This window comes from Musa acuminata, chromosome BXJ3-1 (genome assembly GCF_036884655.1).
Source record: "Musa acuminata AAA Group cultivar baxijiao chromosome BXJ3-1, Cavendish_Baxijiao_AAA, whole genome shotgun sequence".
NCBI lineage: Eukaryota > Viridiplantae > Streptophyta > Magnoliopsida > Zingiberales > Musaceae > Musa > Musa acuminata.
This window is the reverse complement of record NC_088349.1, coordinates 41,252,813-41,324,901: the sequence shown is the minus strand read 5'-3', so window position 1 is coordinate 41,324,901 and position 72,089 is coordinate 41,252,813. Positions and strand designations below refer to the sequence as shown.

The 72,089-nt window shown below is 30.6% G+C and overlaps 1 long non-coding RNA gene across 5 annotated transcripts; it reads right to left on the bottom strand.

Moving 5' to 3' along the window:
• Positions 1-56,387: 56,387 nt before the first annotated feature.
• LOC135628823 (uncharacterized) lies at positions 56,388-62,593 on the bottom strand. Of its 5 annotated transcripts, XR_010493009.1 has the most exons (3): positions 60,912-62,593; positions 60,179-60,253; positions 56,388-57,620 (listed from the first exon to the last, which is right to left on the bottom strand). It is a non-coding gene; the product is annotated as an uncharacterized LOC135628823 (long non-coding RNA). The 5 variants fall into 5 exon arrangements; XR_010493005.1 differs by having other exon boundaries at positions 56,388-60,253; XR_010493006.1 differs by lacking the exon at positions 60,179-60,253.
• Positions 62,594-72,089: the final 9,496 nt, after the last annotated feature.

Sequence of the window (72,089 nt, the reverse complement as noted above, 5' to 3'; positions counted from 1 at the left end):
TTGATAGCCGCATGGTTTAGTTCTTTTGGGGGAGGGTCGTTGATAGAGTTGATATTTTGTACTATTTATATCTGAGTTTTTATTTCAAATTTTTGATTGCTCTTTTTGTTGTTTGCTCACTGGCTCATTGGAGTTTGGAATACATTTACAAGGTGGAGAATCAGAGCAGGTTTTGGTGAAATCATCCGTCTTTCCAGAATTGCAATGACGAGTTTTGAAAGTCGAGGCTGCATTGAGAAGGATGAGGAAAATGACATACACCATAGGAGGCTATAGCAGTTCGAGAGTTGATGTCGAGAGTATGAGCAGAAGATGAGTTCCATAAAAGAGGTTTGGTAGAAGCAAACTTTATACTTGCAATATCACCTCAATTGCAAGGAGAAGCCTCGTAAATGATAGCTTCAATGCATTTGTAGATTTATTCAGAGGAATAATATGTTTGTATATCCTTATAGAGTTACATCGAGTCTAAATGATGGAAAAGTTAGCATACAGCTTGCCATTGATAGAAGCAAACAGTTGGCAAAATACAACTGTAAACAACATTACTTGAAATATTACATTTATGTACGATGTTCTTATGAGGGGGTTGTACACATTCACCCGTCTAAATTTTAAAATTCTACATGGAATACTTTAATTTTAACAAATGTGTGTAAATCCATAATTAGCTTAAATTTTAGGTTTTCTTTAGATATAATCCTTTAAAGTGAAAAATTTTAGAGATGACCCTTTATATTTTACACATGTCTCTTCTCGGATTCCTTGCAAATTTTCTCTTGTTGTCATCTAAGTCTCAAGTCATACTATCATTTATATTAGTAGATTTATTCATGACTATGGTTATGTTAGTATAAGTAGATTCTCCAATAAATTTAGGAGTTCATATCATTCAATTTATTAGAAAAAAATTACATGTATAATCTAATATCTCAATTTACAAAAGATAAATCTTCTTTGCATTACTATTGCGACAGCTTCATCGATCATATTTGGAAGTATATATAATTTGTATTGTTTTTATTTTAATATTTATATTTTATTTATTTATTTTGATAATAATATTTTTTTTGTTATCTACATACCTAAAAAAGAAGGTATACAATTAGAGTTTTTGAATGGTAATTCTTCTTATCAAAATGATTGTATTAGGTTGGCTATTCTAGATTATGTATGTGAAGAAAGTAAATATTTTTTTTTATTAAAACTGTTGGAACTACATGATAATTTTTAACTTAAAATTTAATTACACTAAAAGTTATGCATATATTATTAATTATTATTATTTTTCGATTATATTTATAAAACTTAATATTCAGTTCTCAAATGCAACCATCACTTATGCATTATTAGACACATTTCATCAAGGTTACACAAAAAATATAAAGTAATTTTTATTTAAAATATTAAATTATTTTATAAGAATTTTAATATAATACAACAAATAGTTATATAAATATTATACAAAATAAAGTATATATTGTGCGCTTACATTTCTACTAAGTTTTGCTTGAGTCCCATTCAATTAATTTTTCTAAAAGAAGTAGGCTATGATCTCCAAATCATACACATATTTGACATATTAGTATTTTAAAAATAGTAAGTTTTTGTTCACATCAACTTCATTTTTATTAAAAGTTATATTATAGTGAATATTCAATTTATTACATCAGATGTGATGAACTTAAAGGTATTCTGAAGACTAACATGAAATAATATGGATAATATTGGCTCATTAGAATTTATAAAGGTATTATAATTTCATAAGAAGATCAAGTTACTTTGTGGTTTTAAGTGATAATTTTTTAATAATAAATTATTTTTATTATTCGATCAAATTACGTTATGATTTGATTAATTTAAAAGATTGAACATTTAATCATTAAAGTTATCAAACTCATAAAATATTTTAAATTTCCCAATAATGTCAATTTATATGATAAATATCTTGATCATAGCATATTCTTGGAATTGAATCGATACTGCTTACTTTTATAAAAAAAATAGATTGCTTGTTGTTGTCCTTAATTTTTTTACCTTAAAATGTTGTAAAGAAAATCAGAAGATGATAAAGAAAAAAACAGATATGAGAAACATTCCTTTGTAATGAAATTTTAAAATAATAAAATATCAAACCAAAAGATAATGGGCTATAATATCTTATAGTATTTGCTCTATATGGTATTAAACTATAATTCTAACTAATTTTTTATAAGAATTTATTTATGAAAAATATAATTATTTTTTAAATATAAAATATTTCTTTATTATTTCATTCATTTAAAATATTATTATTTAAACTAATGTACATAATTTGTTATATAGAAAATTAAGGAAATATAGGATATCTGACGATGATAAGCATGATGACAGATTTGTACTATACCTAACTTTTTATCACAAGATTTTTCTTATCTATTTGGAAGCATAATATTCTCGAAATATCAAAAATTATATGATCATTTGATAATCCTTTAATTAATAGTCAATAATGTAATCAAATAAGAAATATAATATTCTTATTAAAATATTTATTATATTTAGTTTAGTATTCTTTAGCAATTGTTAATTTATTTATGACTCTATTTATGTCAGCATATATGCACAATAATCATGAATAACATTCTTATATTAGATTCAGATTTGAAACTTCATGTGATTATAGAATATACTAAAAGTTGTTAAATCTATTAAATCGATCAAAATATAGAGTAATTTGTTTGAACAAAAAAATATTTTAATGATATAAAATTTATCAATTGAAATCATAGAGAAAATTGATCTTCTAATGAAACAATAGTACATTTATACCTTTATACCATCTAACGAGCCAATATCAACCACATTACTTCATGTTGTGTTCAAGAATATATTTAAGTTTAACGCATGTAATGTAAAAAATTAATATTAACTATAATATAACTTTTTATTATAATAAAGTTTATATAAATAGAAACTTATAGTTTCTTAAATGCTAATATGCCAAAATAGGTAACGTTTAGAGACCACACTCTATTTGTCTTACAAAAATCCATCGAATGATTCCCCAAGTAAAGCTTAGTAGAAATGTAAGTTTGCAATACATGCTTTATTTCCTATAACATTTATATAACAATGAGTTGTATTATATTCCAATTCTTATAAAATAATCTAATATTTTAAATAATAAATTACCTTATATTATTCATATAATCTTGATGAAAATTGTCTAATAATGTATAATTGGTGGCTACATTTGAGAACCAAAAATTAAGTTTCACGATCATAATTTGGAAAGAAAAGAATATTTGTTAATATATACATAATTTTTATTATAATTAAATTTTAAGTGAAAAATTATCCACCAATCTTTTTATAAAAATAGAAATACTTACTTTTTTTATATGCATAATCCAAAATTACCCAAATAATAAAATCATTATGATGAAAAGAATCATCATCCAAAAATCGATTGGCATATCCTCTTTTTTAGCTCTAACAAGGTATATATTGTATGCACCTAATAGAAAAATATTATTATAAAAATATAAAAATATAATTATTAAAATAAAAACTATACAAATTATATATACCTCCAAACATAATCGATGAAGCTATCGGAGCAGAAGTACAAAAGGAGATTTATCTTTTGCAAATAGAGATTATTAAATAATACATCTAATATTCTTAAAATAAATTGAAAGATATTATTTCCCATATTTCTTAGAAAATCTATTAGTACAGACATACTCGTAGTCGTAAATAAATCTACTAATATAAATAGTATAATACTTATTAAAAAAACTTTTAATAATAAGATACTATTAATAACTTTATACTATGGGTAGGTCATTTTATTTTTGGTAATATAATTTCACAAATTTTAAGGGCACTGCATAAAAAAAAAAAATCATGAAGAATCATATATTTTAAAATCCATAACAATATTTACAAAATAATTACTATTTTTTAGACATTATGAATATCACATGATGAACAGTTATACAAAAGTGATAACATCTTGTAAATGATCAATAGATATTAGGAACCAATTTGATAAATTGAGTTATATGATAGTGTTATTGATTTTATTTAAACACAATAATATCACAAAAATAATCATATATTTTTTAGTAATTATTTATGTCTTATGAAACATCAAATGTTGTCTAACAATAATATTCATAATTATTATATATACATAAAAAATTATAAGAATACAAATTAATCAATCTAAAAATAATTAAGAATGCTAAGTTTGGATTAATATAGTAATAAGAACAAATATTATATACACATAATGAATTATAATAATAAAAATTAATCAATTTAAAGATAATCAAGAATACTATATTAGTATTATTATGATAATAAGAATAAACATTCATCAATATCATTCATATTACTTCACATATGATTTCTACCCATTTTTTATATTTCTATGTAAAACATGTTTGTAAAAATTTTTCAAAGGACTAGGCTCTTAAATATTGTAATTCTAATAAAAAATATTTGAAATTAATCAAATGTTATCAGGATGGTGCCATAAGTATATCATCAATTAACTTGTTATGCTATACAAATTCTAGTTTACATTTACCATTTTATGATATACTAAAAATACATGAAACATAATTTTTATCTTTTATTTCATAAATAAGACAACAAATCAAATATTTTTAACTAAACTTATGATTTTCTATATATTATAATGATAGCAAAAGATCTATATGGTCGTCAAATGGTTGGGACCTTACAATTTTGATTTGTTTTTATTATTCGTTATTTTACTTCCCAAATAAGATAAAAGATGTTAAAAAGCTTTTATTTTCATAAAAAACAAGTGTTAGCATAAATTTTATACTTAATAATATTTTACTTGAAATATGATATTTTAGATATAAAAACATCTAATATCGTGCTCATTATCATCACTAGCTTATATCGTTGTTATTCCTCAATTTTCAAAAAAAAATTATATGTATTATTTTAAATAGTAAACTTTAATGTAAATGATATAATAAAGAAATATTTTATATTTAAAAAATAATTATATTTTTCATATATAAATTCACATAATAAATTAGTTAAAATTATAGTTTGATACCAGCAAAAGCAAATACTTTAAGGTTTTTTTAGCCACATTATCTTTTGGTTAGATATTTTATTATTTTAAAATTATAGTATAAAAGAATGATTCTCAAAGCCCTTTTTTCCAAGACCCTTTTACCTTTGTTATCACCTAATTTTCTTTGTAACTTTTAAAGATAAAAAATTTGAGGAAAACGGCAAGCAATCTTTTTTTTTAATAAAATTAAGTAGTATCGATTCGATTCCAAGAATATGCGACTATTGATCAAGATATTTACCATCCAAATTGACATCATTGAAAAATTTAAAATATTTTGTCAGTTTGATAAGTTTTTAAATATTTAAATGTTAAATATTTTAAATCGATCAAATCATAAAGTAATTTGATTGAATAATATAAATATTTCATTGATATAAAATTTATCACTTAAAACTGTAAAATAACTTGATCTTGTAATGAAATAAGAGTACCTTTATACTGTCTAAAAGTATTTTATCGTTTATACCTTCTGAAGCCAATATCATCCATATAACTTCATGTTAGTCTTCATAATACATTTAAGTTTATCACATCTAATATAACAAAATAGATATTAACTATAATATAATTTTTAATTATAATAAAGTTGACGTGAATAGGAACATATTATTTTTGAAATGCTAATATGTCAAATATGGTTAAGGTTTAAAGTCCTTACCCTCATTCTCTTGAAAAAATCAACTAAATTAATGCCCAAGCAAAGCTTAATAGAAATGTAAGTACACAATACATGTTTTGTTTCCAAAAACATTTATATAAATTATCTTATATACTTCATATAATCTTGATAAAAGTGTCTAATAATACATAAGTATTGACTGTATTTGACAAATGAAGATTAAATTTTACAATCATAATCTGAAAAGAAAAGAATAATTGTTAATATTATGAATAATTCTTAGTATAATTAAATTTTAAGTTAAAATTATCATGTAGTTTTTAACTTTTAATAAAAATAGAAATATTTACTTTCTTCACATACAAAATGTTGCAAAGAAAATCAGATGATGATAAAGAAAAAAAAGATATGAAAAACATTTCTTTGTAATGTAGTTTTAAAATAATAAAATATCAAACCAAAAGATAATGGGCTAAAAAATCTTATAGTACTTGCTGTATATGGTATCAAACTATAATTTTAACTAATTTGTGATGAGAATTTATTTATGAAAAATATAATTATATTTTAAATATAAAATATTTATTTATTATATCATTCATTTAAAATATTATTATTTAAACTAATGCACATAATTTGTTATATAGAAAATTAAGGAAATATAGGATATCTGATAATGATAAGCATGATGACAGATTTGTACTAGACCTAACTTTTTATCTCAAGATTTTTCTTATCTATATGGAAGCATAATATTCTCAAAGTATTAGAAATTATATGGTCATTTGATAATCCTTTAATTAATAGTCAATAATGTAATCAAATAAGAAATATAGTATTCTTATTAAAATATTTATTATATTTAGTTTAGTATTCTTTAGCAATTGTTAATTAATTTATGTCTCTATTTATGTCAACATATATGTACAATAATCATGAATAACATTCTTATATTAGATTCAGATTTGAAACTTCATGTGGTAATAGAAGGTATTAAAAGTTGTTAAATCTATTAAATCGATCAAAACATAGAGTAATTTGTCCGAACAATAAAAATATTTTAATGATATAAAATTTATCACTTGAAACCATAGTGCAACTTGATCTTCTATTGAAACAATAGTACATTTATACCTTTATACCATCTAACAAGCCAATATCAACCACATTACTACATGTTGGGTTCAAGAATATATTTAAGTTCAACGCATGTAATGTAACAAAATTAATATTAACTATAATATAACTTTTTATTATAATAAAGTTTATATGAATAGAAATTTATAATTTCTTAAATGCTAATATGCCAAATATAAGTAACGATTAGAGACCACACTCTATTTCTCTTACAAAAATCCACCGAATGATTCCCCAAGTAAAGCTTAGTAGAAATGTAAGTTTACAATACATGTTTTATTTCCTATAACATTTATATAACAATGAGTTGTATTATATTCCAATTCTTATAAAATAATCTAATATTTTAAATAATAAATTACCTTATATTATTTATATAATAAATTACCTTATATTATTTAAATAATAAATTACCTTATATTATTTATATAATAAATTACCTTATATTATATAATATTATACATTATTATTTATACATTTGAAATAATAATGTATAATTGGTGGCTACATTTGAGAACCAAAAATTAAGTTTCATGATCATAATCCGGAAAGAAAAGAATATATGTTAATATATGCATAATTTTTATTATAAATAAATTTTAAGTGAAAAATTATACACCATGCTTTTTATAAAATAGAAATACTTACTTTTTTCATATGCATAATCCAGAATTACCCACATAATAAAATCATTATGATGAAAAGAATCATCATCCAAAAATCGATTGGCACATCCTCTTTTTGAGCTCTAACATGGTATATATTGTATGCACCTAATCGAAAAATATTATTATAAAAATATAAAAATATAATTATTAAAATAAAAACTATACAAATTATATATACCTCCCAATATAATCGATGAAGCTATCGGAGCAAAAGTACAAAGGAGATTTAGCTTTTGCAAATAGAGATTATTAAATAATACATCTAATATTCTTAAAATAAATTGAAATATATGAATTCCCATATTTCTTAGAAAATCTATTAGTACTGACATACTCGTAGTCGTGAATAAATCGACTAAGATAAATAGTATAATACTTATTAAAAAAACTTTTAATAAGTAAGATACTATTAATAACTTTATATTATTGGTAGGTCATTTTATTTTTTGTAATATACATTTCACAAATTTTAAGGGCATTGCATAAAAAAAACAATCATGAATAATCATTTATTTTAAAATCCATAACAATGTTTACAAAATAATTACTATTTTTTTAGACATTATGAATATCACATGGTGAACAATTATACAAAAATGATAACATCTTTTAAATAATCAATAGATATTGGGAACCAATTTGATAAATTGAGTTATATGATAATGTTATTGATTTTGTTTAAACACAATAATATCATAAAAATAATCATATATTTTTTAGTAATTATTTATGTCTTATGAAACATCAAATGTTGTCTAACAATAATATTCATAATTATTATATATATATATATATATTTATAAGAATACAAATTAATCAATCTAAAAATAATTAAGAATACTAAGTTTGGATTAATGTAGTAATAAGAACAAATATTATATACACATAATGAATAATAATAATAATAATTAATCAATTTAAAGATAATCAAGAATACAATGTTAGTATTATTATGATAATAAGAATAAACATTCATCAATATCATTAATATTACTTCACTTATGATTTCTAGCCATTTTTTATATTTCTATGTAAAACATGTTTGTAAAAATTTTTCAGTGGACTAGGCTCTTGAATATTGTAATGCTAATAAAAAATATTTAAAATTAATCAAATGTTATCAGGATGGTGCTATAAGTATATCATCAATTAACTTGTTATGCTATACAAATTCTAGTTTACATTTACCATTTTATGATATACTAAAAATACATGAAACATAATTTTTATCTTTTATTTCATAAATAAGACAATAAATCAAATATTCTTAACTAAACTTATGATTTTCTATATATTATAATGATAGCAAAAGATCTACATGATCGTCAAATAGTTGGGACCTTACAATTTGGATTTGTTTTTATTATTTTTTGTTTTACTTCCCAAATAAGATAAAAGTTGTAAAAAAGCTTTTATCTTCGTAAAGAAAAAGTGTTAGCATAAATTTTAAACTTAATAATATTTTACTGGAAATATGATATTTTAGATATAAAAACATCTAACATCGTGCTCATCATCATCACTAGCTTATATCATTGTTATTTTTTCAATTTTCTATAAAAAATTATATGCATTATTTTAAATAGTAAACTTTTAGGTAAATGATATAATAAAGAAATATTTTATATTTAAAAAATAATTATGTTTTTCATATATAAATTCACATAATAAATTAGTTAAAATTATAGTTTGATATCAACAAAAGTAAATACTTTAAGGTTTTTTTAGCCACATTTTCGTTTGGTTAGATATTTTATTATTTTAAAATTATACTATAAAAGAATGATTCTCATAGCCCTTTTTTCTTTTGTTATCACCTAATTTTCTTTGTAACTTTTAAAGATAAAAAATTTGAGGAAAACGACAAGCAATCTTTTTTTTTAATAAAATTAAGTAGTATCGATTCGATTCCAAAAATATGCGACTAATGATCAAGATATTTACCATCCAGATTGACATCATTGAAAATTTTAAAATATTTTGTCAGTTTGATAAGTTTTTAAATGATTAAATGTTAAATTTTTTAAATCGATCAAATCATAAAGTAATTTGATTGAATAATAGAAATATTTCATTGATATAAAATTTATCACTTAAAACCGTAAAATAACTTGATCTTGTAATGAAATAATAGTACCTTTATACTATCTAAAAGTACTTTATCATTTATAGCTTCTATTGACAATATCATCTATATTACTTCATATTAGTCTTCAGAATACATTTAAGTTTATCGCATCTAATGTAACAAAATGGATATTAACTATAATATAATTTTTAATTATAATAAAGTTGATGTGAATTGGAACATATTATTTTTGAAATACTAATATGTCAAATATGGTTAAGTTTTAAAGACCTTAACCTCATTCTCTTGAAAAAATCAACCAAATTGATGCCCAAGCAAAGCTTAATAGAAATGTAAGTACACAATACATGTTTTGTTTACAAAAACATTTATATAAATTATCTTATATTCTTCTTATAATCTTGATAAAAAGTGTATAATAATGCATAAGTATTGACTGCATTTGACAAATGAAGATTAAATTTTACAATCATAACCTGAAAAGAAAAGAATAATTGTTAATATTAAGAATAATTCTTAGTATAATTAAATTTTAAGTTAAAATTATCATGTAGTTTTTAACTTTTAATAGAAATAGAAATATTTACTTTCTTTACATACATAATCCAAAATTACCAATCTAATAAAATTATTATGATGAAAAGAATAATCTTCTTAAAACCGATTGACACACCTACTTTATGAGCTCCAACAAGATATATCTTGTATGCACATAATAGAAAATTATTAATAAAAAAATATAAATATTAATATTAAAATTGAAAACTATATAAATGGTATATACCTCACAATATGACAGATTAAGCTACCACAATAGAAATACAAAGGAGATTTATCTTTTCTAAATATAGATTATTTAATGATACATATAATATTCTTCTAAGATATTGAATAATATGACCTCCCAGATTCATTAAAAAAATCAACTAGTACTAATATACTCATAGTCATAAATAAATCTACTAATATAAAAGATAATATAATACTTATTAAATAAATTTTTGCAAAAGAAGTAGATTGCGGTCTTTAAACCTTACTTAGCAAATTAGCATTTCAGAAATAGTAAGTTTCTATTCATATTAACTTTATTATAATTAAAAGTTATATCATAGTGAATATCAATTTTGTTACATTAGATGTGATGAACTTATATGTATTTTGAAATAAACAAATTAGATTTTTTTATTATGTGTAATTTCTAGCTTTAAACTCAATTTTTTAAATATTACATTAGAGTTTCTTATGACGAGCTCAATAATGATAATTCGATATCATTAATATAATGATTGTATTTTATAGATTGTATATCCATGTAATATTAAAATATTATTTTAGCTTACAATAATTTACTTTATATTATTCTCATTATTCATTTTTAAATTTAGATTAAAAATTGATAATGATAAATTTCACTGATCTTCTCATTATCTTCTATTTACATGTTCTACTTCAACTTTTCCACGACCTATATTTGTCTAGGCATGGTAATGCTTAAGAGACATACATGTTCCATGCTTCTAGGGGCATTAATCTTATGGGGATCTTGTAGTAATATTTAGAAACCAAAGGGGGCTAGTGGTATAATGAACACATCAAATTTTCTAATATAAGAAGCCTTTAAGGGTACAAAGTAGTGTGACACTTGTATGCTTGTACATAAAGAGTCGACGTCCTTATAATATCATAAAGTTACCTAAGGAGAAGTGCCCAAACGACATTGCTACCGAACTATGTGACAAATCAACCTAATACATTACTCCAGAGCTTGTCATGTGCGATCCAAGGGTTCCAATGTTCTAAGATGAATGAAGTTTTGAGGGGCCACTCCGAGGACCAAACTATAATGCACCTTCTCTCTCCCCATTATTCTCTTATTGTTGTTGTTGAGTAGTCAAATTTTGATCACTAGTGTCAGTTCATGTCACTTGTAACTCTGACTCTATTGAGTGGTGGATCGAATTGCATTTTATCTTCATTAGTTTTAACAAATCTTTCAAGTGAAGGAGAAAACCTTCATATGTAGCATATTATAGTGGCCGAACTAGATGGATATTTATTGAAGATTCAATGAGCATCATCTCATGAAAGTTAAAAGTTTTGAGACCATGTCCTACACAGTATTTGTCCATTGATTCTTCATCTACAAAATTGTCACCTCCAATTAGGTTCCTATTCCCTCCACTTTTAATTGCCACCCTATTATGGAATGAAGCAAATAAACTATCTTTAGTAAAACCAATCATCATAAGTGAGAATTTGATAACTATTATGTGTTGCTAAGTACTTAAATGATCTACAAAAATATGCAAAACTCTTTTACTAGATAACTAAGATAAGTTGGGTACTTAGTTTTACCCATGCTCTCAAAAGTTTAGAAAGCCAAGGTTATCTGATTTTGTCAACCTCCTTAAGAGTTATACTTCATACATCAAGTTAGCTAGCTACTATTTAATATTGAGATATTTGCGCTCACTTCTGAAGCCCTCAAAATGTTGCACTCCTTGCGTTGAATTAATTATTCAGATTTGCTTTTTCATTGCCATTGAACTTGTAAATCAACATAATTGTTATGTAGTTGTAATTTTACTTATTTATTTATTTGTTACTTCAATATATTTTTCACATAGTAAAATCATAAAATATATCTTTTTTTATTTTTATTTTTATCTTTTTTATTTATGATTATGATATATAGTATATCAAATATTAATGTAATTTATTTCTATTGTTTAAATGTGTTTTTCAGGCTTGTACTTATATTGCGATTTGCGTTCACGATATTGTTTTTTAGATGTTTAAAATGATTGTGACATGTGTTAAATTCATATTGCACTTTTTGAGGGAAAGGTTACAAGATCATGATCCCAAAGAAGAGAGGCAAAGGTAATACTTTATTGAAGAGTTTATTCCTATAAAGTTTATCGATCCTTTGCATATATGCACCATAGTCCTTCATTTTGTACTCATCCCTCTTATTCTTCCATTAATATGGTACCATATTATTATCTTATAATCTTTTCTCCAATCATATCATTCTTTACATCATTATCTTATAATGCAGTAGATTGGTCAATTGTATCCACTAGCAATTCTATTATTGTACTCTTGATAGCCGCATGGTTTAATTCTTTTGGGGGAGGGTCGCTGGCAAAGTTGATATTTTGTACTGTTCATATCTAAGTTTTTATTTCAAATTTTTGGCTGCTCTTTTTATTGTTTGCTCATCGGCTCATTGAAGGTTGGAATACATTTACAAGGTGGAGAATCTGAGCAGGTTTTGATGAAATCATCCGTCCTTGCAGAATTGCAATGACGAGTTTTGAATGTCGAGGCTGCATTGAGAAGGAAGAGGAAAATGACATACACCATAGGAGGCTATAGCAGTTCGAGAGTGGATGTTGAGAGTATGAGTAGAAGATGAGTTCCATAGAAGAGGTTTGGTAGAAGCAAACTTTATACTTGCAATATCGCCTCAGTTGCAAGGAAAGCCTCGTAAATGATGGTTTCAATGCATTTGTAGATTTATTCATAGGAATAATATGTTTGTATATCCTTATAGAGTTACATCAAGTCTAAATGATGAAAAACTTAGCATATAACTTGCCATTGATAGAAGCAAACAGTTGGCAAAATACAACTGTAAACAACATTACTTGAAATATTACATTTATGTACGATGTTCTTATGAGGGGGTTGTATACATTCACCCGTCTAAATTTTAAAATTCTACATGGAATACTTTGATTTTAACAAATGTGTGTAAATCCATAATTTGCTTAAATTTTAGGTTTTCTTTGGATATAATCCTTTAAAGTGAAAAATTTTAGAGATGACCCTTTATATTTTACACATGTCACTTCTCAGATTCCTTGCAAATTTTCTCTTGTTGTCATCTAAGTCCCAAGCCATACTATCATTTATATTAGCTCTTAATCTTATTAATTTAAGGACAACAAAAGATGGTCGCTTGGCGATAATTGAAAGAAGATACACATACGAAAGAAACATAAGCAGATCAATGAAGTACATACAATCTTGTGGAACCGAAAAAAGCGAAGAGTTTAAGACATCTCAATGAATAATTGGACCTACAATGAGCTGCGGTATGTGTTTGGCTTCGGGTAGCCTTCTAGCTTGTCTTTACCTTAATCGTTCTGAAACAAAAATCTTGGTCTAAAAGAGATGCCCTGCACTGGTTATGTTAGTATAAGTAGATTCTCCAATAAATTAAGGAGTTCATATCATTCAATTTATTAAAAAAAAATTACATGTATCATCTAATATCTCAATTTACAAAAGATAAATCTTCTTTGCATTACTATTGCGATAGCTTCATCGTCATATTTGCAAATATATACAATTTGTATTGTTTTTATTTTAATATTTATATTTTATTTATTTATTTTGATAATAATATTTTTTTTGTTAGCTGCATACCTAAAAAAGAAGGTATACAATTAGAGTTTTTGAATGATAATTCTTCTTATCAAAATGATTGTATTAGGTTGGCTATTCTAGATTATGTATGTGAAGAAAATAAATATTTTTTTTTTATTAAAACTGTTGAAACTACATGATAATTTTTAACTTAAAATTTAATTACACTAAAAGTTATGCATATATTATTAATTATTATTTCTTTTTACATTATATTTATAAAACTTAATATTCAGTTCTCAAATGCAACCACCACTTATGCATTATTAGACATATTTCATCAAGATTACACAAAAAATAAGGTAATTTTTATTTAAAATATTAAATTATTTTGTAAGAATTTGAATATAATACAACAAATAGTTATATAAATATTATACAAAATAAAGTATGCATTGTGTGCTTACATTTCTACTAAGTTTTGCTTGTGTTCCATTCAATTAATTTTTGTAAGAGAAGTAGGCTATGATCTCCAAATCTTACACATATTTGACATATTAGTATTTCAAAAATAGTTAGTTTTTGTTCACATCAACTTCATTTTTATTAAAAGTTAAATTATAGTGAATATCCAATTTATTACATTAGATGTAATGATCTTAAAGATATTCTGAAAACTAACATGAAATAATATGGATAATATTGGCTCATTAGAATGTATAAAGGTATTATAATTTCATTAGAAGATCAAGTTATTTTGTGGTTTTAAGTGATAAATTTTTTATTAATGAATTATTTTTATTATTCGATAAAATTATGTTATATTTTGATTAATTTAAAAGATTGAACATTTAATCATTAATGTTATCAAACTCACAAAATATTTTAAATTTTCCAATAATGTCAATTTAGATGATAAATATCTTGATCATAGCATATTCTTGGAATTGAATCCATACTACTTACTTTTATAAAAAAAATAGATTGCTTGTTGTTGTTCTTAATTTTTTTAACTTAAAATGTTGCAAAGAAAATCAAATGATGATAAAGAAAAAAACAGATATGAGAAACATTCCTTTGTAATGCAGTTTTAAAATAATAAAATATTAAACCAAAAATAATGGACTAAAAAATCTTATAGTACTTGTTGTATATGGTATCAAACTATAATTCTAACTAATTTGTGATGAGAATTTATTTATGAAAAATATAATTATTTTTTAAATATAAAATATTTCTTTATTATATCATTCATTTAAAATATTATTATTTAAACTAATACACATAATTTGTTATATAGAAAATTGAGGAAATATAGGATATTTGATGATGATAAGCATGATTACAGATTTGTACTAGACCTAACTTTTTATCTCAAAATTTTTCTTATCTATATGGAAGCATAATATTCTTAAAATATCAGAAATTATATGACCATTTCATAATCCTTTAATTAATAGTCAATAATGTAATCAAATAAGAAATATAGTATTCTTATTAAAATATTTATTATATTTAGTTTTGTATTTTTTAGCAATTGTTAATTAATTTATCTCTATTTATGTCAACATATATGCACAATAATCATGAATAACATTCTTATATTAGATTCAGATTTGAAACTTCACGTGATAATAGAAGGTACTAAAAGTTGTTAAATCTATTAAATCAATCAAAAGATAGAGTAATTTGTTCGAACAATAAAAATATTTTAATGATATAAAATTTATCACTTGAAACCACAACTTGATCTTCTAATGAAACAATAGTACATTTATACCTTTATACCATCTAATGAGCCAATATCAACCACATTACTTCATGTTGGGTTCAAGAATATATTTAAGTTCAACGCATGTAATGTAACAAAATAAATATTAATTATAATATAACTTTTTATTATAATAAAATTTATATGAATAGAAACTTATAGTTTCTTAAATATTAATATGCCAAATATAAGCAACGTTTAGAGACCACGCTCTATTTCTCTTACAAAAATCCACCGAATGATTCCCCAAGTAAAGCTTAATAGAAATGTAAGTTTGCAATACATGCTTTATTTCCTATAACATTTATATAACAATGAGTTGTATTATATTCCAATTCTTATAAAATAATCTAATACTTTAAATAATAAATTACCTTATATTATTCATATAATCTTGATGAAAAGTATCTAATAATGTATACTTGGTGGCTACATTTGAGAACCAAAAATTAAGTTTCACAATCATAATCTGGAAAGAAAAGAATATTTGTTAATATATGCATAATTTTTATTATAATTAAATTTTAAGTGAAAAATTATCCACCAAGCTTTTTATAAAAATAGAAATACTTACTTTTACATATGTATAATCCAGAATTACCCAAATAATAAAATCATTATGATGAAAAGAATCATCATCCAAAAATCGATTGGCACATCCTCTTTTTGAGCTCTAACAAAGTATATATTGTATGCACCTAATAGAAAAATAATTATTAAAATAAAAACTATACAAATTATATATACCTCCCAATATAATCGATGAAGCTATCGGAGCAGAAGTACAAAAGAGATTTATCTTTTACAAATAAAGATTATTAAATAATACATCTAATATTCTTAAAATAAATTCAAAGATATGATTCCTCATATTTCTTAGAAAATCTATTAGTACTGATATACTCGTAGTCGTGAATAAATCTACTAATATAAATAGTATAATACTAATATCTTGTAAATGATCAATAGATATTGGGAACCAATTTGATAAATTGAGTTATATGATAGTGTTATTGATTTTGTTTAAACACAATAATATCACAAAAATAATCATATATTTTTTAATAATTATTTATGTCTTATGAAACATCAAATGTTGTCTAACAATAATATTCATAATTATTATATATATATATATATATTTATAAGAATACAAATTAATCAATCTAAAAATAATTAAGAATACTAAGTTTGGATTAATGTAGTAATAAGAACAAATATTATATACACATAATGAATTATAATAATAAAAATTAATCAATTTAAAGATAATCAAGAATACTATGTTAGTATTATTATGATAATAAGAATAAACATTCATCAATATCATTCATGTTACTTCACATATGATTTCTATCCATTTTTTATATTTCTATGTAAAACATGTTTGCAAAAATTTTTCAATAGACTAGGCTCTTGAATATTGTAATGCTAATAAAAAATATTTGAAATTAATCAAATGTCAGCAGGATGGTGCCATAAGCATATCATTAATTAACTTGTTATGCTATACAAATTCTATTTTACATTTACCATTTTATGATATACTAAAAATACATGAAACATAATTTTTATCTTTTATTTCATAAATAAGACAATAAATCAAATATTCTTAACTGAACTTATGATTTTCTATATATTATAATGATAGCAAAAGATCTATATGGTTGTCAAATGGTTCAGACCTTACAATTTGGATTTGTTTTTATTATTTGTTGTTTTACTTCCCAAATAAGATAAAAGATATTAAAAAGCTTTTATCTTTATAAAAAAAAAGTGTTTGCATAAATTTTATACTTAATAATATTTTATTTGAAATATGATATTTTAGATATAAAAACATTTGACATCGTGCTCATCATCATCACTAGCTTATATCATTGTTATTTCTTCAATTTTCTATAAAAAAATTATATGCATTATTTTAAATAGTAAACTTTTAAGTAAATTATATAATAAAGAAATATTTTATATTTAAAAAATAATTATATTTTTCATATATAAATTCACATAATAAATTAGTTAAAATTATAGTTTGATACGAACAAAAGCAAATAATTTAAGGTTGTTTTAGCCACATTATCTTTTGGTTAGATATTTTATTATTTTAAAATTATACTATAAAAGAATGATTCTCATAGTCCTTTTTTCCTTTGTTATCACCTAATTTTCTTTGTAACTTTTAAAGATAAAAAATTTGAGGAAAATGACAAGCAATCTTTTTTTTAATAAAATTAAGTATTATCGATTCGATTCCAAGAATATGCGACTAATGATCAAGATATTTACCATCCAAATTGACATCATTGAAAATTTTAAAATATTTTTTTAGTTTGATGAGTTTTTAAATGATTAAATGTTAAATTTTTTAAATCGATCAAATCATAAAGTAATTTGATTGAATAATAGAAATATTTCATTGATATAAAATTTATGACTTAAAACCGTAAAATAACTTAATCTTGTAATGAAATAATAGTACCTTTATACTATCTAAAAGTACTTTATCGTTTATACCTTCTAAAGCCAATATCATACATATTACTTCATGTTAGTCTTCATAATACATTTAAGTTTATTGAATCAAATGTAACAAAATGGATATTAACTATAATATAATTTTTAATTATAATAAAGTTGATGTGAATAGGAACATATTATTTTTGAAATGCTAATATGTCAAATATGGTTAAGGTTTAAAGACCTTACCTTTATTCTCTTGAAAAAATCAACCAAATTGATGCGCAAGCAAAGCTTAATAGAAATGTAAGTACATAATACATGTTTTGTTTCCAAAAATATTTATATTAATTATCTTATATTCTTCGTATAATCTTAATAAAAAGTGTCTAATAATGTATAAGTATTGACTGCATTTGACAAATGAAGATTAAATTTTACAATCATAATATGAAAAAAAAGAATAATTGTTAATATTATGAATAATTCTTAGTATAATTAAATTTTAAGTTAAAATTATCATGAAGTTTTTAACTTTTAATAAAAATAGAAATATTTATTTTCTTCACAAACATAATCCAAAGTTGCCTACCTAATAAAATCATTATGATGAAAAGAATAATCTTCTTAAAACTGATTGACACACCCTCTTTTTGAGCTCCAACAAGATATATCTTGTATGCACATAATAAAAAAATATAAATATTATTATTAAAATTGAAAACTATACAAATGGTATATACCTAACAATATGATAGATTAAGCTATCACAATAGAAATACAAAGGAGATTTATCTTTTCTAAAAAGAGATTATTTAATGATACATATAATATTCTTCTTAGATATTGAATAATATGACCTCCCAAATTTATTAAAAAAATCAACTAATACTAATTAATAAATAATTATTTTATTACTTCTAAAATAATTAATTTGTAATTCTATGATGGTAAATGTACAATATGAAATATTAAGTGTAAATAAAATCTCACTCAAATTGAAATGACTAGCAAAGCAAATTATAAAGGTATCGTATAAAGCTAGTTGTTAATTGGAACATATTTGTGCAACATTCAACTGATATCTCAATAAAAGATGCTTCTTAATCATGTTAAAACACATATACTTATCCATACATTTTGAAGTTACACTCATTCAGTTACGTTTTGAAGGTACACTCAATCAGTTACGTTTTGATATGGTAATTTGAAACTTTTATTTTTAGTCTCCATAGGTTAAGGCTTTGTAGAATCACTAGATTTGGGTATAAAAGTAGATGCATAACTGAATCATGACACCTTTGGCTTAGATCATATTCTTTTTTATCACTAAATAGGAAGCTAGCTACTTAGTTTTGATGAACATCTTCTATTGTTTATAAAGTAAATTGTCATGTCGTGTAATTCTTTATGTTGTTTTTTTTCTTTTATTTTTTCATGTAATATGGTATCAAAACTTAATCGCTGACCCGTATGCTTGTCCCTCTTGGATTTGTATGCTATATTTGTATGTAGTTGTTTTTGCTTTTCATGTACTTTCCAACTTTCATGAATGAATTGAATATTTGTACCAATTCTAATGCAATATGATGTGATATAACATAGAAATACAAAAATTATTAGTTGAAATCTTTAGGAATGTACAATATATTAATTAATGCTAGCAAATGATCGGATTGATGTTGTCAAATTGACTCTGTTAGAACGTCAATCCTTGTTGTCAATATATCATACCAACTCAGGCAGAACATCAATAACATCAATCCTTATTGTCAATATACCTTGGTTACTTTAATTATGGCTATCTAAAATTGAAACATGAAAAAAATATTGAGGAAAATAATTTGGAGTACATAAATTAATTTTTATGACTTTTAAACATAATACAGTTGTTTGAGGTAAAATTCCAAATTATTTTGTTCTGTTTAATGAAATTTGCCACCAAATTGGGAGTATAACTAAATTTCCTTTGTCATGAGAAAAAATAATAGATAATTTTAGAAAGAAATATTGATAACAATTAAGAAGAAGTTGACAAAAACATAAAACACAAACAAAACATATAAAATATTTAAAATAATTAGGAAAATATGATTTAATTGAAAGTAGCCTGAAAAATGTTTAAATAAGATTTAACACAATAAAAACATGGAAAATTAAAAATATACTTATGTTGATAAAGATGTCAGAGAAATGTTTACAAATTTATGAAAATTAAAAATTTCACAAAAGTTGTCTTAGTCTAAGAATATATTTTCCTCAAATCTTGAAAGTCCATAATAATTTATCATACAATCAAAATCTTCAAGGCATTCCTATAGACTACACCTTCTTGATCCAAAACATAGTTATCTAATAAGGGACATGAGGAGTGCCTACTGGGCCTCTACCTGAACTTCATTAACTTAGACAAACATAGTTCACTCCATCAAGGATCTCTGCTAATTTCCTTGTTCTCAAACACCTATTGCATCAATGATAATATATTTTATAATTTAAAAGATACAATCAACAAAGTAAAAATACTCTTAACATGTCTCCTTAGTTTTGATGTAATGCATTACTTAGCTTTTAAGGAATGAATATTTTGATTTTTTTAAAAATAGATGTAATTGAAATAAAGTTTACAAAAGGTAGAATATGATGATTAGGAATACTTGTTAATTGGCTAAAATATGTTAATTGTTGCCATTTAGTGTGTCTTCATTAAGAATTAATTATAAAAAATACAGTTATCATTTAATAAATATAAGGCATTGTTAGAGATTACAATTTAGAGGAAGGGAGACGCATAGTTGAAAAGATCATTTTATAAATATAAAGCAGTATTAGAGCTCAAATTTTAGTTGAAGAGAAGCATAGTTGAAATTTGAAAAGATCTACCAAGTTTTCTTTCTAGTCTAAAATATCTCATTCTAAATAAAGACCTTAATGATATTTGATGATGTCTATAATCTATTGTTTGGACTCTGGATTAGTATCTCTTTCTCTTTCATTCAAATTTATTAATGATAAAAAATGACTAACAACTTGTTTGTATACCAGGTGAAACATGTTGGTATACTATCTTATATACCAGTACCATACTATGATATATTATTGAAACCGATATCGGACTGAGATTGAAAATATTATTTTTTGGTGTGTATTTTATTTATTTCAATTTTTTTACAAGAGTAGTTCTGATTCATTTTTATGGGCATTAACTTTATTTCTGGTAACATGTGGAATTTTACTGCAAGACAACTACGTAGTTTGCCAACATGACAACCAATTTTAGTGACTAAGACTTTTAGTTAAAAGCAAGGGCTTTTTAATTTTAGTTATTTTGGGTTACATGAATGAACAAATAGTGTACTTTTTTTCTCCAAAAATGGACAAATTTAAACATGCAAGATGATATGCTATACATTGTTTGTAAAAAATGAACTAACAAAATGAAAGAATGCAAGAAGAACTCGTAAGACTCTGAACGTTTACATCTTTGGGCAATGTATCATTCGAACCAGAAGCTCAGCTTAAACACATACCTTACCTTCATTTGAATTAGTGAATTAGTCCCCCCTTTCTCTCTTTGTTAAGCCTTCTGAATTTTTTAATAACATGATAAGCAAAAAGGACACAAGGATGTTGTTTGAGTATCAAGTTGAGTAAAGTCAATTTAGCTAAAGCATAGCAAACAATATAAAATGCCACATTATAAAACCTTATTAACTATAGTAATAATTGCATCATAAATGCATAAGAATTTCTTGTAGACAACACATCATAAAAATTTATAGTTCCAACGTTAAGGGCACAAAATTGCAGACTTGACTTCAGGAACATTTCTAGAGCCCATGTAAATCTCTCAATTTGGATAAGTGAACATAAACAAAAACTTCGGATCAGTGAGCATAAACTAAAATCTTGATCACAAGCACTACAAAATGCTATTGGAAGTTGAATCTAGACAACATAAGAGCTAATAATGAAAGAAAAGACATTCTACCAAGTGACACTATCTCATAATTCCATATCCACATATTGCAATCGCCATTATCTGAGAAATGACCAAACTGAAACCATCAACAATTAAGTCCCAAATTTCATCAAGACAAACACACCAACATTAACACCTAAAGGTCGAGGAGAGGTCATAAATCGTTGGAATTTGTCTGTATTAGCATCTACTTGATAGCAAATTTTGAAAATAAAAGAGAAACAACCCATATTAAGTGAGTGTCATCTGGTTAATAATCCTTATCAAGCTATGACAAATAACAATCACCAAGAGAGAACTCTAAGATCACAAGAAAGGTAGCTTTGCATTTAATATTCTATTTAAAATCACAAAAATATTTAAAGATGGACATTTATCTTCATGATTTCTTACTTCTTGAGATTCTCTTCAATTTTTTTTAAAAAATTTCTGACCTAGTTCCTAGCTCAGAGCAACATTAACATAACCAAAAAAACTGATAGCACCAACACTTAAGAGTAAATAAATCTAAATCACCATTGTTAAAATTGTATGACACCCAATGGTTATAACCAATCACACAGCATTTTAGAAAATGATAGTAGCTACCCATAATATCTTCATTTCTCGTTGTTGTTGGTACAATGAACAATTTGAATCTTGAACGAGGCAAATACACAGAGATGCACAAATTACTAAATATGGCATGTCATGTAAATCTAGATGACTGGCATCAATAAAATATTTTCTATATAAGATTAGAGAATGGACTACATAACATCAGAAAAAAAATATCTCAGAAAGATCTATTTTTTGAATTTCTATATTCATGACCAAGGTCTGCAATACCGAATTGCACCGCCCGGTACGGGCGGTACATACCGGTACGCAAACCGCCCACTTCCGGGCGGTACATTCAAAAACACCCCGTATCGGACGATACGATGTAATATCGAGCGATAACGGTCGAAATTTCAACCGTTACCACCCGGCACAACTCGGTAACGGTCGATTTCGATCGTTACCGTACTGTAGCAGTGCGATAGTGCTCCAACGATCGTTACCGCACTATAGCAGTGCTATAGTGCTCCAACGGTCAATTTGACCGTTGGAGCCATTTCTCATTCTATTCAAGTCATTCTTCTCCCCTATTTCATTATACTCTCTTAAACTCTCTCTCAAACTTTTTTTTCTCTCTTAAATTCTACAAAACAATGATTTATGAATTCAATCGAGGCTAATTTGGGAAGATTAAGAGGAAGAGCTTTCTAATCAAGAGGTATGTATTCGCTTTCTTTAATTAGAGAGTAATTAAGATCTTTAAGATTATGATTAGTGTGTTTCATGCATATTAAATATTGAATAATATTTATGATAGTAAAATAAGTTTAATTAAGTTTTATTAAATTTATTTAATATTGTGATTAGTCATTTTAATGATGATTTAATCGAAATTTATTCGATTTTATATCAATTCAACGTCTTTAATACCTATTAGGGTATTTGTCATGTTTATAGTGTTGAAAGAGAAGTAATTAATAAAAAATTAACTATGTTAATCGTTTAATTAGTGTAGATAAATGATGATTTTATCATAATTTAAATCATATTGGATTAAAATTACATAATTAAATCATATTGATCCCATTGACCTCCAATTCTACAACGAAGATTCAGAGCCAATGTTAGATTGGGTGGAGGCCCATCGTTCGTTTTGATGGTAGAATCAACAATCAGATATATCTATATATGTGATTATTTAATTCATTTGAATTTTAGAGTTTATATTGTAACAAAATAGTCTAACAATTCAAATGATTTTTCTGTAGATATTTCAATCTATAACGGGCTGAAATACGAACCTCGAACAAAACTACCTCGAAGCCCGAAAAAGATATGTGATACTATTCTTATCTAATTTACATTGATTTTGCTAAACTTATACTATTACTATATTTATTTATATCTTGAAAACCCTATCCTAACTTTTTTTTTATTTTCAGGTATTTTCGGAGAGTTTAACAGACTGAAATCAGGTGTACCACTCGGTACACCTGGGGGTATCGCTCGGTACACCGTACCGTACCGTACCGAGTCAAGGTCGAAACACCGATACGATACGGTATTGCGAACCTTGTTCATGACAACCAAAGCAATAATATACTCCTAAATTCTAAACATCTAGAAATGTAAACTTAGAGCAACGAGGAAACTATTTGCTACCTCATGTTCAAATGTGGGAAAAAAAACAATTTTGAAAAGTGGAGCCAACAACTGAAAGTCCAACAGCTAATTGTGCGAAGTCTTTAAGTGACTCATCAACAGCGAAGGTATTATGTTCAGTACCTTTACATGCAAATCCAACAGGGTAGGAAAACCTATATTATTAATATGATAAATTATCAGTTTTAAAATGATGAAACAATTAGTTAAATATTACTACAAAATATATAGCCAGAATAGTGCAAAGTGGAAAACACACAAATAAAGGAGAAAAAACAAAGTCTAAAGGAATCAAAATGTGTCTAAAAATATTATCAATGAATGATCTATAATAAAGAGCAGTATCTAAAATGCAATTCCAGAATTTGATAGGTCTATTTTTTGCTTTCTTATGGAACAGAGAGACTAATAGAAGTCACAATTCTTTGTTAGTAATGAGTAATGACAACTAATTTGTTCGAAAGATTATGGAATGTTATTATTGATGAATAATATAACAAAAGGAGAAAAAACAAAGTCTAAAGGAATCGAAACATGTCTAAAAATATTATTGATGAATGATCTGTAATAGAAGAGCAATATCTAGAATGCAATCCAAAATTTGATAAGATCTCTTTTTTTCTTTCTTACATAACAGAAAGACTATTAGAAGTCACAATTCTTTGTTAGTAATTATAACTAATTTGATAAAAAGATTACATAATGTTAAGAGGCAGGCCAGAAGTTAGACAAGAAAGAGAATTAATTAGAGCATTAGACCTTTCAATGATAAAATTTGAGAAACCACCATAGATACTTTCTAGTAAAGGAGTAACCAAAATATTCAACAAAGAAAGGATACTTGAACCTGATCCTCAAATTCCAGTAAATGAAATATCAATGTTCTAAGTCTCTTTGTCCCTGAATGAGAAAAAAAAAGCAATGTGCCTTGATCATAACATGAATGAAAGGTAAGCCTCAACATATGACTGAAGTATCACAAATGGCAATCTATGAGAAAATTGTTAGAGGTGAAATATCTTTAAGCATGAAACAATTTGCAAACAACTTAATCTATAATCAGTGACGTTAGGCAAAATCTCATTGTATGAAGCTGAAAATATTGACGGTTATGACTAATAGTAGACATTTGTTATAATATTGACAATTATGGAAAGACCCTTACCATAAATTTATGGAGGAAAAGGAGAAAAAGAGGAAAAAATATGATGGAACTTAAAAATGGTGTCCATATTCCTTCTTAAAATCCATATGCAGGCTCAACAAAAAAATAACAGATGACTTCTAATTTTTTTACAAAACCAGTTCACTTAGTATATCACTAAAGTGCATTGAAGTAATTCTTGGAATAATTAAACTCTTCAAAACAATTTGAAATATTTCATTAAGAAGTTCAGAAAGCACAAAAAAAGAGGGGAGGACCAATTCATTAATTCAAATGAAGGAAAAGTGTGTTTAAGTTGAGATTCTAGTTCGAATGATACATTGTCCAAAGATGTAACATTCAGTCTAGTGAGTTCTTTTGGCTTTCTTTCTTTTTGTTAGTTCATTTATGACAAACAATGTCTAGCATATTAGCTTGGAGATTTTATATAAAGTCGTCCACTTTTGGAAAAAAAAGTAAACTAGTTGTTCATGTACAAATTCTCTCAAATTTATATTCAAAGTGTGAGGCTTCAAGTCAAACACTAACAAGCACTTAGTAGAAGGATCTTTTATGGATGGCTCCACATCAAGTACGAAATATTCAGACCATTTGAAACAGAGGGGAGAATAACAAAATCTGACCAGTATGAATAATTATTATTCTGGATAATAAGGGTGAGCTAACCATATGCACATCAATAAAAAAATGCATAATTTCACAACATAAAACTGATTTATAGTTTTATAATTCAAACAACAACAACCATTAATCAAGAGAAAAAGAAGGTTGTATATGCACCTTCCCCGTGTTGCAAAGGGTGCACGCACCGTTGGCCATGAGCTTCACTGCAGCTTGTTGTTTGTCTCGATCAAGCTCTGGAGCTTTCTGAGGATCATCAATCTCCACAGTATTAGCCTTGTCCGTAAAGCCAATGATAGTTTACAAGATATATATGATGATGGCAAGGGGCACAGAGGTAGAGGTGTTTGAAGGGATGGTAACTTTGGTGATGGAAACTTCAAATGCTTACCCAATATTCAATTTGTCTCTCCATTACAACCAACAAGATCATGAATAGATTATTAAAAAAAATGATGACTTAAATAAATCAATCGGAATTATCATGTCAAATTCAAACTTGGTACCACATGTGATATTACTAGAATCGCAATAAATAATCACAACCGCTGTTGCTACCTTAATCTCAATAAACAAATAGGGAAGTTGGAAACAAGAAATACCAACTCAAAGGTTGGTGTTATACTTACAAAAGGCAAATTTCAGATATAGTGCTTGGATGCTGAAACTTGTGGTAAATGACCACAACAATAGAATTGAAAAAATACTGAAATAGTAGCCATGTCATTAATTGGTGAACATTTATATGAAACATAGCAAGCTTGTCTATCAAGCTCATGAACATTGCTACCACTCTGGTACAACTACAGCTGATTCAGCAAGATAAATCCCATAGACTGAAACAATCATAAATCGGAACCTTTAATGAAGATCCTATTAATCGGAAGGACCCGAACTACTCCACTATCACTATAATGAAGCATTTGTGAACTGTTGGTCTAGTAAGCTAACTTCTAAAATTTAGAACTGCATTATATCCCATTTGACACTATTTTTCAAGCCCTATCTTAGGATCTGAAGTGTATCATGTTGCAGAAGACCTAATCTATTCATGGAAACACATATAAATTTGATATTTTTGTTCATTTCACAGGGAAAAACATAGTAAACAGAATTATAATACCTCACCTTTATCGAACTCAGATTTATTTGTTTGGTATCTCTTTACTATTAATGGTAAATACTATGGTTTGCAGTTCTTTTAGGTTGAATAACTGCTTTCTATAGAAATTATAACACATCTTACTAAAAATAGAAAATTTTAGGCTTGGATTTCACTCTTGAACTTATCTTTATTTTTAAAAAATTTTAAATTGGAAATTATTCATTTCATGAACAGTTTTTTGAATAATATCTGAGTGGTTGATCAATAGTCTTTTGATTGTCAAACACAATTCTAGTTTTACAACTCCATAATTTTCTAAATTTGTTCACCCTCTAAACAAAATCCTGAGATGCTTTAGTATCTTTGTATACGCAAAGAAACATAAAACAAAAACACTATTTCAAGTGAAATGAAGTACTCCATAGTGAAATAAAATCTACATCAAATAAAAGTTTTCACAGGTTCTAGAATGGTCCTAAAAGAGCATAAAAAATCTGAAGGCTAATGGATATTTTAGGGAACCTTTAGTCACCCAAAAAATAAAGACATAAGAAGTTACATCTTAGATCAAAATTATGCATAGATCTCTTAGTTGTTGAATATGATTATAGTTGTGCAACACCATAAGTTTCCATATTTTCACCCTCTAAGCAAATCCAAAGATGCTTTAATATCCTTGTATCTGTGAATAAAGATTTAGCAAAGACACCATGGCAAGATTTTAAATTCATCATGTGAAAGTGCTTTAATCTGGCAATAGAGCAACACAGTTCAATCTTCAAAGTTTCTTAATGGTCCTAAAAGAATATAAAATTCTGAAGTTCAACTAATATCATAGGAAACCTATAGTTAGAAAAGAAAAAAGAAGCATAGGGCCATAGGCAATTACCTCTTATAATGCATAGATCTCACGATTGTCAAACACACTTCTAGAAATCTGTCGAAGGCCATATTGAATGTTATAAGAAATCTCAAATCAAAAAAAAAATGAAAAAGGAAATCTGAAGTTTGTTATACGGTTCAATCTTCAAAGTTTGTTTTGGTAATGTGATATCTTCATGTGATACTTAAGGCCATATTGCAAGTGCTTTGTTCTGGCAATAGAGCTACACAATTCAATCTTCAAAGTTTTTTTATAGTCCTAAAAGAATATAAAATTCTTAAGTTTAACTTATATCATAGGAAACCTATAGTCGGAAAGAAAAATAGAAGCATAAGGCCATAGGCAATTACCTCTTATAATGCATAGATATCTCGATTGCCAAACACTCTTCTAGGTGTGCAATGTGATGTCTTCATGTGATACCAAGGCCATATTGAATATCATCAGAAATCTCAGCTCAAAAAAGAAAAACAAACAATAAGCATCTATCAGTTTGATCTAATTATGCATGATTAGCATACACAACAAAATATATAGTCTGCACAAAAATTCTCAAACAAAAATGAAACAAAGATAGTACCTTACAAAAAAGAAACACAAGAGAAGCAAATTGAAATCACTTTAAACCACATAATTAGATTATAACAATTGGACAATAATTATAGACCACATGTTTCATCAATTGGGCAATAATCATATTGATAACTATGAAATGATAAACAATAAATAGGAAACAAAAATCAAACTTGTAGCTGCAATGATAGTCATGTTGTAAATAAGCCTACTAAAATGCTGTAAAAGGCTGTAAGGCTTCTAACTTACCTTAGGCGGTTGCGCTCATATTTGAAGATCTCGAATCCATGCGCTTGTATGAAAATGTGCCTCTTTGACACCACGAAACTTCCCATTGTAATGTTACCAACAACAGATCTTCATGTCAAGCACTAGAGAAGTCTTCCATTTGGAATCTTAATCATTTCCACCTATCCGCCTTTTCATCTTATGAGAACATTAAATTGGGCAAAGGGCAGTTCAGGTTTTGTTATTTTGGGAGTCTCAAAGATATTCCAAAACCTGATTGTCTCATCTGCTGCTGCAGAAGCTACTACACCTCCCAGTGGACTCCCAGCCAAGGAAAGAACCCAGGATGAATGACCGGAAACCTCAGCCACTCTCGTCATGGATGGGTAATTCCACAAGGTGAGTTGATTGTTCGGCGAACCATGGGAGGTCAGTAATTCAGATTTGTTTTTGTCCCATAACAATGCACAAACTTCAGAGCCAACATCAATCGAGTTCAAGCAAGCACCATTAACGGTGTTCCAAAACTTAACGCAATTATTATTGCAACCTCCACCAGAAGCCAGCAAGTTGCTCCGAGTTGGGCACCAGTCAACGGCCTTCACAATGGAAGTGTGGCTACTGATCCTATGAAGCCATTGACGTTGACGTGGATGGTCACGTGAGACAAGCATGCAGGCATCCCATATGTGCACTAGTTTGTCCTGCCCTCCACTCGCCAAATACCGCCCTGACAACATGGACCATTTAAGACTACAAACTCTACGCCGATGCCCATTATAGAAACAGATGAACATGTCATCCTTTCTAAAGTCATAATCAACAACAGTGCCATCAAATCTTCCGACCGTCAAGATTGAATTACTTCTCCATGCAAGTGACAACACAGGGGCCTGGTTCTCATCTTCCATCCCATCCATGACATGTCCTGTTGTTGGATCAATCAGGGCTAAATCTGAATTGCCAAATGCGACAGCTAGAACTGCACAGTCTGGCGACCAGCGGATGCAAGTGATAGGTCCTCTGTCTTCTACGGGTTGTAGAAGCTTAGTCGACTCGTTTGCAGCGTCCCAGAGATACACTGCGTCCTCAAGGCCAATCGCTAACACATTATTGCTTCCCCAGTCAAGGAGATTCAAAACATTATCATCCAACAAGCCGTGGATTACCAAAACCCTCTCTGATTCTTTAGGGATTCGCCTCTACTGCTTCTTCTGCGGCTGAATGGGCTCGTCAAACTGGGGCAGCTTGCTGGCCGGTGCTTCAGGTGCAGTCTTGAAAGCGAGGATACGAGACCTATTCTTCAAAATGCAGTCATCGATAAGCTTTTGGTATACCAACTGTATAAATAGGAAAGGGAACATGTTGTATTAAAAAAGTGAAGTTTCGCTCTTGCTTTGGCCAGCGACCAAAGTCGTTGAGAAAGCGAAGTTTCACCCTTGTCTTCGGCCAGCGACCAATGTTGCTGTAGCCACATTCCTAAGAGGCTCCACAGCCAATCATCTTCTTCACCGTGGTAGCCTTCGCTCTCTTGTCTTCGGCCAGCGACCAATGCTCTTGCTCTTGCTCTACTCATAACAACAGCAATCGTAACAATAGCAGCGATCTGCTCTTGCTCTACTCAGGAAGTCTCTCGATTGTAAACCATTCTTTGCATCGATCCAAGATTAGTATCTTTATCAGGAGCACCATCTTGCGGGGGCATGAAAGAAGATAAGATTTCCCCAACTATATAAGGAAATCTCTCTATTCTATTGAGAAAATTCCTCTATTCATAAGAACAATTACTGAAGAAGCTTTATTGAAGAAGTGAAGAAGCTTTATTGAAGAAATGAAAAATGCTTTTAATACATTAACATGTTCCCTCTCCTATTTATACAAATTAGGAGAAAGGATTTCCCTCAACAGACTAGACGATTTTTCTCAACAGAATAAAGAGATTTCCTTATACAGTTGGGGAAATCTGATCTTCTATCATGCCCCCGCAAGATGGTGCTCCTGATTAGTATACCAATCTTGGATCGATGCAAAGAATGGTTTACAAGCGAGAGACTTCGTGAGTAGGGCAAGAGCAAATCGCTACTGTTATGATTGTTATGATTGCTGTTGTTGTGAAGGCATAGGTTTTAATATATTAACATGTTCCCTCTCCTATTTATATAAATTAAGAGAAAGGATTTCCCTTAACAGAATAGAGGATTTTTCTCAATAAAATAGAGAGATTTCCTCGTACAGTTGGGGAAATCTTATATTCTATCAATTGGTTAGGCGACGAAAAACGATCAAGAAAACCAGAAAAATCGATCTTCACATAAGAAAGTCGACAACCAAGAATCGATTAAAAGAACCCCAAGACCAACAAAAATTTTGAACTTTAATCAAAATTTCGACGGATGAAGAACCAAGCGAAACGAAACAAAACAAGAGAAAAAAAAAAAGAAAGGAATGAGATCACCGTAATAAAAATTGAAGGAAAGGACCCTCACAGCTGTACCCGTTCGTGTTCGTCGGAGAGTAGTTCCGACCTTCGCAGAACGACGAGATCGCCGAGAGCCGAGAGCCGAGAGCCGAGAGCCAAGAACGCGCGAGGGGAGAGATAGTTGTGATTGCAACAGAGTGGGCCCTCGGGTTATATAGATGCCACCCATCCCAAGCGTTACATTCTAAAATCATTCCGTTATATTTACCCAATCTACGTAGCGGGTAGTTTGACATCACACCATTATATACAGCTATCATCTACGTTAAATTTCGTGTACCTTACTCTTTTAGAATTTGTATGTTAAAGAAACAAGACGTGGTATTTTTTTTGTACGAAGCAATGTTTTTAAACTACTAACATTATTATTAATATAATGAGATTTGATATTCTTTTATTTGTCACTAAAAAAGAAAATTTTTATTTCGGATTTTTTTAATTTTTAAATAATATCTATAAACTGATGATATTTTTATTAATACACTAGGTTTTGAGTCTCAAATAATAATATATCTTATTTTTAATTTTAAATTTAATACAATTTTCCTTCACATAAATTATGCATCTAATTAATCCAACAAAGATCAATGAACAATTAGACAAAACTAGAAGTAAATGCTGACCATTCTCAATTTAGATGATAAATAGTTAAATGCTTGAATTATTAAGAAAAATATGACAATTAATCAGTTTTAATCATATTAATTTATTATTGTAATTCTAACCAAAATTCATTGAAATTTCATCTTAAATTGTTGGATAATCATAGAGTTAGTTATTATTGTAATTCTAATCTCAATATTCAATCTATCTTATCTTTGCGAACACAAATCGATATTATCTTTCTTATGAGTATAATCATAGAGTTAGTTAACTAGCCTCTCTTACCATACCAAGTAGCAAAACAAAATAATAATAATATTTTTAAAAAATAAAGAGGAGGAATTATATTGAAATATGAATTAATAAACTATAGCCATTTACAATTCTATTTATAGAGCCTAAAAAGCATCCCAAATGTCACATTTAACTGATATTGTTGTAAGAGACATATCCTTTCATTAAAATATCTTTTATGCGTATCAAGATTATCTTTACATAATTTTAATTTTTAAAATATAATACTAATAAAATTATATTTATTTATAAGATAATATCATTAGAAAAACTTTTTATTTTTTTCTTTTTACCTAGAAAAGAATGACTTCAGGATTATGTAAAAGACTGAGATACTTTTCTCTCCCTTTATCAAAAGAAAATGTAAAAATATCTATAAATCAAATACGACTATAATGATATATTAAATAATAAAATAATACTTTTAATTAATATCTTAATAAATATAGTATGAATTATTAAAAAAATAATAGTACTATCAAAAAATAATCATATAGGTTGTTGTTATTAGATATCAATTTAATTTATCCTTAAGTCATTTTTGCTATTTTTGACACAATTTTGATTAAAATGTGTTATAATTGATAAAAGAGCAAAAAAATTAAATTAAATTTATAAGTTATGAAATCCATAAAGTAGATTAGAAAATATTTATAAAGAGTATAAAAGAGTTTATAAAAGGTAGAACCAAAATATATGAGATACATTATTATTAAAATAGATTCCACTACTTCATAAATTTATAAAATTATTATAATTTTATTTAGCTAAGGTGATTGAACTCCAAATCAAAAACATTCTACATGAAACCTTTATAAATATTTTGTAGATTGTTTCAGTTTTCAAAACTTTGATAAAAATTTATTATTTTTTTTACCTTTTCATCACATTTTAACTTGATATGTCAAGAGAACTGTGTAGACTTTGCATCACTTCAAAAAAATTTCTATTATTATCTACTTAGAATACTCTTTAAAGGATCCATAATTTGTGAAAGAGATTTTGGGGGAGATAGATATAAGAGTATTATTATTAAATAAAAGTAGAAAAATATCATTTCCAGAATTCTTTATTACAAATGATCATTAAATTAAAACTAGGATGCTTTATAAAGTGATATAGTAAGCACTAAAATTAGAATGTCTTATGAAAAGATATAATAAGCCATGTAGTAGTTTTTGTTGTACAAAGCTGATTGCAAGCTTCTATGAGTACATTTACTCCCATTAATATATATCTTAAAAAAAAGTTTTGTGATTATTGATATTCTTTTATATTACAAATAATATTATTTTTATCATAATATGAACACCTAGAAAAGAGAAAAAGAGATGATCATATGAAATTAACTAGAGCTTATCGAAGTAAGATTTTCTTTTTAGGCAAGATTTTGATTTTCTAAAATAAAATGATTGAAGGTAAAATCCATCAAACAAAATTACATATGTAGTAAAAATCATCATACCACCTAAAATGGTATAAAACATGTTATGCGTACTAGTCTAAATGTGGATCGGTATGCGAATTGCTCTTGTTTTAAGTGGTCTAATCTAGATTATATATGAAAACCTTAGAATCACCATATTTCTCATTATGTTGTTGCTATTGGATGGTGCTCACTCATTAGCCAGCATTTCTCTCTTTGGTACATACTTTCTTCTTATCATTCTCCTCTTCTTTCTTCATGTCCTTTCTCACTACTTTGTCTCCTCTTTCTCCTCTTTCACCGCTTTATCTTTTTCTTCATCCTCCCTCCTTTGATCCATCTTCTTTCTTCTTTCTCCTTCACTGCTTCCTCTTCTTCCTTCTTCCCAATCCAACACAAATTGATATAGGACAAAAGCATATTATTGAATTCTCTTATATTAACAACTACATAAATACCTTTATGTTCAACATGACCTCTTTTGAGTTTGGCTTCTCAAATGGATTCTCATATTATTAGATACTTCAATCACCATCATTTTGTGTTTGTCCAATGATCTTATATAGTATAAGGTTTATATATTTTATTTTCAAATACAAAATATTTAAAAATATTAAGAAAGACAAGGTTAAACAACATAATTGTTCCATTTATTTATAGTCATTGCTTGAAATATCGGAAAAAAAATATATTAGAAAAATATATTTTCTATTAGTAACTCATTGCAAAATTACTATCATATTTGGTACATTTAGATGCTTTCTCTATTTAATAACCTTTTTTACTTTAGAGGAGTCTTGTCTAAGTGGAATTAGAATACTTTGGGTGATATTAATGACAAAGTTGATATTAATAAGTTATAGCTTCTAGATGCCATTGCTATTATCTTAAACAAGGATATTATAGAGTTGGGATCCCTTTATAATCACATTCAGACTCTTACTAGGTATGTTAACCTAAAGACTTCGGTCAAGATCAAGTTTAGATAGATTCAGAACGAGAATAGGGATATGAGATTTTATCATAATTTAATTATTGATAGATATAAGTAGAATTTCATTCATAACATTACCATTAGTGTACTTATGAACCTGAGCTTGTCTCTCATAAATTCATCTCCTTTTATTCTCAATTTTATGGTGAGGATATGAATAAGCCCTTTTTTTATTTTAATTCTAAATCCCTTTAGCCTAATATGAATAGTATTCTTAATGATCAAGGTTCTAAGTTCATTAGATATTTTAACAAATATAAAATCTGTAAGTTTCTTAGGTTGTTCGACTTTAGTAAAAGTCCTAGGACTGATAGGTATACTTTTAAATTTTATCAATACAACTGACATACTAAAAAAGATTATCTTGTTAAGGCCTTTAATTAATTATATTTTCATGGCTTTTTGTTAGTTGATTAGACTAGAACCTTCTCTGTCTTCATCCCTAAATATTTCATTCCTAGAAAAATTTTATATTTTTCATCCCATTTCTCTAGGTAATGTGGTGTATAATGTTTTGTCTAAGCTTTTAGCTTCTCATATCAAATCTCTCTTGAATAATTTGTTTCGTATTGAGTAATCAGCTTTTCTTTCAAGTAGAAGTATTCATGATAATATTTTGATAGCTTAAGAAGTGGTTCATTCTACGTTTGAAATAAGGGTAAGAGTCCTTTAGTTATGTTTAAAATTGATCTTGAAAAAGAATATGACCATCTTTCTTAGGATGTCATTATTTGCATTTATATTATTTTAAATTATTTTATATAATTTATGTCTTCGATTAAAACTCATATTTCTATTTATATCTTTTCATATCTTATTAATTGTAAGGGATTAAGGTATTTCAAGCGCAATAGGGGTATCGGGGACTAATATCCCTATATCTATACATCATTGTGGCTCAAATCCTTTCTTGCCTATTTCATAAGGCTATTGATGATAAGTTGCTTACCCTATTTAAATTTAAAAATGTATATGTTTCTCTCATATTATATATGTAAATGATATTTTGACATGCTTTAGGGTGAATAAAAGATTTTGTGAAACCATTAAGGATAATCTCAAGGCTTATGAGACTCTTATGAATCAACTCATTAATCTTAGTAAATATGATTTTTTTTTTCTCGTAGCATGAGAGTTGGTAAGAGAAAGTTCCATTTTAAATATCTTAGTACTATAATCATCCCTCATAGAATTCTTAAATCGCCCTTTGATATTATGTTGAAGTCTTCATGGTAAAATTGATTCTTGGAATAGGTCTAAGTTATCCTAGGCTGGTGGGTGTTAGAATCATAATGACACTAGGAGGAGAGGGTGAATTAGTATTATAATAAATTTTAACTGATTTTAAAGGTCCATTAATAAATCCATATTGGAAATGAAATTAACCAAAAATGTGAGTAAGGGTTCTAAGTAAAGTAAATTAGTAAGTAACAATAAATTAAAATCAAGAGAAACAATACAAATCGATTTATAGTGGTTCAATCTTTCCGACTTATATTTGCTCTCGATTTCTCTTTCATCGAGGTCATTGGCTTTCACTACTGATCTTCTTTTCAACAGATGAAAATCAACTATCATTGTTATAGCTTTTATCCTTTTAATAGGCTTATGAGAGAACCTCCACACTCACTCTTTTATAATATCTCTTATCTCCTATAAGTTAGAATCACCTCCTATAACTCAGAATCACCTCTAAACTCAAAAAAAAGACTTAAATAATATCCAAAGAGAGAGCTACAACTCTTTACCAACTTATAAATTGATGCTCCATCAACCAAACCTTAGTGAGGTATTTATAGGCCCCAAGAGGCTTAAAAAATAGAGTCAAAAAATTTAAATCCCCTAAATTTTAGGGCATAGGCGGTACTATCGTTGACACATGGTAGTACTACCGTTATAACTTTTGATATTACAATTTTAGACTTTTGGACAGTACCATTATTATAATTTTTAAATTTTAAGTAATACCACCATCAATATAGGTGGTACCACTACCGGTAGCACTGATAAATAATGTTTATGCTTATCGGTTGACTTAAGCGGTACCACCACTTGTGCCTAGTAGTACCACTACCCAAGCCAACTCAAGTCCATTGTTTTAACCTTTTAATAGGCCTAATTTAACCTTGGTCAAAGCCCATTGGCTTTATCAACAAGTTGACATGGTTTTGGCCCAATCCTAACTTAGTTTGACCTAAAAAGATATCAAACAGAACTTTAATAATTCAACAACATATCCTGCACAATTACAAAGCTTTCAACATGTTGTATGATATTTTGGCAAGTCGTCCAATCTTTTGATACTTTATCTGAAACTCTGGCATGTCGCCCTTTCCATCAGCATATCACTCAATCTATCGGCATGTCAACTTTTCTACGATATATGTTATTTTAGCATAATATCTAATTCTTCTAGCAAGATACCCAAACTTATAGCATAAAGTTCAATCATCCAACTCTATGTCTAATTTCCAACATAATACTTTTCTTAGCACAATGTTTGATTCTCCTACTTCGACAATTTGCCCTTGATGGTTCGAGTCCTTGATCGATATATTTCCTATGTCACTTCTCTCAAAAGTATATTAGTTTGTGAACTCATTAATTGATTTTATTATCAAAATATAGAATTGGATCACCCTCATTAATTTTTTTTAAATGTCACCCTTTTTCATGTTTTAAATGTCTTGATACTTAAAAAAGTGTTTCAGAATATTATATTAAGGATTTCTTATAGTAAAAATTTGATAATACTAATGGCTTTATCTAATTTCCTAGGATATTATTACGCTCCCCAAACAAGATGGTGGTTAGGGCATTCATTTGACCACTACTAGTCTTGCTCTTTAAGTGAAAAAGAGTTTCCATAGTGCTGAATTAGGAGTCCAATCTTTAGGTCAAAGTGATTACTGTTAAATGACATTATCTCCCCTTATAAGCATGTTAATTCTTCTCTTGTTAATTGTTGTTGGAGTTTTTTTCTCTATATTTTCTCTACGAGGGTTTATCTTTCTTCATATTTCTATTGATGTGATATATGATAACTGATTATTTGATGTCCCTCTTTTATTGAAGCTAACATTTATAAATATGGATTTTAACTTTAAAAATGTCATAATTTCTAGTTTGATTTAGGGTTTGTCTTTTCAAGTACTAAACCCATTTCGATAATATATTGGAATGATACATATCGGTCTATATTGGTATATTAACACATGGTATGCTGGTGGTATATACTGGGGGTTTGGCGAGAAAGAAAAAGAGAGAGAAGTGGAAGGGCGATGTCGGAATAGAGAAGGAAGGAGGAAGGAAGAAAGAGGGAAGAAGTGGTGAAAGAAGAAGGAAGAAGACGAAAGATGATGAGGAGAAAAAGAATAGTAGTAGTGTACTTGGGAAGCTACAACATTAATAGTACTGGTGAAGCAATAATATCATCGAAGTGGTGAAGCAATAATATCATCGAAGTGACAACAGTAACAACAACGATATCTTACTTAATGGCGAAGTTGTAGCGAGAACAGTGATGAAGTAGCAACAACAAGGCGGTAGCATCTTACACAAGAAGAGGGCTCGCATTTGTGATTGCGAGTTGGTGACCTCTTATGCGACAATGAAGCATGACAATAATAGTGGCAAAGCAGCAATGGCGAGGCGACAACATCTTAAAGGAGAAGAGAGCTCGCATTCGTAAGTCATAATCTCTTTTTTATAACATTAATTTGGATAGGACCTCCACTATATCTTTGATTTTTTATTAAGTTAATTAAATTGCTCAAAATGGGATGGTTTGCATATTGGCCCACATCTGGACAAGTATATATCACCCGTCCTATACCATTTTGGGTGGTACAATAAATGTTGGTTTGGTTAATAATTAATTATGGGATACATGTAAAATACTATCCTTATTTGGGTTAGTGGGAGGACCTTTGGTTACAAGGATTAGTATTCCCTTAGCCTCTATGATGATAGAAAGATATGGAAGGCACAACTATTAACTAAATTTGCTTATAGGTATTTGAGAGGTTGCTCTAGTGACACTGGTTTGAGTGAGGAGTGTTAGGTGAAGCTACAGAAGGTTCTTATCCTCCCTAGAGTTTAATTATTTTGTTGAAAATTGCTTCATCATAGGCTTCTTACCATTGGGAGATTAGCTAAGATTGGTATTTGTGATTTTAAACGGCAACATTTTTGGAACACAAATTGTTGGCATAGCTATTAAGTTTTGGTGTTATCGTAAGACAACAATATGAGACCAATAAATAAAGATATCAAATGCTGCTCTCGAAGACAATATGAAATTCCACTTAAGCTATTCTTCATAATTCTATTCTTATAAATGTCATCAACAAAAGGTGCAATAAGACTAACTCACTCCTAATTGAAAACGAACATCTACATTTGAAAATATTTTCTAGAAAAATAACAAAATCTTGTTTAATTTTTCTTCAAGAAATTTAAATATTACCTATTTATTTTTAACTTTTAATATAGTCAAGCGGTCAAATATTACCTCCTAATTCAACACGAAATAACCAAATACTATTTACTTTTTCTTTATGAAGATTCAAATATTACCTGATTATTATGAGTTTTCAATATAATCAAGCAATCAAAATCTAATCAATAAATGAAGCCCACTAATCTGTAGAGTGTTTTTGTTATTTAGCTGGCACTACTTTTCCTACATGATTGACATAACAAATGAGTACCATGGACTTGAATAATATAATGAATATCCTATGGCCTAGAGGGATACAGCTACATACATTTAAATTTCCTAAGATTTTGTAGTGGCCAAAGCCTCTTGATGTGGTAGCCATGTTTATTTTTGAATAATCTGATCATACTTGTTTGAGGCTAAGGCAGAGAGATAAGAAAATAAAACTTCACAACTTACCTATAAAGGCCATGTTCTTGTGAAAGCTCTAATGTTCTCATATAAATTCACTAACTAACTTATGACCATAAACCATAATGTCATGTTTGCAAAGCACCGGGCATGATTTCACTTGCTATAACTTGGAATGTTATGGCCATAACTTATGCAAAAGCTAAAGGTTTGATAGAAGCATATAAACATCACAAAACAAAACATGAATTATCTTTCTGCATACAGAAAGTATATAATCCCAATATGGTTGTAGAGTTAGAATAAATTACCTTTTCTATTACTAGTGGAATAGAGAGAAAGATGGGTTGATCAAGTACAAAAAGGAACTCAAGATGTTGCCCTCACTGGTCTCATTCAAAAGACTTTTAGAGATTTATGATTCACATAAAAAAATAGAAAATCATTTTCGTTTATCTAATACTGTATAGAGTGAGTAGAGTGATACCAAATTTATAGATTCATCAAGAGGATACTCAAAAGCTACATGAACTAAAATCCTAGAAATCAATTTGTATAGTACTTTCTTCTTTTAACAAAGTTCTTCCTAAGCAAAGAACAAATTGAGAATTAGAAACAAAAAGTAAAATTAAAAGTGTCTCACAGGATTTACTCATCATATTGTAATTATATTTAAGCAATGGCACCTAGCAAAAACACAGATTCAAACATGATTCATAATTTCTATCCGTACTATTGTACCGAGTCTCGCTCAATACAGTATGCATACTAATAGTATGCTAGGGCATATTGCGAATATGCATAAAATGAGTTAAAATCCCTTTAAAATATCTAAAAAATAAAAAAAGTTAGAATTTGATTTTTAAGACATAAATAATTATAAATTTAGCATAGCTTTAGCAAAAATAATGTAAATTAGAAAATATTGTCATATATCTTTTTCGAGCTTTAAGGAGTAACATTGTGGTATGTTTTAGATCATCCTTCCGTTAATATTGAATAATCTAGTGGCTAAGGAGTATTGCGAAAGGCAATGTGTTGACTATCACGAAACATTCTCACCCATAGTCAAGCTAAAATCCATCTGAATCCTATTGGTTATTGTAGCATACTATGATTATGAGATTTAGCAGATGGATTTAAAAACTGCATTCCTCAATAACAACATCGAGGAGGAGGTGTATATGATACAACTTTAGGGATTCATGTCCAAGGATTACTCAAATAAGATGGTGTGTAGGTTGGTTAGGTCCATTTATGGACTAAAGCAAGCTTCTTGAAGTTGGAACATAAGATTTGATCAAGTAATCAGATCTCATGACTTCGTGAAGAACGAAGATGAGCCTTATGTATACAGAAAGGTAAGTGGGAGCGCTATCACCTTCTTGCTGTTATATGTGGATGACATCCTAATCATTGGAAATGATGTAGGAATGCTATCCATAGTAAAGATTTGGTTATCTAGATACTTCTCCATAAAGGACTTAGGGGAAGCATCCTATATCTTGGGGATTCAGATATATAGAGATAGATCCAAGAGGATGCTTGGCTTGTCGTAGTCCAGATACATAGTCACAATTGTCAAAAGGTTTAACATTAAAAATTTCAAGAAATGTCTTATACCGATGAGACATGAGATATCACTTTCTAGGAGTATGCCCCCAAATACTCTTGAAGAAAGGACGAACATGGATAGGATACCCTATGCCTCAATGATAGGGTCTATCATGTATGTCATGCTATATACCAGACCTGATATAGCGCTTGCTCTGAGTGTCATAAGCAAGTATCAGGCAAATCCAGCCTTGGAGCACTAGAAAGTAATAAAGTATATCATTAAGTACTTGAGAAGGACTAATGATATTTTACTGGTATATGGAGGTATATTGCTGCAGCAAAGGCAGCAAAGGAGGGAGTTTGGATGAAGAAGTTCATCACAGATCTAGGAGTCATGCCAAGGAGCGAGGAGCCGATTCCCTTATATTGCGATAATAACGGGGCGATTACTCAAGCAAAGAAACTCAGGTCTCATCAGAAATGTTCTAAGGAGGTTCTAGCTTATTAGAGAGATCATGACCCGAGGAGATATAACAGTGGAAAGGGTTTCATCTGAAGATAATATCACAGATCCACAAACAAAGCCATTGTCTCATATTGTCTTTGAGCGTCACAAAGGTTTGATGGGGATCAGGCACATAGGTGGTTGGCTTTAGGTCAAGTGGGAGATTGCTAGTCATAGGTGTCATACAAGCCAATCATGTGAGTGATGACACTTATGACTTGACACACAGTCTTTTTGCTTATTATTATTATTTAATATTTTATCACTATATATATATATATATATATATATAGTGATGTCTATGGATTTGTGCAATGAGAATCGAATTGTGATGAGATCACGATAATAAAATCGATTTATCTTTAAACACAAACCCTAAATAATTCTGATCATAGGTTACTCAAGAGGGACATCGAGATAATTAGACAGACTGGTGTGCTGTATACCCGTTTATATGATGAATGTAACTGATCTCGTAGCTACTCGTATGGGGACACTAGAGACACAGGACATGTGCTAGTTCACTTATTAATCTGCTTACGGAATGCTGGATAGTTGATGATGCCTTATTATTAGACAATGATTCAATTGTCCCAATGGTATATCTGATCCTTAGACTTGAGATACCAATGATGTCTTGTATGAGTATCCCACTCTTTGATACCAGACTTATAGGTCTGAAAGTTTCAAATCTAGCACAACCGGTCATCGAGAGTGGTAGCCAACCGTATGAGAACTATTGAGTATTGATAGAGGATCATTCAATCTTAGTGTCATAAGAGGAATATCTCATGTGTTCTTGCTAAAAAAAATCCCTAGTCAAGGTCATTCAGATTGAGATATAAAGAGTTCTCTAGGAGAATCCGATTAGAGTGAGACTCGAGTAGAAAGCATATGGGTATAATAGCACCATGCTCGGTATATGGTCTCTAGGATATTAGATAGATGAGGGACTATTGGTATATGGTAACTAAGGGCAGATAGATCCAATGGATTGGGTTCCCCTATATCATTTTGGGACTACGGCGTAGTGGCCTAGCACGTCTGCAGTTGATGAGTCGAGTGAATTATTATGGATATAATAATTCACTAAGCTAGAAGGAGTTCTAACAGGTATGACTCATGGCCAGCTTGATGTTGGGCCTAGAGGGTCACACACATATGGTAGGCGTTGCGATGAGTAAATGTTCGAATATGAGATATCTGTCGGAGCCCCTATCTTATTGGATATCCAATAAGCCCCTGAATTATTAGATCCTATGAATGAGATCCATTAAGAGCCAATGAGAGATTATTTGATAGAGATTAACTAATCTAAGAGGCTTGGGTAGTTGGATGGAGATCCAATACCCAATAGGGTTAGATCCACTAGGGTTAAGTTGATAGGGGACATCTATAAATAGGAGGGAACCAATGATTCATAGGCTAGAGCCTCTTTGGGTTGTCATCTCCTATTCTCCTCCTCAAATAGTAGGCTTGGAGATTTGAGGAGCATCGTTGCAACCCTACTATGTGGATCACCACTAGAGATGAGGGCATTTGACTTTATTCATCCTCTTCTACAGATATGTAGGGATTCAAGGATATATTATCTCCCTATGTAACACAATCTTTAATATACACAATTTTAAGTTTCACGGATTTTGCGCACCAATCTTCGCACGATGACGAACACATCTTTAGGAAATTTGGGGATCTTGTTTTCTATTCTTCTGCTACGCATGTGATGTTACCCCAAGATTTCCCCACAGTGGTATTAGAGCCAAGTTGTTCAGGTGAAATATTGGTTTTGAACTTCGTGTGTTGTGTTTTGGAGAAGTTTTTTATGTCAAAATCATTGACACAAAAGCGAGAAAGGGCAGCAACTGTTGTTGCCCTTGCTACCCTCGCAGATGGCAGCACTGCCATCTACGTGCAGTAGGCTTGCTGTCGACGGCCGACAACCTACGGGGGTCGACAGCCCGCTAGCGCTTCCTGCAGTCGCTAGTTGCCTATGGGGGCCAACAGCCCATGAACAGAGGCACCGCGGGGGTAGTGGGGCCTATGGGCGCTGTGCTTGTGGGTAGAATCGCCCGTAGGGGCGATAGGGTCTACAAGGGCGCTCGTCCGGCAAGATAGCACTGCCTGCGGAGGCGGTGCTGCCCGCGGGGGAGCCCACCCGTAGGGGCGGAGCAGCTTGTAAGCACACCGCCCGTAGGCAAGGGCAGCACCCCCGCCCCCCGTCGTAGAGAGTCGCCACTAATAAGGCGACCGCAACAGAGGAGAGGGAGAACCGTAGTAGGGTTTTTGGGCAAAAAGATAGTTTTACCTTTGTGAACTTGAGAAATTTCATATTTTGTCCCTTTGTCCAAATTATGAAAATACCCCTCATAATTTAGAAATTTTCCTACTAACCTTGATTTCAAAAAAATATTAATTAATTAAAAGTTTAATTGATTATTATTATTATTATTGTTATTATTATTATTATTATTATTATTATTATTATTATTATTACTATTATTATTATTATTATCTAGTAGTTCTACATGATGATCATGTGTATATGTGATGTATGATATGTGGACGAATGATCATGGGCTGTCGGAAGTGTGTAATTGTGATTATTATTATTGGGGCCTGTAAGCCTCCATTTTATTTTTCGTTTATTGTCGGGCTTGTGTGCTTATGATTAAGTTGTAATTACACTATGAGGCATAACAGAAGCATGTAAGTGATAGTGAAACCCATGAGACAAACGATCGTGATGCTTGAAGATGCGTCGAGATGCCAACAGAACCGACAAGGACAAGATAGACGATCACAGGGCATGGAGATGCACCGCTACACACATAGATCTTGATGTGAGTGATTAAGCCCACTAGCTTGGGCTTGATCACATTAAGCTATGGTCCATGATTTTCTGGTATGATTGCTCATGTGATGTGTGATTACTTGTACACCTACTAACCTACTATATATATATATATATATATATATATATATATATATATATATATATATATATATATATATATATATATATATATATTATGTATGCGATGTAGATATATATTAAGTGTGTATGTGTGTAACATGTCATATTAGGAGACCAAATCAAAGAAACCCCTATCTCGATAATATTAAATCGATAAATGTGAAGCAATTAGATTAACCAACGTGACCTTCCATCGTTATAGGTAGGGACGGATTCTTGATGTAGGTTGAATTAGTCGAATCCCTCGAGGCTCACCTATATCATGATTCGCTATCTTATCTATGACATAGAGGTGTCACCGGTGACCTGAGGACATGGTATGCTTAGTCGAGTGAGCTACAAGATTGATACATCCGTCATCACAAACAATAATGATATCATATTTAGCAATAAATGTAGTTGTCTCTTTTTTATTTTTCTTCTTTTCATTCTATTCTCGCTTCCAAAACCTACACTTTTTCTTCATGTGACCTGGCCTATTGTAGTGGAAACACTTGATATCTCTTCTAGACTTGGATCTTCCTCTATAATCATATGGATTTCTATTATGAGTTCTTTCACTTCTTTCTTATTTTTCAATAATAAGTGCATTAGAATAAGATTCTCCTTGTTATTTCCTTTTGGCATCTTCATTTAACAAACTATTTTTAAATATGTCTATAGTTATAGTCCCCTCTAGCATGGAGTTAGAAATTGTCACCATATAGGTTTCTCAACTTTTTTATAAATAGCTAAAAAGTATTAATTCTAGCATATCATCTTCTATATTCATTTTCATAGTAACCAGCTTGTTTGCAATACTCTAAAACGAGCTTATGTGCTCAACAATGTTACTATCATTTTTATATTTTAAATTGATAAGCTTTTGAGGAGAGAAATTTCATTTCTCACTATCTTTTTCACAAAGAGATTTTCTAATATTTGTCAAATAACATCAGCTTTGGTTTTATCAAAAATATGCTCTTGCAAATTTACATCCATCCGGACGAGTGCGCGCTTAGGCGGGACTTTCACTGGTAAGGCTGGAAGCTGCGCCTATAATCTCCTAGTGGGCAAAGGTGTGGAACCGAATCCAATCATTACCAGATAGAATGACATACTGTAAAATCGTATTTGACTTCACTGAGAATATTCTTTAGAGATTGGCATTTTACTTGCTTCAATCATATCACATTGATAGTCTATAAGGATAAGGAGGGATTAATTCAATATATCTCTTTCTACGGTAAGGAGGGATTAATTCAATATATCTCTTTCTCTTACTTGTTCTAGAGACACATCTTCTAATATAGACAATAGCTTTTCTATGTTGAACCTCTCATTTCTCATCTTCCAATGTAAAATATTTTCTTTAATTTTGATAAGCTTATACAAATCTTTACAATATAGCAAATCTTCCATCATAGACCTCCATGTGGAATAATTTGAAGAGTACAATTTAATCATATTGTTTGACTCTTCCATTTTAATCACACAAGAAAAACTAGTACCAAATAACTTGGCTTTGATACCACTTTATTGGGAAAAACTATTATAGTGGAATAATTATTTTCCCTTTTTGTATATCAAAATGGGTTCCTTACCAAAATATCAACTTGTTACCCAAAACAAATATTAACTAGAGCAGCATAAATAGTAGAACAATGAATCAATCATAAAGTGAGACACTGAATTTTTACGTGAAAAGCCCAATGCGAAAGAAATCACGAGACCGTGGTCCACTTCAAATCTCCACTATCACCAATAATGATAATATGTTTACAATAAGTATTCTCTAAAATAACTAGAGGATCATAATAACATCAAGAATACAGATCTTGGCTCAATAATAGCATATCATCATCATCATATATGAATTTCATAAAAGGAAAGGTTTAAGTCTCACAAAGTGAATATATCAGAAAAGCACCTCGAATAGGACAAATCGTAGATTGGCACCATTATGATTAAAGAGCTTATTGCAAGGATTCTCTATATAAAATTTGGACCAAAATCGATAAAATTTAGTCATTTGATCGTTTAATAAAAACCTCAAAACCTAGCTTTCTCTCTCCTCTATCTTTCTTTTGTTTTCTGCATCGATCTTTTTCCTTTCGCCCACCTCTTATGTCGCGCACAACGCTATTTTTTTTTTTTTTTTTTTTAATAATTGATCAGATTTAGGCTCAATGCTCCTATTGTCCGGTCCAAGACCACCTAGATCTAATAATATTTTAATTATCTAAGTTGGGAGTTGATTCGGAGTAAACCGAGATCCTTCTTCTAAATTGATCCCAAATTAATTTCTATTAACATCGAACAAATTAGACTCCAATTATGCCTAACCTTGTAAAATTACGTTAAGATATTCTCAAAAATACTCCTTTCCAATGCTTAAGTTAGTACGTGATTTAGAGGATTCAACTAGCATTATAAGAGAAAATATTATTTAAGATGTGAGATGTTGATTATCTAATATTAAAATTTTGGTCACTTGATACTAGAATATCAACTACCCGAGGATCCAGCGCTGAGATGATGCCAACCATATTAGTATTTCTCTTTCACCATTAAATCACCTCTTCAACTGGTCCGTTTGCAAAGAGAATCACTCTAGAGGTTTCACGTTTAACAAGCTATGACAAGCCTTAATGGTAACTAATAGTCAAATAACCTACTAAACTACTACTAATAGCATCAAAATTAAAAGGAGGGACATGTCTGCACTATAAACTTGACTCTTACCGGTGATAAAAGGGAAAGGAAAAATTGAGTTAACTTTATCAAATCATATTTCAAACAAGGAAAAATATAAATTTCAACTCCACCAGAACCTAGTCGGTATCAAAGTACATTTTGCTTCTCATGCTTAAGCTCCAAAATAAGCATAAAAAAAAGAAAGAAACACGTCAACAAAGTGTTTAATACGATCAAATCAATTGATAGAGTTAATGATCTAATCTATATTTTGAGTAACGGAGGACTAGCTTCGATCATAAAAAGATAATTAAATCAGGAAGAATCAATGTTAGACCATATTGGAATATGTTAGAAGATTGGACGTCGAGCCAGAGGATCGATTGACGTATCGATAGAAGGCTTTCTGCCATGAGTTCGAGCATTGGGCCAAGAAGATCGAACATTACGCTAAGGAGATCAAATGTTGCGATAAGACAACATGCCGATTGGGTAATACGTCGAAGGAGAAGACGATGCGCCGAAGGGTCAGACGAAGCGCTGAATGAACCAATGACATATCGAACAACATGTGATTAATGCTCTGTAATAAGTCTAGATCAAAGTAGTTTTAGTTCTAATTAGATTAGTTTAGAATATAATTAGGCCTACTCAATTAGGGGCTCATTGGGCCTGAGTTACAACTATTTTGGGTCAAGTAGAAGGCCCATTCGATCACCCAAGATTATGTGGAACCACCCATGAGTTGGAAAAGTCAATAGCACACTTTTCCATGCTACCAGGCAGTGGTACCACTCAATGTCAAACTAGGAGGCGATGGTACCACCCAGTGCAAGCGATAGTGTCGTCTATACCCTAAAAACTCGAGGATTTGAATTTTGGCTTCAAGTTTTGAAGCCATTTGGGGTCTATAAATACCCCACAAATTCTTGCTTGCAATACATACAAAAAGAGAGCAAAAACTCAATGATTCCAATATTGTAAAACTCTTTTAAGTATAGAGTCCCTCCTCCAAGAGCTTAGTGATAGTCCTAAGGGAAGTGTGTGAGGGAACACTTATAAAAGAGGGGTGTAAAGGTTCTCTCCTGAACTTGTGAAAAGAAGAAAGAGTGTAAGGATAGTTGATTTTTATCCATTAGAAAGAAGATCGACGGTGAAAAGTTGGTGGCCTCGAGTGAAGCAGAATCGAGAGTGGACGTAGGTCACAATGACTGAACCACTATAAATCGATTTATATTTATGTTTTGTTGTTTACCTTTATTACAAACTGCTTTACTTCCTCGTTACTTTAGCTGCATACTCGTATGAACATTTTCAAAGTTAAACACTCCTTGATACGATTTTATCGTACGAAGATTTTCAACTCGACGTAAGTTTTACATACGCACCAATTCACCCCCCACGCCCTTCTCTTAGTACCGACTTGATCCTAATACAAAGAACAAATATATCTACAATAAATAATGTGCAAGCTTCTTCCCCGACGAGTTAATGCTGAGTTCTAGACCAAATCTATAGGAGCAAGCTAATTGCACGTACCAATGGTGCCAGCATAAGTTCTTGAGAAATCCTAACAAATTGAACATACTGATGACAATTCAGAATTTCATATAAAATGACATTTTATTTAATTATATACTTGTACTACAATTATATACAAGCCAGTATATAATTGTATATAATTAAATATAATTGTAGTACAATTCATATACTTGTATATTTAATTATATACAAGCCAGAATTTTTTGTCACGTCTTCACTTTCACCCCATATGCATAGGACATACAAGGAAACAGCAGTTTAATTGCATAATAGCTCATTATGGATGCCCAACGATAACACAGACTTCTAACAAAGAGCCACTCATGAGCTCAGCCATAGCCTCAAGTATCAGGCACGAATTTTCTACAATAATCCATGGACTAAGTGACACAAACGGATGCAAATTTCTCCAGCCCTTCAGCAATATATTCACATTGCAGGAGAAGATATCCAAGCAACTTCATTATATACTATGCACAATGAGTAACATACTACTAGCCGTCTTTCATTGTCACCTCAGGCACTGAATCCCTTCTGGAGAGAACTCCACTGACCGGCAGGAATGCTAATGGAAGCTTCAGCAGACACCTCAGCCATCATCTCCTTGCTGATACCGGCATTGCAGATGTTTGCTAGAGACCGCATATGTTTCATCCCATACTGAGATAGAGATCCACAGTGTGCTTCAAAAGTCCTCACCTGGAAAGAGAAAAAAAAAAAAGACATCACAGCTTTATAAAATTCAAAGGAACAAAAACCAAAGAATTTCCCACATATTCCATAGGTTATAGGTTATCTAACACAAGTTTCGTTGTTGAAGTTCCTCAAGAACGAAATTGAGTACAACTGGTCTTGCAAATCATGGATCTGTAGATTGTACCTTCATATATTTTTATCCAATAGAACTGGAAATAATACACCTATTTATTCGCCAGTAAATTATAAAGCAGAAGTCTTCACTTAGATAAAAAATTGTGCCATGTCCAACCAAATTGGTACAGACAAGAAAATGCTTGAAAATAGACTCAATTGCATGATGACAAGATCATGTGATCACAGGCCACTGAAACATCAATATGATAGAAAGGTATTGCTACAAAAGCAGCCACAAACCAACTAGGACATGTTTCACAATCCGATCTTGTTATCATGGCAAACATGAGCCAGAAACCAAAATTGGTATTTCAATCTTGATTTGTGACTGCTTAAATAGCCATAATTACATTCATAATTCATTCTGTTCATCCATAATTACATCCTTAAGGGTCTTTTTTCTTGTATTAAGTCGAAAGGAACATGCTTAAAGGCGCCCATACAGTTACAGTTAGTTTAACATTAATGAGAATCCCCATCAAGATATGATAGTGTTTGGAAATTCCCTGGTTGTTAGCATCCTATGCAACAATGACAGGCCAAGTTGTCTGCCATCAGAGGTGAAGCATAAGATACAACTTGGGAAGGACTCGTAGGCATGCTAACAGAAGACAATTTTGAAATTGTTAAAAATCATGTTGATCAATATACTCACCATCGATTTGAGGCAGGACCAATCATCCACTAAAGGCTGGCCTGCAGGGCGAACAGTTTTCAGCACTTCTGACCCTTGCTTAGAACTGAACAACAACTTCCCGATGAATTCTATACTATTGTCTACATGCAACCGATGTGATATTACTTCGAGAAGTTCCTTCTGAGCGTTACGTTTATGAGAAGAGCCTTCACGTGCCTTTTGATACTTCAATAAGAAAGGTAAAGTGTCAGTCTGAAACAACAGATGAAGCAATTGAAAGAAGTAAAAACACAAAGTTGCACTAGGTAATGCCAGAACCATGTACTGCATTTAGGGATCAGAAAGCATGAGAAGAATGAACAGAACAAGCAAAGCAAACTACATAGTAAGGATGATGCCAACCTTATGCCAGAGTAAGGAAGATGCCAACCTTTAACCGAACATCATGGTTGGTCGAGTCCCTTGAGATTATGGTGGTTCGGAGGCCGAATAGGATAGGAATCACAAAAAGTTATGATCAACAAAAGTTGTCTACCTTTTGGGCTTAGTGTGATTGGTCGAGTCCCTCAAGGTTACACTAAGACGTTGATTCGATCCCGATCCCCACTAAAAGTCTACCGAGGACTTCCGTTTCACGTGTTGAGGGTGTCGCGTGACTCGCTAGTAAAATAGTGGGAGTAGATTAAGATAGAAGTCTATATCTTGATTGTTTATTTTTCTACAAAATCTACATGTTATTTATTTCTGCTGCATTTTTATTTTCGAAAAAATCTCGCTTTCAAATCCCTTACATGGCATATTTGATGTCAACCACCTCACTAGTCCAAATTATACGGACTGGCTCCGCAACTTGAGAATTGTTCTCACGGTGGAGAAAATCACATACATATTTGATATAGTGATGCCTACGCCCGAGGAAGGGACAAGCGAAGAGACATGAGATATCGCTTTTTAGGAGTATGTCCCCAAATACTTCTGAAGAAAGGGCGAACATAGATAGAATACCCTATGCCTCAATGATAGGATCTATCATGTATGCCATGCTATGTACCAGGCTTGATATAGTGCTTGCTCTGAGTGTCACAAGCATGTATCAGGCGGATCCAGGCTTGGAGCACTAGAAAACAGTAAAGTATATCCTTAAATACTTGAGAAGGATTAAGGATCTTTTACTGGTATATGGAGATAGTAGCCTCAAGGTTGAAGGCTACACGGACTCGAGTTTCCAATCTGATATCGATGATAGCAAGTTAAATTCGGTGTATATGTACACTTTAAATGGAGGAGCAGTGTGCTGGAAGAGTTCCAAACAAGATACTATAACTGACTCGACCACAAAGGTGGAGTACATTACTGTAGGAAAGGCAGTAAAGGAGGGAGTCTGGATGAAGAAGTTCATCACAGATCTAGGAGTCATGCCTAGCAACGAGGAGTCGATTCCCTTATATTATGACAATAACGGAGCGATTGCTCAAGCGAAAGAACCCAAGTATCATCAGAAGTGTTTTGATGAAGTTCCAACTTATTAAAGAGATCGTGGCCCGAGGAGATATAATAGTGGAAAGAGTTCCATCTGAAGATAACATCACAGATCCATTGATAAAGCCGTCGTCTCATATTGTCTTTGAGCGTCATAGGGATCTGATGGGGATTATACATACAGATGATTAATTTTAGGTCAAGTGGGAGATTGCTACTCATAGGTGCCCTACAAGCCAATAATGTGAGTGATGACACGTGTAACTTGACACACATTTTTTTGCTTATTATTATTATTTGATATTTTATCATTATATAGTACTTTATATATATATATATATATATATATATATATATATATATATATATATATATCCATGGATTTGTGCAATGAGAATCGGATCGTGATGAGGTCACGATAATGAGACCGATTCACATTTAAATACAGACCCTAAATAATCTCGGTCATATGTAACTCGAGAGGGACATCGAGATAATTAGATAGACTGGTGTGTTGTATACCCGTCCATATGATGGATGTACAGGTTCTCATTGAAGAAGGAGTTTACTGATTAATCCGCTTATGAAATGCTAGATAGTTGATTATGCCTTATAGTTAGTGATTCTGTAGTTCTAGTGGAATATTTAGTCATTCGACTAGACACCAAGGATGTCCTATATTAGTACTTCACTCTTTGATATAAACTTATAGGTTTGGAGGTTCCAGATCTAGCACAGCCGGTCATTGAGAGTGGTATCCAACCTTTCGAAGATTATTGAGTGTCGATAGAGGATCATCCGATCTTGGTGTCATAAGAGGAATATCCAATGACTCACGGCTAGCTCGATATTGGGCCCAGAGGGTCACACACACATGATAGGCGTTACGATGAATAGAGGTTCAAATATGAGATATCTGCCGGAGCCACTATTTTATTGGATATCCAATAAGCCCCTGAATTATTGAATCCTATAGATGAGATCAAATAAGAGAGATTATTGGATAGAGATCCACTAATCTAAAAGGCTTGGGTAGTTGGATTGAGATCCAATACCCATAGGGCTGGATCCACTAGGGTTAAGTTGATATGGGACAGCTATAAATAGGAGGAAACAAATGATTCATAGGCTAGAGCCTCTTTGGGTTGCCATCTCCTATTCTCCTTTCCCTTTCTCCTCCTCAGATAACAGGCCTAAAGATTTGAGGAGCATCGTTGGAGCCCTACTATGTGGATCACTACTAGAGAGAATGGCATTTGACTTCCTTTATCCTCTCCTACAGATCTATAGGGATTTAGGGATATACGATCTCCCTAGGTTACACAATATTTAATGTATACAGTTTTAAGTTTTATTGATTTTGCACAAGAATCTTCGTACGACAATGAACACATCTTTGGAAAATTTTGAGATTTTATTTTTTGTTCTTTCGTTGCGCATGTGATATTGCCCCCCAGATTTCCCCACAATGGTCTAAGAGGACAGGCTGCCTTGCCCGTGGGATGTCCCATTGTGACCCCTCCAATGTTTAAGTTAGAGGGATGAGGGAGGAGAGAGTTAATAGTATTCATAAAAGTGTAGTGTTCACCCGCTTGCCCCTGTTTAGCCTAGGCTTAGTTTTTATACCTGGGCATATGACAGCAAGGACAAGGATTGGTGAGGGTGCCCCCACCCTGATTGTTAGGGGACAATAATGGAGGTGGCTTACTGACATGTTATCTTGAGGTCGACATTAACATTAGGTGATCGGGATGATATTTACTATCTAGCCTTTTAGTCGCTTTGAGTTAGATAAGGAGTGATCCCTCCTTTAGTCGTCTGAAAGGGAGGTGTCGGGGAGGCAAACCATGCCATCGATTACTAATGCAGGGGCGTGCCCCTTTCTTCAACTGTGGTGTCAGCCAGGAGTGAGTCTTGCGGGCTTTCTTTGGGAAGTTGAGACAGATAGGGATCACGGGTTGATCCCCTGTCAACAGTTGCAAAGAGTTGATGGGGGCTCCCATACTTTTACTTAGGTGGCCTCCTCAGTTCGGATGGTGGGATGAGTTAGTGGTGCTAGTACTTTCTCTCAAACTTAGTATGCTTATATAATCAATTCAAGTGTATATCACTAGTATCCTCCATATGCTATGGAATTTGAAACTATAAATTTAAATCTTGATAAAATACTAGTATCAATAATCTATTGGTTTGATATGATCATATATTGAGCAGTTCATAGACATGTACCACCTAGTATCATCCAAAAGGATCATATATAAATAATACAGACCAATATTATACCATGTTTGGAACCATGTATTTAGGTAGACATAAGGTCCTACAAAATAATATATGTAAAGATAGGGACTCATATAAAATAATCAAACAAACAATGCTTTAGCTCAAAATTCGTGTCCAGAACTTACCTATCATATTTGGCTCTTTCAGAAAATCTAACTTGTGAACCCACTAGTGTATACTAGAAAGACCAACCTATACAAGATAGTAGAATGAACTAGCGAAAAAAACTAATTAATCCACTAGTGTATACTAGAAAGACCAACTTATGTAAGATAGTGGAATGAACTAGAGAAAAAACTAATTGGTTCTGAAATCTAAATAAGGCATTTTCACTAGGTGCTCAAACCAAGTAAATCATCTCCAAGGTGTGTAATACCCTACCTTCATAAAAAAAAAAAAAAAAGTCTATCATAGTACTCAACTTAAAGAATTTTCTCCCGAATGGTTTGGAATTTAGGATCACTTGGCTTCCCATAAAGCTGGATGATAGCATTTCTTTTATAACCTTCCATAAACAAATTAAAACAAAGAAGATATATAACAAACAGACCATAAAACCATGAAAAAATAGATTAAAATTTAAAATAATTTATTTCCCATAATAAGATGTCAAAACCAACCATTAAATAGATATGGCAAACATATTAGTTTTGCACCATCAAATTCATTTCTAAGTTTACACAAATATATGCATAAATTTTTCTCCAAGTCATTAAGCACACCTGAAATTTAAAAAAAATTAAATAGCCTAATGGTTTAAAAAAATTTTATCTAACAAATTTCTAACACAAGAAATGTAAATTATATAATTAATTGTTCAACATTATATCTTTGAATATGTGATAACAATAATGCTCTTAAGTAGTTACACTACAATATATATTTAGAAACAAACATCAGGAAATATGTAAAGAAATATATGCAAGTACTTGTCTGTGACATTCCCATCTGCTCCAGGTTCCTTCAAACACTTTCAAATATCAAAGTAATATCTTCAGCAGGAGAATAAAGATATACACTTGCCAGAATATGGAATGAAAGTCTTGTTAAATAACACAATTCCATTGAATTGGTAACTTTGCCCATTTCTCAAAGGATGATATAAGTGGCTACAAGGAAGGATTGTAGTTGAGCTCTTTCTATATACAGGACAAAGGCTAGTAACAACACCAATGCATATGTTTACTATAGCATTGAAGGGTCAGATGATGCTACTACCATCATTCTATCCCATGTCTTTGTAACTAAAATGGAAGCTACTGATTTAGGAAGAGCCCTTACTGACCAAGAGCAAACCAAATTTTGTTTAACCATGTCAGATAGTTCATTCACACCATTGAAGTCAATAATTCTTCCAAGATGATGCAATGCAATAGATGACTATTCTGGTTCTGAATGACCAACATTATGTAGAATAAGCCCACCAATAAAGCCTCATTTCATTATTAGTTTACCGTTAAGTTTATCAATGCTCATTTCACATAATGATGATAACCATTTATCAGTCTACAAATACTATGAAATTTTTGATGCATTACAATAGAAGATCAAGATTATAAAACATAGAGAAGAAACCGTAGGAGAGAGTAATGTTCTCAGGCAACTTAAATAGAAAATCAAGCATAGCAGATGCTACTTGCCAACAAAGAGATATTAAGATATGAGCTATCTCGGGCATTTTATTATCCAATGCTTGCATGTGCTCAACAGTAATCGATTCAAGCACGCAAAAAATAATAGCCTTGGCATTTCTAGCGACATGACATCCCAAAGGAATAGTATTTTTGTAACATGAAGATGATTCCTTATTGTTTCTAGATAATGACCACCAACAAAGGTCCGCAAACTGCATGGAAGAGAGTTTAGTTGCATACCAATAGCTTCCAAAATTATTTCTCCAAACTCACCAAACTGTTTTCTTATGTTTGGGAATAACATATGCATGTGAGGAAAATGTACTTGAAATGATAGTTTAACATCTGACTGATCAGAAGACTCAAATTCTGTGGGAGTGTGTTTTGGTACCTGATGGATATGAATATGCAGATTAAAAATTCTATTACTAAATTATCGGTAAGTGCTAACTCATCCTCAAAAACTGAAAAAACGATGAAATTTGTGAAAGACCAGAGGCAATAAACAAGTGTTCCTTCAAGTATTGCTTTGTATTTCAAGATACTGACATCCATCCTAAAAGTCTAGAAAATGAACATGTGCAACTTGAAAATCTAGATATTTTCTGCATCCATGATAAATGTGGAACTAAAGTTCTGTAGATGAAACCAGCACTTTTGATACCAATGGGATATGTCCGTTCATCATTTCCAGATTAATCCTTCAAGAAGTGCCCAGCACCTTGGCAGCCCATGTAACTTTACCATTTCAAGTTGTATGTTGCCTGCTTTCAGTTGGGTGTACAAAATTGTAAGTTGTCCACTAAGATTTGCAGCTGACTGCAGTATAATGTCATTAACATTCTCTACAGAACAGGATAACTCAGTTGCAGAATGCAGTAGAAAGAGGGGAGACTCTGTAGGAGGATTACAAAGTGGCAAAGCAATGGTTGATTCTGCCTAATCAAAGTTGCCACATCAGATTCAATGTCGACTTGTGATATTTCTAAAGCCTACTGATTATCTTCAAAATAATATGTACAAGGTTTCCAAAGAGCCAAAATTCTCTCAGATTCGAGGTCCAGTTTAGCGGAAGCAGAATTTGTAGAACAGTTATATCTCTTTTACTTTCAAGATAAGCTATTGTCTCCAGATTGACATTACATCTCTTAAGGTCTTCATAAAACACCACTAATCCATTTTTATTCATGAATTTGGATCCAATGATTTTCATCTGATTCATAAGCTCTGAATTGCATCCATATGAAATCGATTATAAAGAATGAGTTGGCATAACATTCTGCAGCCAAGAGTATGGATTCTATTGCAGCTTCATGGCTTTCTGGGGTTGTCATGCTGGGAACACAAATCAGCTGCCAAATGTTCAAATTGGGAAGCCCTATATACCGAATCTTGATAGTTTACAAGTTGTAGATAATCTGCTTGTGAATACAAGTAATCAGCAAAGAAACCAATATTCTGAAAGTTGTTATTTGAAATCTTATTCACCTCTGAAACACCACAACTGAAATTCAATCTGATCCAGTCCCCAGTAAAATAATTTGAAACACTTGTCAGAACAATTTTTGACAGATCTCTAGGAGCAAACTACAGATTAGCATCTTGGAGTACATCTTTTCTTGTGGCAGCTTTAGATGCATCAATCTTTCTCTTTGCTTCATCCGGATTACTGGATGTGCTAGAAGCCCCATGAGAACATATCACAAAGTTAGAAGAAACAGCTAAAGACTCTTGATCAGCCACCTTAGGAAATGAACATTTGCAAAGGTCAATATCTGAAGGAAATGGCATATGTGGCCCCAAAACAAAAAGGAGTACACTGCAATATAGAAAGACAATGAAGACAGTATATTGTCAGCTAAAAACCAAGTAATGTAACAACCAACAAGGTGCATTTGATAAGATTCATTTTGTTGCAGGGAAAAAAAAATAATAATAATTTCTTCTTTTTTGACTCTCACATCTTTTTAAACTGTAGTCTTCACCGATCACTTCATTCTCTCTCTTTGCATCTCCAAAAATAAGCATTATAAAGTATAAACTATAAAGATGTTAAAATTTTTTTAATTTCTCTATGATATTAGCATATGCTGTTACAATAGACCTTGGTGCAATAGATTCACGTCTCCATTCACATTCCACAAAAGGAAGAATGGCAGGCCTTCGTAATGCAGTACATATAACATTGAATGCAATACAACAGTTCTTCTATTTCTCCAAGTGTATATCATTAGCATCTTCAGAAGTTGTATTCTTTGTTCCAGTAATCACAGGATCACGGAAGGGTTCTAGCATCTCTAAAAGAAATAGAAGCCTATGTTTAAATTCCTACAAGGATGGTAAAAGCATCATCTATCTGATTGGAAAGAGTAAGCAAAATTATGCTTGATACTTTAATAGAAGGTCAAACCTTATATTTTGACAGTACATCATCCATATGCTCAGACAAGGCCAGCAAGATATATTTCAAAGCAAGGATTGAAACATCGTACCGTACCGACATTTCGAGGTTGGCTTGATATGGTACGATACGCCTAATTTAGGTGTAATGGAGTTTAAGATAATACAAATATGAGAAAAAAAGAGTTTGAGATAGTTTAAAAGAGTATGAGAATGAAATGAAGTGAAATAGGGGAGAAGAATGGTTTAAAAACATGAGAAGGGTTTGAGATAGTTTAAGCGTTCCTCCTGGTAATGGGTGGTCCGCATACCGGTAACCTATTGGACCGGTACGTACCGCCTGTACCGGGTGGTACCATTCAAAATTGTATACCTTGCTTCAAAGCAGCATAAGCACGACTAGTAGATTCTGGAAACACCCGGTAGGGGCATTATGAACAGAGTCAACCAAACATGAAGCATGAAAATAAGTGCATAATCTATCATATGAAATTTTTTCCTTTTCTTGAATTTTTATTCAGGAGGAAGTGGATAGAATTTGGATAATAACGGGGGCATTGTGATGAAATTCACAGTTTCTTGAGCACACAGATGAAAGATGGATGTCACATACAGGGTTCATGAACTAAAAAGTACTAAATGACAGTAACTAGAACTAAAGGACTTGCATTCACAGGATTAGAAGTGTATATTTTAAGTGTATATTGGTATCTTAGAAACATGTAAAAAATAATCTGTTACCCATTAAGAAATATATAGCTTTCCAAGCCACAACAGTAGTTATATTGGTCCATAAAAGTCCCATAAGAGTTGAGCACAACACTCCAAAGAACTCTGTACAAGGCTACGTCATAGTTGTATCATCAGAACACTGAAACAGTAGGTTCTTTATTGGCTCTCTAGAAAAAAAGGAAAACTCCAATCCAACAGACAAAAGTTTCAGTTTCACAATAACTGCTATGATGATCAGGATCAAATTCAAGAGATCAGGGTTTTATTCAAGTGTACAAATGACTGATATTGTTGGAATCTTCATAATAAGGTAATAGATGGATCACAAAATAACATCTATGATAGGTCATAGAAAGTATTTTTTTAGTTCATCAGGATGGACATGTCAGTACAATACATGCCGATCAGCACGGTTTAAACATATGGCTGGAACAAGCCTTGTGCTTGATTGTGTGTTCAGGGACATCCTTGGTATAAAACAAAACTCCATGCTAGTATTATACTAGCATAACATAGTTCGACAATCATCAACCACTGCCATCTGAACAATCATCAAATGGTGAAACTAATTGTCATCTGAACAATCATCATCAAATATTATACCACAGCAGAACAAATTGCCTCTGAACTTCATAGTCTTTGTTATGCTAGGACTATGATGTTCAAATCAAATAACATTTTTCTCAAAATGAGGAGATTATTTCAAGAGAAAATTAGTGATTGATAATTTGACCATCCACAATAAATCACAATGTATTGACCACAAAAAAGGTCAGATCTGCACCAAGAAATGACCAAGTACTCATCAAACATAAATAGTTTTAATTGCTTATGTTAGATAATTCACCAAACATTGTTTATATATTTTCATGATGAATAGGTTAATTATGATGAATCATGATTTATATACATCTACCTATTCTAACATTAAATAAATACCAAATTTTGTCACATTAAATAGTGAACATTATACATTGATACATATCCATATCCATCATATCAATATCTTACACTTGTATCCATGACTTCATAACCAACCAACCAACCAAACGAGCATTCATTATAATAAAGAATTAAGCCTTCATAACAGTAATAAAAACAAGAAGAATGATGAAATTACTTGAATAACACCAAGAGGTCCTCCAGAAGTTCAATTGCAAGATCAACATGAAAAAGGGTCAATGCAGTTACAAAAATACAAGTTGTTGACTTAATATGTAGACTTATTATGGAAAAAGATGAAACCTTTGCAGTAATTGTATATATCCATGGTGATAATGGTCCAAAGCATAAATCAATCAATACACATGCTGCTTTTGCCTGAAGATTGAAAAATAAATGCTTACTTAGAAAGCCAAAAAGTAAGTTGTCTATTCATAATTAAACTTGGTATGAAACCAACAAACACGAGATGATAAGAATGAAGACAGATAGCCCGCACAAGCATTAAGAAGATGACGATGACATTATTATTATCTGCAACAACAAATTAATATGAATTGTTGAGACTTTTGATAAGAATACAAATGCATGTAACGTATATCACCCAGATGCATCACTGCTGAACCTGAGAGAGAGCATGCTGGACAAAAGGATGTTTCCACAAAGAAAAACTATCATCAACTTGATTTAGGAGGCTAATTGGAGGAAGACGTGCCATCAAATGAAAGGAAATCAGAATCCATCCAAATTAATTAATATATAAACTAGTAAAAGGTGTTAAAAGTTTTAACTTAAAACAGAGACCTTTCACCTGGAAGCAGTGCTTGTATAAGTGGTAATAGGGACCAAAATTTTAAATTACTGTTAGCCAATTTGCAGAACAGGAGAGGCTATCTATTCATTATAAAAGAATGTAAACACTCGACAAATTAGTTACAGAAGCAGACTCCTGGTGGCTAAAAGTTATTCCAATAGGAAAAAAACAGGATACTTAGTTTAAAAAACATTATAGGGTAGGTGATCATTTAGAACATACTTGTGAAGCACATCCAAATAAGACATGAGGACTGCCTTCTTCCGCTGCAGATATATCCAAGACATTCAAATAAGAAGCATCCCAATAATCTTCAGTTCATTTGAATTCTTCCCCAAACAAGCTCAAGTAATCAGTAGGTTGCATGTGCCTGGTTACTTCAGTTTTAACAATTTCATCAAATATTGAAGACAGACCCAACTATTCAAGTACAAAATTGCCAAATCAGGTTGTAAATTGATTTGATAAGAAACCATATCCATTCACATAATATGCATGAAAAAATAATTTAATTAACATTAGTTTCTTCATAAACTTATTGTGGAATCCTCTAAACTAAGAAAGAACACTTTTAAACACGTGGAAAGCCAAAAAGCAAAAGAATTTCTATTAAGTAATATGGAACACATCATCTATAATTATTTCAATGTTTGACACAAAATATTATAGAACAAAATGCAAAGAAGAAACAGAAGAACATCTGTAACTAACAATGTGGAGACTTGTTCATTTAAATGGCAGTCCAAATCCTTTGAGAAGATGGACCTGCATAGCCATCGTGTCTCTCACAATTCAATTGGAGATTCATATATGTCATTACAGCTGCCAATAAAAAGTTAAAAAAAAAATTAACCATCAAGTTTTAGTTCACAAAGTCAAATAGAGTGGAGTAGTTTACCTCATCATGTTCTAAGGATTGTCAATCTTAATCCAACCAATTTAGAATGATACCAACCGGTACGGGCGATACGTACCGGTCCGACGACATACCGGTTTGCGGACCACCCGCTACCGGACAGAACATGCTAGAGTGCTACAATGCTACAGTAAGAGGAAGAAATATTTAAAACTGCTCGGTAACAGTGATACAGTGCTCCAATGGTCAAATTGACCATTGGAACCCTTTCTTATGATATTTAAAAACCCTTCTTCTCCTTTATTTCACTCCATTACATTCTCATACTCTCTTAAACTATCTCAAACTCTTTTTTTCTCACATTTGTTCTCTCCTAAACTCTACAAAACAACGATTTGTAAATTGAATCGAGGCTAATTTAGGAAGATTAAGAGGAAGAACTTTCTAATCAAGAGTTATGTTTACATAAGGATAATCTGTACTAAACTGAAATATGAACCTTGCATAAGATATTCTTCAAAGCCTGAAAAAGATATATGATACTATTCTTACCTAATTTACATTGATTTTATTAAACTTATGCTATTACTATATTTATTTCTAACATAAAAATCCTATCCTAACTTTTATTTTATTTTTAGGTATTTTCGGAGGGTCTTACACCTAAATTAGGTGTACCGCTCGGTACACCCTGACGTACCGCTCGGTATACGGTACTATACCATACCGAGCCAACCTCGAAATACTAATACGGTACGGTATTGCATACCTTGATCCAACCTATAAAATTTCACCATTAAGAGCCTTATCCACATGTTGTGGTTTCCCGTCCTAACAATTATCATCCATAGAAAGCATACTTGTTGGTTTCTTATATGAGTAACTTACATTATGGACAATGCTAGTTCATGATATATAAGTTACACAGTCCCGATATTTGCATGTTAGTCAATAAAAGAAGTCACTTAAATCAAGGATTGAAATTTTGTACTATACCAAAATTTCAAGACTTATTTGATACGGTATGATACTATATACCGAGTGGTATATTTTGGTATACCGCTGTGTGTGTGTGTATATGTATGTATATATATATATGTATATATATATATATATATATATATATATATATATATATATAGGTAAGCTGCACAGTTTACCTCTATGCGGGGTGACGTGCAGATAAAAAAAAAATTACGACATCTAAAAAACAAAAATATTGCGATGATGCCCGAGGCAACATTGCCCAATAAGAGAAGAAAAAAAAAAATCTTCAATTCTCTCCGCCCCACAAGCCGATGCCTCTTCTCCCGTGCACAGATGAGAAGTCGTCGACAGACGAGGAGGAGAGAGGTGACATCCAGGTTTTACCTTTTTTTCCTATTTCTTTCTTCGTCTTCTCCCTCTTCTTTCTTCTCCCTCGATCACCGTCGATAATAACACCTCAATCGATAACGATAATGCCTTAATTGATGGTACCGCTCGGTAGCGGGCTGTCCGTGTACTGGTCTATTGACGGACCGGTATGTACCGCCCGGTACGAGCAATATCATTCGGTATTGTAGACCTTGATTTAAAGAACTAATGGGCACTTTAAATGTTAGAACTAGGAACAGAAAACTCTATTTCTCATAATAACCGGAGAGGTCAATATATGTTGCATCAATTTATTGTGACGGACTAGTCTTACCATGAAACAGTTAGGATCATGCTTATGAGTACTAACATGTTTTCAACACTGGCTTTTTATGGCCTTAAGCAACCCTCCACCTTTTTCATTCGGGCTTGGGACCGACATTGGCGGTGTTAGAAACATTGGTACTCATAACAAGAAATCAAGTAAAGAAACTAATTTTCTTTGAGAAAGATCAAAATTGAAACACCTAGCAGGAATTTAAAAGTGACAATTGTAGATCCAAAAAATAAGTATACTTCGGTCTAATTAGACAACAAAGAGGCCTTTGAATCATGGCACTACTCGCTTTTTTAAACCTAACAATGAGAAACATTTTTTGCCAACATATAAAAACATAAGAAAGTTTGTTTTCTCTATGGCTGTGATTTTGGTGAAGGGGGAAATTAAGCATAGCCATCTCTGAACATATCACTAACCTATGATACAATGACTTCCAATGCAGAAAATCCTGGAGAAAATGAAGTTCTCGATTGAGGCATTCACATCAACATAATAACTCTACTAGATTGAACATGTTTCATCTTGTTAACAACTAAGCAAAAATTTATTTACGCCTAACACATACTTATATAAGATAAATTTGTCCATTTAAATTTGTTCCTCCTAACCTTGCCTCCTGCCTAACGTTCAAGGTGAGAACATTTTTAATTAACCTAGTCTATTGGTACTCCATTTGTGCTAAGGAAACCCAACTATATAAATATTTATCCTATTCGTTTCATGAAAGATGCAATCTTTACGTAACTTTTATTCAATTTTCAGATCCATATATCAACTGGGTAGCTTGTCCTAATATCTTAATGAGGGAATGCCTTGGAAGATGAAGAGATAGCTCCATTAACAAGTGTACTAAAATAAAAAAAATCAGAAATTAAGAAAATATGGGAAGACTCTTTCAGATAATAATTTATATAAAAGAACACAATTAAATTGATTACACTATCATGGACTTGAGTTAAAGAGACATTGTAATACAAAAAAAATGTTCAAATTTTGTCACACCATCGAGGAATTAAGTTATATCATTTTTCTTGTTGTGATCAATTGCAACTTTTATTTCGGCATATCCTAAGAGTTTTGCAAGAATATATAGAATTTTTGAAACTTGAATCATATAATGTAAACTATCCGTCCAACCCATTATTTGCTTACTTTTGTCTAGATTAGATGACATAAACTAATTAGACATCTTGTTTCTGTAGGATTTCATTCCAATACATACATTTTTAGTTTAGCAACTTAAGATCCAATATACAAAAACCAAAAACTTATAATGAATAACAAATATATATTCAGGATAAGGATTATAATGAATAATAAATGTATGTTCAGGACAAGGATTGAAATTTCATACAATATCGGAGTTTTGAGATTCGCTCGGTATGATATGGTACTTACTGTATACCGAGAGGTACATTCGATATATATATATATATAACATAAAAAGGGGCGATTGCCTCGTCACCCTTTTTGGTACGTGGGGAGGGTTTTTTCTCCCACACGAGCAAAAAAACAAGCGACGTCACTTTGTTTTACTTATAAATTAACATATGACTTCTAAATTTTTTGCAAAATCAGTTAACTTAGTATACCAATAAAATGCATTGAAGTAATTCTTGAAATAATTGAACTCTTCAAAACGATTTGCAATATTTCATTAACAAATTCAGAAGGCTTAACAGAGAGAGAGAGATGGGGGACCAATTCACTAATTCAAATGAAGGTAAAGTGTGTGTTTAAGCTAAGCTTCTAGTTCGAATGATACATTGCCCCAAGATATAAACGTTCAGAATCTTACGAGTTCTTCCTGCATTCTTTCATTTTGTTAGTTCATTTTTAACAAACAATATCTAGCATATCAGCTTGGATATATAAATTTGTCCACTTTTGGGAAAAAAAAAGTACACTTGTTGTTCATTCATATACAAATTCTCTCAAATTTTTATCCAAAGTGGGAGGCTTCAAGTCAAACACTAACAAGCACCTAGTAGATGGATCTTTTCTGGATGGCTCCACGTCAAGCACGAAATATTCAAACCATTTGAAACACGAGGGTAACAAAAAAAATCTGACCAGTATGAATAACTATTATTCTGGATAACAAGAGTGAGCTAAGCATATGTGCATTAATAAAAAAAATACTAGATGATCTCATTGGTAATTGATAAGACATTCATTCTCTTGTTCTTCGATGCGTAATTTCACAACATAAAATAGATTTCTAGTTTTACAATTCAAACACCAACAACCACTAATCAAGAGAAAAAGAAGGTTGTATATGCACCATCCCCTTCTTGCAAAGGGTACACGCACCGTTGGCCACGAGCTTCTTGTTTGTCTTGATCAGGCTATGGAGTTTCCTGAGGATCATCAATGTCCACCGCATTAGCCTTGTCCATAAGGCCAATGATAGTTTACAAGATGTACATGACGATGGCAAGAGGCACAGAGGTAGAGGTGTTGGAAGGGATGGTAACTTTGGTGATGGAGACTTCAAATGCTTACCCAATATTCATTTTGTTTCTCCATTACATCCAACAAGATCATCAATATATTATTAAAAAAATGATGACTTAAATAATTCAATCAGAATTATTATGTCAAATTCAAACTTGGTACCACATGTGATATTACTGGAATCGCAATAAATAATCACAACCGCTCCTGCTACCTTAATCTCAGTAAACAAATAGGGAAGTTGGAAACATGAAATACCAACTCAAAGGTCGGTGTTATACTTACAAAAGAAAAATTTCAGATATAGTGCTTGGATTCTGAAACTTGTGGTAAATGACCACAACAGTAGAATTGAAAAAATACTGAAATAGTAGCCATGTCATTAATTGGTGAACATTTATATGAAACATAACAAGCTTGTCTATCAAGCTCATGAACATTGCTACTACTCTTCTACAGCTACAACTGATTCAGCAAGATAAATCCCAAAGACTGAAACAATCACAAATCAGAACCTTCAGATTCAATGAAGATCCTGTTAATCGGAAGGACCCGAACTACTCCACTATCACCATAATGAAGCATTTGTGAACTATTGATCTAGTAAGCTAACTTCCAAAATTTAGAACCTGCATTATATCCCATTTGGCACCATTTTTCCAGCCCTATCTTAGGATCAGAAGTGTATCTATGTTGCAGAAGACCTAGTCTATTCATGGAAAGACATGTAAATTTGATATTTTTATTCATTTCACAGGGAAAAACATAATAAACAGAATTACAATGCCTCACCTTTATCAAGCTCATAGATTTATTTGTTTGGTATCTCTTTACTATTATGAAATATACTGTGGTTTACAATTCTCTTAGGTTGAAATAACTGCTTTCTACAGAAATTATGACGCATCTTACTAAAATCAGAAATGCATTGAAGTAATTCTTGGAATAATTGAACTCTTCAAACAAGTTTGCAATATTTCATTAAAAATTTCAGAAGGCTTAACAAAAAGAGAGAGGGGGGACCAATTCACTAATTCAAATGAAGGTAAAGTATGTGTTTAAGCTGAGCTTCTGGTTTGAATGATACATTGCCCAAAGATGTAAACATTCAGAGTCTTGCGAGTTCTTCCTGCATTCTTTCATTTTGTTAGTTCATTTTTTACAAACAATGTTTAGCATATCATCTTGCATGTTTAAATTTGTCCACTTTTGGGAAAAAAAAGTACACTGTTTGTTCATTCATGTAACCCAAAATAACTAAAATTGAAAAGCCCTTGCTTTTAACTAAAAGTCTTAGTCACTAAAATTGGTTGCCATGTTGACAAACTACGTAGTTGTCTTGTAGTAAAATTCCACATGTTACCATAAATAAAGTTAATACCCATAAAAATGAATTAGAACTACTCTTGTAAACAAATTGAAATAAACAAAAAACACACCAAAAAATAATATTTTCAATCTCAGTCCGTTATTGGTTTCAATAATATATCAGAGTCGTATGGTACTGGTATATAAGATAGTATACCAACATGTTCCGCCTGGTATACAAACAAGTTGTTAGTCATTTTTTATCATTAACAAATTTGAATGAAAGAGAAAGAGATACTATAATCCAGAGTCCAAACAATAGATTATAGACATCATCAAGGTATTTATTTAGAATGTGATATTTTAGACTAAAAAAAAAACTTGGTAGATCTTTTCAAATTTCAACTATGCTTCTCTTCCGCTAAAATTTGAGCTCTAATACTGCTTTATATTTATAAAATGACCTTTTCAAGTATGCATCTCCCTTCCTCTAAAATGTAATTTCTAACAATGCCTTATATTTATTAAATGATAACTGTATTTTTTATAATTAATTCTTAATGAAGACATACAAAATGGCAACAATTAACATATTTTAGCCAATTAACAAGTATTCCTAATCACCATATTCTACCTTTTGTAAACTTTATTTCAATTACATCTATTTTTTAAAAAATCAAAATGTTCATTCCTTAAAAGCTAAGTAATGCATTACATCAAAACTAAGGAGGCATGTTAAGAGTATTTTTTCTTTGTTGACTGTATCTTTTAAATTATAAAATATGTTATCATTGATGCAATAGGTGTTTGAGGGCAAGGAAATTAGCAGAGATCCTTGATCGAGTGAACTATGTTTGTTTGAGTTAATGAAGTTCAGGTAGAGGCCCAATAGGCACTCGTCATGTCCCTTATTAGATAACTATGTTTTGGATCGAATAGGGGTAGTCTATAGGAATGCCCTTGAAGATTTTGATTCTGTGATAAACTATTATGGATTTTTAAGATTTGAGAAAAATATATTCTTAGACTAAGACAACTTTTGTGAAATTTTTAATTTTCATAAATTTGTAAACATTTCTCTAACATCTTTATCAACATAAGTAGATTTTTAATTTTCCATGTTTTTATTGTGTTAAATCTTATTTAAATATTTTTTAGACTACTTTCAATTAAATCATATTTTCCTAATTATTTTAAATATTTTATATGTTTTGTTTGTGTTATATGTCTTTGTCAACTTCTTCTTAATTGTTATCAATATTTCTTTCTAAAATTATCTATTATTTTTTCTCATGACAAAGGAAATTTAGTTATACTCCCAATTTGGTGGCAAATTTCATTAAACAGAATAAAATAATTTGGAATTTTACCAAAAACAACTGTATTATGTTTAAAAGTCATAAAAAATAATTTATGTACTCCAAATTATTTTCCTCAAAATTTTTTTCATGTTTGGATTTTAGATAGCCATAATTAAAGTAACCAAGGTATATTGACAATAAAGATTGATGTTATTGATGTTCTGCCTGACTTGGTATGATATATTGACAACAAGGATTGACGTTCTAACAGAGTCAATTTGACAACATCAATCCGATCATTTGCTAGCATTAATTAATATATTGTACATTCCTAAAGATTTCAACTAACAATTTTTGTATTTTTGTGTTATATCACATCATATTGCGTTAGAATTGGTACTAATATTCAATTCATTCATGGAAGTTGGAAAGTACATGAAAAGCAAAAACAACTACATACAAACATAGCATACAAATCCAAGAGGGACAAGCATACGGGTCAACGATTAAGTTTTAATACCATATTACATGAAAAAATAAAAGAAGAAAAACAACATAAAGAATTACAGGGCATGACAATTTGCTTTATAAACAATAGAAGATGTTCATCAAAACTAAGTAGCTAGCTTCCTATTTAGTGATAAAAAAGAATATGATATGAGCCAAAGGTGTCATAATTCAGTTATGCATCTACTTTTATACCCAAATCTAGTGATTCTACAAAGCCTAACCTATGGAGACTAAAAATAAAAGTTTCAAATTACCATATCAAAACGTAACTGATTGAGTGTACCTTCAAAATGTATGGATAAGTACATGTGTTTTAACCTGATTAAGAAGCATCTTTTATTGAGATATCAGTTGAATGCTGCACAAATATGTTCCAATTAACAACTAGCTTTGTATGATACCTTTATAATTTGCTTTGCTAGTCATTTCAATTTGAGTGAGATTTTATTTACACTTAATATTTCACATTGTACATTTACCATCATAGAATTACAAATTAATTATTTTAGAAGTAATAACATGATAAGCAAAAAGGACCATAAAAATTACAAAAGGATGTTCTTTGAGTATCGAGTTGAGTAAAGTCAATTTAGCTAAAGCATAGCAAACAATATAAAATGCCACATTATAAAACCTTATTAACTATAGTAATGATTGCATCATAAATGCATAAGAACTTCTAGCTAACAACACATCATAAAAATTTATAGATCCAATGTTAAGGGCACAAAATTGCAGACGTGACTTCAGCAACATTTCAAGAGCCCATGTAATTCTCTCAATTTGGATAAGTGAACATAAACAAAAACTTCGGATCAGTGAGCATAACTAAAATCTTGATCACAAGCACTACAAAATGCTATTGGAAGTTGAATCTAGACAACATAAGAGCTAATAATCAAAGAAAAGACATTCTACCAAGTGACACTATCCCATAATTCCATATCCACATATTGCAATCGCCATCATCTGAGAAATGACCAAACTGAAACCATCAACAATTGAGTCCCAAATCCAAGACATTCAAATAAGAAGCATCCCAATAATCTTCAGTTCATTTGAATTCTTCCCCAAACAAGCTCAAGTAATCAGTAGGTTGCATGTGCCTAGTTACTTCAGTTTTAACAATTTCATCAAATATTGAAGACAGACCCAACTATTCAAGTACAAAATTGCCAAATCAGGTTGTAAATTGATTTGATAAGAAACCATATCCATTCACATAATATGCATGAAAAAATAATTTAATTAACATTAGTTTCTTCATAAACTTATTGTGGAATCCTCTAAACTAAGAAAGAACACTTTTAAACACGTGGAAAGCCAAAAAGCAAAAGAATTTCTATTAAGTAATATGGAACACATCATCTATAATTATTTCAATGTTTGACACAAAATATTACAGAACAAAATGCAAAGAAGAAACAGAAGAACATCTGTAACTAACAATGTGGAGACTTGTTCATTTAAATGGCAGTCCAAATCCTTTGAGAAGATGGACCTGCATAGCCATCGTGTCTCTCACAATTCAATTGGAGATTCATATATGTCATTACAGCTGCCAATAAAAAGTTCAAAAAAAAATTAACCATCAAGTTTTAGTTCACAAAGTCAAATAGAGTGGAGTAGTTTACCTCATCATGTTCCAAGGATTGTCAATCTTGATCCAACCAATTTAGAATGATACCAACCGGTACGGGCGATACGTACCGGTCCGACGACATACCGGTTTGCGGACCACCCGCTACCGGACAGAACATGCTAGAGTGCTACAATGCTACAGTAAGAGGAAGAAATATTTAAAACTGCTCGGTAACAGTGATACAGTGCTCCAATGGTCAAATTGACCATTGGAACCCTTTCTTATGGTATTTAAAAACCCTTCTTCTCCTTTATTTCACTCCATTACATTCTCATACTCTCTTAAACTATCTCAAACTCTTTTTTTCTCACATTTGTTCTCTCCTAAACTCTACAAAACAACGATTTATAAATTGAATCGAGGCTAATTTAGGAAGATTAAGAGGAAGAACTTTCTAATCAAGAGGTATATTTACATAAGGATAATCCGTACTAAACTGAAATATGAACCTTGCATAAGATATTCTTCAAAGCCTGAAAAAGATATATGATACTATTCTTACCTAATTTACATTGATTTTACTAAACTTATGCTATTACTATATTTATTTCTAACATAAAAATCCTATCCTAATTTTTTTTTTATTTTTAGGTATTTTCGGAGGGTTTTACACCTAAATTAGGTGTACCGCTCGGTACACCCTGACGTACCGCTCAGTATACGGTACTGTACCATACCGAGCCAACCTCGAAATACTAATACGGTACGGTATTGCATACCTTGATCCAACCTATAAAATTTCACCATTAAGAGCCTTATCCACATGCTGTGGTTTCCCGTCCTAACAATTATCATCCATAGAAAGCATACTTGTTGGTTTCTTATATGAGTAACTTACATTATGGACAATGCTAGTTCATGATATATAAGTTACACATTCCCAATATTTGCATGTTAGTCCATAAAAGAAGTCACTTAAATCAAGGATTGAAATTTTGTACTATACCAAAATTTCAAGACTTATTCGATACGGTATGATACTATATACCGAGTGGTATATTTTGGTATACCGTTGTGTGTGTGTGTGTATATATGTATGTATATATATATATGTATATATATATATATATACATATATATATAGGTAAGCTGCACAGTTTACCTCTATGCGGGGTGATGTGCAGATAAAAAAAAAATTACGACATCTAAAAAACAAAAATATTGCGATGATGCCCGAGGCAACATTGCCCAATAAGAGAAGAAAAAAAAAAATCTTCGCTTCTCTCCGCCCCACAAGCCGATGCCTCTTCTCCCGTGCACAGATGAGAAGTCGTCGACAGACGAGGAGGAGAGAGGTGACATCCAGGTTTTACCTTTTTTTTCCTATTTCTTTCTTCGTCTTCTCCCTCTTCTTTCTTCTCCCTCGATCACCGTCGATAATAACACCTCAATCGATAACGATAATGCCTTAATTGATGGTACCGCTCGGTAGCGGGCTGTCCGTGTACTGGTCTATTGACGGACCGGTATGTACCGCCCGGTACGAGCAGTATCATTCGGTATTGCAGACCTTGATTTAAAGAACTAATGGGCACTTTAAATGTTAGAACTAGGAACAGAAAACTCTATTTCTCATAATAACTGGAGAGGTCAATATATGTTGCATCAATTTATTGTGACGGACTAGTCT